The 72,089-nt window shown below is 40.7% G+C and overlaps 1 protein-coding gene across 1 annotated transcript; it reads left to right on the top strand.

Moving 5' to 3' along the window:
- Window positions 1-30,162: 30,162 nt before the first annotated feature.
- ATP6V0D2 (ATPase H+ transporting V0 subunit d2) lies at window positions 30,163-51,448 on the top strand. Its single transcript, XM_044424312.1, has 8 exons — window positions 30,163-30,361; window positions 37,433-37,604; window positions 38,309-38,487; window positions 42,819-42,898; window positions 44,783-44,860; window positions 46,690-46,866; window positions 48,084-48,161; window positions 48,974-51,448. The coding sequence occupies exons 1-8, from the start codon at window positions 30,232-30,234 to the stop codon at window positions 49,133-49,135; spliced, it is 1,056 nt and encodes a 351-aa protein (XP_044280247.1). The 5' UTR covers window positions 30,163-30,231; the 3' UTR covers window positions 49,136-51,448.
- The last annotated feature ends 20,641 nt before the right edge of the window (window positions 51,449-72,089 follow it).

Below are 72,089 nucleotides of genomic sequence, written 5' to 3'. Positions count from 1 at the left end.
TTCTTTCTGGCACTACTAGTACTAGCCCTCTGCTCTTCCCCAGTAGCAAATTGGACACCTTTTGACCTGAGGGGCTCATCTTCCAGCGTCATATCTTTTTGCCTTTTGATACTGTCCATGGGGTTTTCAAGGAAAATATACTAGAGTGGGTTGCCATTTCCTTCTCCAGTGGATCACGTTTTGTCAGAGCTCTCTGCTATGGCCTGTCCATCTTGGGTGACCCTGCACGGCATAGCTCATAGCTTCATTGAGCTACGCAAGCCCCTTCGCCATGACAAGGCAGTGATCCATGAAGGAGAAAGCAAAGTATAGAGATTCTCAAAGTATAGCGAAGCAAAGTATAGAGGGTCCAGTTTTCCATTTAGAGTTAAAATTGTTGTTAGGAGGGAACATGCATTTTAGGAAACACAATTGCCCACTTTTCAACTTATACTTTAAGGCCTTCAGATCTCCAAGTCTGGGTGGTCAAATCCATCCCTCTTGGGGCCAATCTGTACTTGGGATTTACCCATAGAGCCATATCCCTTGGCTTATCCTCTTTCTCCAGCCACCCATCATTTGTTGATTTCTTGTCTTTTGTCTAGTCACGTTGCATGCTTCCCCATTCTGATGAAAATGAAGCACTGAGGAAGAATCCTGTCCTGATCCTATATCAGGAGGCAAAAGATTGCATCCCAAGATGACTAGATCCTGAGCAGAGGAACCTAGAGCAGCATGCCTTTTGCAACTGCCATTCAACAAACAAGAAGCTGCTAGATAAATGCAGTTTGGCCCTGAGATCTGAATAGCAATATCTTGTTCAAAGCCATGTGGTAAATTCATGGCTAGAGATTCAGGCCCATTTCAATCCAATACACAGCACTGAGTGGGTAAAAATGTAGAAAAATTTTTGAGAGATAGTCATAAACTTTTCAAAGCTTTTTATGGCAGTACTTTACAGCTGGCTTTATCATAAAGCTGAATCAAATAATGTAATGCAATGTGAGCAAAGTGCAGCCTCTCCTAGCTGTGAACCATGAGAAGACCAATGATTTACAAGTACCTAAGATGAATATTGATTGTAAACTAGTTCCAGATGACCTTCAAGCCATGCTGGAGGCAGATGTTTCAGGCTGTCCAGCTCAGTTGTGTAAAACAGAATCAAGCTGTTAATGTTTTCTTAAAATGCAGTGAATACAGGTCAGAGAGCTCCTGGTAGCAAGGGTCCTGCAAAGCTGGTTACTGCTCTAATCATCCTAAATGGAAGCCGTTTCTTTCATGTTTTTCTACTAAGCAATTATGCTTCTAATATTGTTAACAGCAAACAAATGAAATTAGAATTCACTGGCAAAGAGACTAAATGGTGCTCTAAGGGATGGAAAAGATTAAAAGGCGACCTTCACAGGTACAACTAGTACAGCCTAGCTGGATGTTTCTGTTTTTGAAGGGAGGCAGAAGTCTGAATCAGCACTATCTTTGATCTGATTCACTGTTCTCTTCTTAAATGATCAATTCATGCTGGCACTCACACTTGACCAAGAAATTATATTTCCTTATTTAGAAGCCCTACATCCTGTTCCCAATGAGTGCAGTTATTAATTGTTAATTGTTCTTAACATTTATTATCATTAATTAATAATATTTATATACCACTTCAGATTTGAAACAAATTGTGAACTGGTTTAAAAATAAGTAAAAAGAGATATGTATTCTGCACATGTTCAAAGGTTCTCTTATCTTGGCTATTTCTTGGTAAACTAGAAGACTTGAGTCCTGGAACTTAAGACCTTCACAGAACCCCTAATTTTCTACCTTCCGTGAGTTGTAATGTGGGATGGCTTTTTTGATGGATTTTTGTTTTAAGCATAGATAAACATTTGATCAGGATCTCCTCCTCTTGCCATTTTAAATTTCCCAGGATTCTACCATCTCATCTTGCTGAATCTGCTGGAAGGTCTTGTTGGATCTTATGGTATGCATTAAGGTAGTGTTATTATATTTTTGTTTGTTTTATTCACATCACAATAACAATACTAAAAGGGGGAAATCATATCATGAAACATTTCATTTCCCTGGATAAGAGAAAACACAAGGGAGAAAGGATTGACATTTTCATTTCAGATATGTGTGTCAAGATAAACTATCCATATAGCTAAAATAAGCATGCATACATTTTGACAGTTGCAGAAGATATACTTAAATGTTGCAAGCACAGTGAGATCTTTAGCCCATTGAGTGCTAAACCTGGAGTGTAGGTCTCTTTGCAATTGTAAAGATTCCCAGGGTGGACTTTTGTTGTCCATCTGTTAATCTTCATACCACAGAGGTATAGTTCAACAGTACATGCACATCTGTTATCGTCTCAGATTGTTAAAGGAATGACTTCCAAAGAAAAAGAAACCACTATAGGATATGCCAACACTATATGCCACAATGAAGAATAGTCCTCATTACACTACTAGAATCTGGGGCACCTAACCAGCTTCTATTTAGCAAGCCTCTATGATTTCCAGTGCACATGAAATATTAACTTTTCTTGAATCAATCTCAATTTTAAATCTGCAGCACTAGCACAGATGGACTTTTCATTAATTAAACTGTGGAGAACATTCCAGTTCTTTATTCTATTCCCCTCTGACCTTCTTAACATCTACTTTACTACATCCTGAAAAACTTTTATAGACAACTGTCATAAGCTTAATGAACCAATAAATTCCTTCAACAGTGCAGGTGGCAGAGAAGCATCCTTTGCTGATCGCCCATATGCAGACTCCAACAAGTACTGAAGCTGAAAGTACCACAAGCTAGCACTAATAGGCAAACTATTTAATATCTACAATACTGAATATGGTTAAAAAAACCCTCAAAATAATAAGCAGATCTTAAGTGATTTCCATTATCAGCCCAACTTCACATAAAAAGTCATCTCAATATTATCAAAACTGGACACTCCCATAAGGTTAGTTTAGCATGAGAATATGGAACAAACTGTAGCTGATGAGCCATTGTATTCCAAGGCTTCCTTCATACTATGACCATTGCTGGAGCTATTCCTTTCTTGTTTATATACCAAGACCCTGATGCCATCCAGCCAGAAGGGATATTAAGCAATTCGATGCACAGAAGCTTAGTTCAGTAACAACTCTTTGAGACTAAGCTTTGTCTTCTTTCTCCTTTACTTATGCTTGTACAAGCAAAAATAAAAACGAGATAAAGATGTAATTCTTGGAACAAGGCTTATGAAGAGCAAAATGTCACAATAAATAAAGCATCTTACCAAATTTCCCAAATCAAGCAAAGGAAGTGAGTTCTCTGATGGAGAACTGAAATATCTATTCACTAGACTGGCTTCTGCACATGTTAAGTGGTTTTGCACATGTATATTTGACTACATACATTTAGATTTTATGTTTCTTAATAAGATGGAAAGATCAACATACGTATGATTAAACCTACTGTAAAATGTATATCCCCTGGTCTCAAACCCATTGTTTCTAGCTGAAAAAATATGTATGTGAGATAGTATTCATGATCACAACTGGTAAATCAGTGACAAAATTATATCAAAATAGTTCTATTTGTGTTCTCGCCTGGGAGATGTGATGTTTCCCATTTCAAACATCCCTTCCTTGGTTGATAACATTTCTAGTTTATGGCTGTTATTGCTCATGAACTCACTTGATTTACACTGTGTGGCCTTGACACTAGAACTTCTCTATTAGCTGTTCACCACTCCATGCCATGGCACAGATGTTTCCCATAATGTTGAGCAGCACAGCAAGATTCTCCTGGGAATCTTGCACTTGGAAAAATACTTTGCTCTTGGCCAGCAGCTCCACTTGTGTGGGTGGTTTTGGAATAAAATCATGGAGTCCTAATGCAGAACATCCTTTGATGTGTTCCATGATGAGCATGGAATCTTCGAATTGCTTAGCTGGGTCAGGCTGATCTGTATGGATGCCAATATAATGGGGCTTTCTGCGGGTGTATAACTGTGCCGCTGGCTCCAAAGTGTATTGACTGTAAGGCTAATCTGGTCCTAGTGGCTGAATATGTCATCCACCTTCCACTATATGGATGCAATTAAATGGATAACAGTTAACTAATATGTTCTAAAAACTAAGTAACCCCAAAGTGTACACCCTTATGGTTCCCTAGGACTACATCTCCCCAAGCATCTTGTGCTGAATGGGCATCAGGCCCGCAGTCAGCGTGCAAAAAGCCATCCTATAGCCATCCAATAGCCATCCATTCCTTCAATGCAGCCTAGGTCTGTGCTAAGGGAGGATCCTCCAAGCCTTTGCGTTATTTATCTGAGAGGAGGAAAAGTACACTTGGCAAATGTTTACCTGGCTACTACTATGGGCCCTTGATAAGTTCCAGTCAACCCTCAAGTCCCCACTTAAAGATTTATCATGTTTTAGAAGAACAAGAAGGAGCAGAAGGAAGACACATTCTGGCTATGGATCTGATTTTAGGCAGACTCACAGAGAATAAGCTTCTGTGCTAAAACACAGTCAATAAAAGGCATACGTGTTTCATAGCAGAGGGACCAGTGTTAGATGAAAGGTCAGCTACATGGAAAGGTACTCCCACCGGGTGCAGGCAGCTCTTTTGCAGCCACAGGCACATTGGGCATTTTCAAAGTGATCCAGGCACCAGCACATATTACCATTTGAAGCAAAATGTTGGAAGTGCTGCCCTTCTCATTTTTCTTGTCCTCCTAAAGGCTTAAGCTCTCTTGCCACCATGATTTTGGACTATTGTGAAGTAATTTTACCATAGGACATGAAGTTCAAAGTGTTCTGGACCACAGTCTTTGCTTGACCTGATGCTTGGTACCTGTTCTCAGTAATCCACCCCCATTTTTCAAGAACAATTGCCACATTTTATGAGTGTACCTGTGACCAGTTCTTTCCCTGAATGCTGACAACATTTCTCTCTAGCCAAGCTGTCATCGATTGTAACTAGACCCATGTCATATTATTGCTATTTATTACGGTTGTTGCAGACTCATAATAACATTTGTTTCAAAGACAAAATATCAGTAAACCCAGAGCTGCGTGCAGATTTCAGGAAATTTAAGCAGCACATTTAGAGGAAACTATTAGGCTTAGTTACCTAATTAAGTTTAGAGGTGCCTATTTGCCTGAAGTCCCCTGTGTCTGTAAAATTATGAGAGTTTTTAGACAGACAAAGGTAAGAAAATGGAAATGTTTTGCATTAGGCAAACTGGATAGATGCTAGTGCTCATTAACTACATAAAGAATAAATATTTCTACAAAACAAAAATATATGATAGTACAAATGCCAAAATATATGATAGTACAAATGCCTACACTTGCCACATCCACAACCATCAGGCTTTTCAGTTTTGTAAAGTGCTGTGGGCATAATAAGCTGAATTGCACCATCTACTGGCTCTGTGGAGGATAGTCCTAGCTCAGAAATTAGTATGAGTATTTATTATGCAGCAAGCCTTCTTCTACAGGTAAAATGAATATGCAATAGCATTCTCTCCTCATAGTAGCTTATGAACCATATCAAAATTATGTGACATTAAATTGGGGTCAACAACAGAAAGCCTGTGCTCAAATTACGCTACATTGCCCTGATGATAAACTATGAGGAAATCCATATACTAATTTTGAGTATACCACTTATTTGTATTCATGGCAGCAGATGCACAGAGTGCTTCTTCACCACCTGTCCCTTCAGGGTTCCTTTAAATCAAGAACACAGAGCAGAACCAAAACAGGCAGAAAGCTCCTTGCAGAAAACAGTTTTCTTTCTCCAATAACTTAGTCCTCTTAATTCCTTCAATGGGTCAGAAGGACTCTAACTTTTCCACACAGTGGCAGGTAGCATTTTAAGAAGAATATATATCTGCACAGTCATTGCTAGTGATGAACACTGGGATGGTTGTAAAAGATGTACATAGACGTTAACATACACACCTGATACACGTGTGCAGAGTGTAGGAGTACATCAGGTATGTGCACATTGCATCTGTGTGCATGCTAGGCTGGTCAATTACACACCACCAAAACAGGACAAAGGAGGGCCCTGATTTACCTATACGTACTGTGTAGGTATCTGTATAGAAACAGATGTATTGATTTAAATAGAAATAAAAGTTGCAGACTGACAAGGTGACCTGGGTGCCTGCTCTGTCTTCTTTCCTGGTGCTGACTGTGGGGCAACAACTGCAAGGTCGCAGCTGCTCTCCCCATTTGTGGTTGTTGGATGGGCCTGGACAGCCCATCAAACACAGGACTGACCTCTACCAGCTCTCCAAACTATACAACCAGCCATATGCATGATTTTGGAGTGGCAACATGAAACCCAAATTCATACAGAAAGTAAAAGTATTTTGAAAGTAAGTAACAGTGGTTCAAGAGCAAAAAATGAATGTGTGTTGCAACATGATAGTTGGATAAAGGATCTCTGTCTCTCTGTCTTCTCCACCCCTCCTCTTTGGTTTTGCCTATCTTCTTACTTTAAAAATGCACAGATCTTTTGCCACATCTGAGGTAGAATTCTGTTTGTTTTACTGTTTACATTGTTTTGATTGTTGTTTTAACTTTGGTACCTATATAATTCTGCCTGTTTTAATTATATTTTAAACTTGTGTATATTTCTATTAATGTTTTAATTGTATATGTTTTTAATTTTGTAAGCCACCTTGAGTCCCAGTACTGGGAATAGCAGCCTATAAATATAATCTTGGGTTCATCACAAGAGGAAAACAGGTAGGATATAAATATAATAATAATAATAGAATTGCATGTCCCCTAGAAGAGGAAACTCTAGACTTAGGACCAAAGAGGCACCTGAGATAGCCAGCAGTTTTCCAGGAGTGTCCAGGAAAATGGAGTGATGCCAAAAGCCAGGAAACAGAAAACCACCCAGTGGCCAATGTTCTTTTACCAGCAACTGACATTTGTTTGTTAAATTTGTATCCCATCTCAGATGGCCATGTGATGTACTCTGCAAACAATAATCCTCTGTTTGAAGAGCTGTCAGAGTGCATCTCTATAGGACAATATCCTCTAATTTAAGCTCTGTCCAAGTCTATCCAAGCCTATCTCCCTTTGTCTTCTTGTTTCAGGGAGCAATTTCTTCATCTTTGGTGAAGTCTAAGCAGCCACTCTAATTCCACCTTTCCACTATATGGTGCTGAAGGTGACTAACAGCATTAAAATGTCAAGAAAACTCCACAATAAAAATAAAATTCAAGAAAACAAGTTAGATAACATACATCAGTAAAATCAATCTTAGTTTAAACATTTTTATTAAAAAATAATATTAAAACAAATAAGTTAAAATGCACATAATTAAAAACAACAATAAAAGAAATAAACAGCACCCATCCTGTTAAAATCCTCTTCAAAAGCAGACCTGCTTATTTGCCAAAGGTCTGCCTAAGATTTTATCTGCTGGAAGGACAACAGAGAGGATGTCACTAAGAAGGACTTCTCTTGGGTTAAATAAACATGCCTCTGATTGTAACAGAACTGAAAGAAAGAAAGAAAGAGAGAGAGAGAGAGAGAGAGAGAGAGAGAGAGAGAGAGCGAGCGAGCGAGCAAGCAAGCAAGCAAGTGCTCTCAACAAAAATTTAGAACCCTGGCAGGATCGTATGGAAGAAGGCAATCTTTCTGGTCACTTGATCCTTATATAGGTCATAAGAAGCCACATCATTCTGGCCCAGGAGTACTGTGGTTTTATTGATACTAGAAGGGGTCTCAAATTGTTCTGCTGGTTTCTGTTGAAAATCAGGACAACCAATTATCACTGAAAGGAAGACAAAAAGGAAGTTCGACTTTTAATGACACCATTTTGGAAATGAGGGATTTATCGTTCCTGGATATGAGGAAATTATAGCCAAATACAGATAGCAGAGAATATTGTGAAGGTAGCACAGTGTGTTGTGAAGACTATAAAGTGAGAGATGAGATTGGCAAAAACACCTCCTTACTGTGAATGGAAGAACCTTTCCTATTTGTGGAAGGTCAACCCTGGCTTGTACCGAATAGTGTTTTTCTAACATAATCAGGAGATACTACACTGCCAGTGCAAAGTGGAACGTAATGTAAAATAATGGCTAACCCACATAGTATTGTAATTCAGTTTAATTTAATTATGTTTTCCCCAACTTTCTACCAGTTGGTAACAAAAGTAGCTTACATAACCTTCCCAGTGGATCTGATTTCACATGGAATAAATACCCCTGCAGCAAATGCCCCCTTTTAATTATACCTGAAGGGGAAATCATAGCAGGCAGAAAGGAATGGGGGCAAGAAACAAGCAGAATATCATGTTGTAAATGGTTCCTGGGTTGTCCTTTTGATATCCCTGGATGTTAACATGTTCCTCAGTAGGGAAACTAAATAGCCCACCTTCAAATCTAGCATGTCAGGTAGCCAGTGATATGGCACTCCTTTCCCCAAACATGCAGTTGTCTTTGTAAAGAATCCTACCATTTTAACACATGATCTGTTGCTAATATAGATTGTTCCTTAGTAAGGAACCTTGGTAAAGGAAGAAGAAATTTAGAAGTGTTCTCTCACACATTTCTTGTAAGAGCTGAGTTGCACCATCTGTGAGAGTTGATGTTCTATTTGATGTTCTACAGTTCCACTAAGTACTGCTTCAGACAGCATTAACAACCAGCTAATTAACAGATGGTTTATGACAATAAACATGACATTGTGCAGAGAAATTATTTTTACTTCAAGCACAAGTACCTACCCTGCTAATTGCCAGTTAAATTACCCACCTGCGTCACCCAATAGATCCCTTGCTTCTTCCAGCATCAGTAGAAAGAAAACAGCATCCCTTGGGAGAAAACTATATTTGTGCTTTGTTATCTAATTTGTTTCACATACTTGGGCTTTGTTTCAGTTGGAAATGAAGATTAAAAAGCTAGGCCAACGACTCTGCAGAAGAGATGGCTTCTGAAAAAGGATGGAAGGAAGAGAAAATAGTATGAGTGTTAAGAAAATCTTCCATTTGTGAGAAAAACAAATTATTTAAAATATGCATATTTCTTTACTTGAATGAAAGCTGGCTGTGTGACTGATTTTTCAATATTTTCCAGAGCTTAAAATGGAGGATTGCATACTTCTATGCAATGTATCTGTCTGCCAGCAAATGTAAGTCTAGGGGTTCAATCCTATACATGTTTAGAGTGAAGAAAGTCCTACAAGTCCCAGTGTTCCCCAGTCGGTATGAAATAGGACCACTCCCTTGACTCTTCCCTGTAAGAACATTGTCAGCCCAATCCTGTACTTGTTTTCCCATCCCAGCAGACAAGCCTTCTAAAGTGTGGATAGCAAGGCTGGGATCTACCATGCCCTGCCCACGTTCAGTATACGTGAGGTTAATGCATTGGAAGGGTTTATGAGTCAAAGGAAAACATGGACGTGACACACAGAAAGAGGCCAAGAGGTGAAACAAGTAAGACCAAAGGTAGGCAACACAGTGCCCACTGGCATTGATGTGGCCCCAGAAATGTTCCTTGGTGCCCACTGAATCAGCCTAGCTCTCCCAAGTTTTATTTATAAGTAGTTTTATATTTTCTGATTGGCAGCTGAGAAGTGGGACCTCTAATTGCTGCTACTGAAAAATCCCATGATGGCCTCTGGACAGGTTACTTGTCCTTTGTTACAAGGGCCCTGGCTGTGGCCCTGGTTGTGACTTACTTTATGGCTTATTTCTCAATGTGACTCTGGGCACAAAGGTTGTTTACCTGGCACTTGGACTCTTGGCTTTCCTTACCTCCTGATGTCTTCCATTTTGCAACTAAAAGGACAAGTCTTGTCACTGAATCTCACAAGCCTTAGAACAACTGATAGCCTTGACAAAGCTTAATTTCAGACTCAGTTCATGAAATCTATAGATCTGAAGCTTGAATAATGCAATGCAATGGAATATTATTTAGGTGCCAGCTTAAAATATTTTTATTTGCCCAGACATTTAAAATCTAACTGTATAGTTTACTCTGATTATATTTTTAACTCACTGATGGATTTTATTTGATTTTTTCTTAATTTATTGATGGCTTTATTATGTTTGTATTATATGGTTAATATTATATGTTTATATGACCCTGGAACCCACTTTAGTGGTGGGTGGTCTAGACAATTTTTTAATCAATCAATCAATCAATCAATCAATGATTGTCATTAAAATGAAGACCAAATATGGTATCAAATTGCTTCTCCTAAAGATGGTTTAAATGTTTTGATATGGAAAATAAATTATCATGAGTGAAGCTGTATGTAATTTATGTATTCAGAACCTACCTGGTTCTTGTCAACTTTAGTTCTGGGATTTTGATTCTTCTGGGCTTTGATGGTGCGTCATGGTAACCTTGGCTACAGAGCAGCTATTGATTCAGAAAACAAAGCATGTATGAGAGAATTTTCCCAAACAATTGAGTGATTGTGGCCATTACAAGCAGCTAGTGTTGCTGGAGCAATTCCAAAATTTTCATGACTTCAGTAGATGGTTATAAACCCAGTAGAAGTTTTTCCTATACTTGCCCTTGACACTCCTGTTCATCTGAGAGGCAAAGTCCTGGTTACTAGTACTCTTGGATGGAAAAAGAGGCTGGATGCTTTTCTGTATTAACTAACTTGCAATGCAGTAATACACATTTCCTCAGGAGAAAGAAATGTTAGGGAAAGGGATTAGTGTGGCCAGGTAAAAAAATGACATGGCTCTTGTACTGTTAACGGGGTTCCTGCAAAATTGCACGGAAATCTACTTACCTGAAGCAATTCCCTCTTCTCCACATGACCATAAAGGATAAGCTCTTTTATACTTGGCCACACCAAGATCCCTATGGATAACTTTTTACTTGGAAGCAACCCCCACTGAATCCAATGAAAATTAATTTTTTGTAAGTATGCTTAAGAGGGCAACCCAAGGTATCTTCCTACAAATATTTTACAAAGATACGTTGGAAATTAATCTTCACCTGGTGGCATGTATGTCTTGCTGATTAGAATGGCTCGATACAAAGGGGGGCAGCTCTCCGAGATCTTTACTAGTTGTGCAGAAGAGGGCATTTCAGCAACTGTCTTTTGCATCAAGCTAGTACAGTCTTGTCTCTGTTTCCTGTTCCTGCTGGACCACAATTCATGTGCCAGTGGGGGTAGGAGAACCACTGGACAGGGATAGCCTAATACCATAGTAAAAAGTTAACTACTAGTAAGGGAAGGTTTAGACTTCAGCTGTAGAATACAATCAAAGAACTGCAAGCACAATAAATTACTGTAGTTCCTCTGGAAACCAGTGATTTAGGTTTATGTATCTGAACCCTATCTTCTCTCATAGTTCAGCATTAAATTAAATCAGAGCTCTGTGTGTAGATAACATAATTGCCATAATTAGAATCCATTATGAACATTTGCACATTTATATTTATTTGGTTATTTTGCCTACTCTGTCCATCTGACTGTCTGTCTGTCTCTCTCTCTCACACACACACACAGAGGTCACATTTTTCAACAAACATGTTGAAGGATAGATCATGCAGAGTGAGACAGCCAGTTCATGTGGGCAGAAGATTACTCTGCAATCTGAACAGTGAAATTCTGATCAGCTGCCTTTGTTCCAGGTTTTCTTGAAGTATGATATGAATTTGAATACTTTAAATGAAGGTTATTAGGCCAATGAAATCTAGGTCAGAAACTGGATCTTGTAAATATAAGTGCATACATTCCTGGTTGCCTTAGAGGTATAAAACCTGGTAGGAAAACATCAAGACAGTTTTCAGGCATCACACCACATGTTTTGATCAGGATAGCACCAATGTTCACATGCAACCAGAGTTTCAATTGTTGTTGGTATTATTTTTATTATTATTATTATTATTATAACATTTCTATGCCGCCCCTTGCCGAAACCTCGGGGTGGCTTACAACATGATAAAATACATTGAAATACAATAGTACATAATAAATTACCATTAAATACAAAAATACAAAAAATACATTGATTTATAAATATAAAATTAAAATTATCAGTATAAAATAAAAATATAGGAGGAGAAAGAGAAGGAAGAAGAAGTTGCCCTGGCCAGATCATATGTTTTAACAATTGAAATGATGTTTAAATAAAAAGGTCTTTACCTGGCGCCGAAAAACCAGTAACGACGGTGCCAGGCGGACCTTTAATTAAATTTGTGTGTGTGTTTAATTAATCAGTACAACAATAGCTGCAATGATCTATGTTCAGGTAACCTTTCATAGAATAGTAGACTTGGAAGAGGCCATGAAGGCTATCAGGTCCAACCCCCTGCTGTTGCAGGACACCAATTTACACCATCCCACTCAGATGGCTATCTAGTTTCCTTTTTAATGTCTCTAGTGTGGGAGAGTCCATGACCTCTCTAGCAACTGGTTCAAGCTCCTTTATGCTATAGTAATGCAGTGTATGTGGGACTGCCCTGAAGATGTTTCAAAAAGCAACAAATAATTCATAGTGTGGCAGCCAGAACTTTGACACTCAGAAACATAGAGCGAGTCAGAAGGGGTCTCCTGGGCCATCTAGTCTGACCCCCAGCACCAGCCAGCTCCGCTCACGACAAGCCCACCATGTGCATGTCCAGCCTATCTTTGAACACCCTCACCGATGGGGCCTCAGCCACCTCCCATGGAAGCCCATTCCATACCCTCAGGGTCCTAACTGTCAGGAAGTACTCCTAAGCACATACTGGGTCTGTTCTGAAAGGCTGCCTGTTTGTCTCTGTCCTCAATTAAACATTTGTTTTGATCTTTAAAACTGTCCATGGCTTGCGATGCAAGTATCTTAAGGATGATCTGCTTACATACCAACCTCCCAGAAATTATGATCGTCCATTAAGGCCTTTCTCTGGGAACCTGCACCATCAGAAAGAAGAGGCCATTTTCTTATGTGGTACTTTTCTTAATTAGTATGTCAGGTAGCACCTGTTGAACTATCTTTTTTGTGTGTTGATTCTCTCAGGCCTTCTAATGATTGTCTATGTTGTTAAGCAGAAGTTCAAGTTTTTATAACAATTTTATTCAGAGCAATCCTAAGCACGTCTACTCAGAAGTGGGTCCCTTATGATCATTGGGTGCTTACTTCCAGGAAAGTATGCATACGCCATGATCCCATGTGTACATGCCTAGGAGAACAAAGTGGCACATACTTTTGAATAGACATGCTTAGCATTGCTTGCAATAGATAAAAATATGAATGCGTGACAAGATGTACTTGAGAACCCTTCATATGAACTTGGTCGATACCCTTTTGTTTTAAATTGTTGGTATGTGCCATCAAGTCAGCTCTGACTTATGGCAAACCTGTGAATGAGTGAACTCAAGAGTTTTCCATCTTTGACAGCCCCGCTCAGCCCTTGCTAAGTCAAGACTGTGACTGCCCGCATGGAACTGATTCATCTCATAGTTTGTCTTGCTGTTCTTCTTCCTCCTTTGACTTCTCCTAGCATTACTGTCTTCTCCAGTGACTCTGGTCATCTCAAGATGTGACTGCAATCTGACAGCCTCAGTTTTGTCATTTTTGCTTCCATGACAAGTTCTGGCTTGATTTGATCAAGGAGCCACATGTTTATCTTTCCATCGATCCAAGGTATTCATAACGCTCTCCAGCACCATGTTTCAAACACATCAATTTTCTTCCTGTCAGCTTCAACTCTGACAATTTGGAAAGAAAAATAAACTGAAAACTCATTTGAATGGCAGAATGCTGGGAAGTATTTGCTAAAAATAGGAAGTGAGGGCATTGCCAACTTCCTCAGCTGTTCGCATATACTAAATCTCTTTCAGTGAATGAAGGTCACTCATATAGCTTGCATAAATAAACTGCGGTAGGGTCAGTTCTGACCTATAGCATGTGTTCTAGTTATAGTCCTTGAAACATGAAGATTTAGAAAAGGATCTCAAGATGATGTGCCAATACATATTGCTGTGTTATATGGCAATTCAATTGCAACTTAAAAAAATAGAATTTTAGGAAACATCTTAGGTACTTCTTTAAGTGTTATATGATCTCCTTAATGGAGTTTACACTGTTAACAGGAGGCAGTTTCAGAATGGTTGCCAGCAACAGGAGCTAAAGTTGACTGATATGTTTTTGAATACCACACGGTCAGTTCTCTTTTTAGCTTTCCTTCAAAATTAGGCAATGCCTGGTTTTAACCTGTCATATATTTCAATAACATCATAGGAAAATTAATGTTAGCCAGGTTCCTTTTGTCTTTGGGTTGCTACAAGGCACATGGTTTACCTGGTATCATCTTTTGCACAACAGAGTGATCCAATGTATCTTACTAAAATTGTAATAATTATTTCTGTATTTGCACTACATATAAATTAGTTCTACATTTGCATTTATACATATGAATTAGCATGTGCAAAGTTGTCTCCTCTTATGTTTTTTGGTGATGAATTTCCTATGAAAGACTTTGGCTGATACTGGCATTTTCCCATTGGATGCATTGCCCAAATATCTTATCAGATATAGAAAATATGTACTCTGGTTTATGAGAACTGATCCAAATTTGGATTTTTTCTTTTTTAATGTAACCAAGATTTGAATAAACTGTACATGCCTGTACAGTTCACAATATAAGAAAAACTGCCTCCAACTTCCATATTTTTCCCTCAGACAATATACTTATAATTGATTTGTTCAGCAGTGACCTGGTTCATAGACATACCTAAAATGTACGTGCAAAGAAAAAGCAGGCGTGAGGAAAAGGATTCTCTAAGCTGGCTTGAGTTCCATGCAACGGGGAAAAATGTGGTATACAAATAAATACCCAGGGAATGGTGCCTACCTGTTTTGAACCAGAGGAACCCTGCAAATTGGGCCCTTCTTAAAGCAATTCGATTCAGCATGGAAGAGGGAATGTACATGAGCATAACAGAGGGACTGTACAGGTAAGGTACATCCTCTCTGCCATGCTTAACCTAATCCCTTACAGAAGGGCCCAACTTCAAAGATCTTCTACCTGAAAAATTATGCAAAGATAACCAACAGCCCAAACAACTGCATGAAGTGAACCTATCCATAGATAAGAAAAAATGTCTTGATCTGCATTCACTGTGTCCCTGCAATGTAAACGCACACATTTACCATAAATGCTGGCAAATATGACTGTGAACAGAGTTGCTTTGCCAATTCACAGTTAAAGCACCATGAAGAGAGTTCAAAATCAGCTGCAAAGTTTGTCAGCTGTGAGTTATTATGATTCAGGTTTTTAGAAAGTCAGCTTCTGTTTTATTAGGGGCTGATTAATAATCACAGAGCAATCCTGAGCCTTTTAATCAATTGAAAATTAAAAGGCCACTGACCCATATACTCTCAGAATAGGCAGTCTTCCCAGTCCATACAGTATTTGCATTACTACCTGGTCAAAATCACGTAGACTCTCAATTAGGGCTTGCATAGGTTTGCTTTATGGAGTGATTAATGAGAGAGTTGGAACAGATTTCTCAAACTGATGTGAAGCCAATTTTTGTTTGTTTTTTGAAACTGTCAGCTTTTAAAAGTTTTCTTTATTAATAATGACAAGCATTGCGAACATATGTCACAGTGCCAAGTTTGTTTTCAAATCTGAATAGAGCAAGTTGCTTGAAACACTGGCTGAGGAACATTTAAAGTGGCAATGGGAAAAGAAATTGTGGAAGTAAAATGGTTTTATGGGTCATTGGAACTCTATTTTGTTCAGCATTTTTTTTTACTTTTGAGAATCAGCTGAAGCCTCTTGATTTTCAATCTACACTGAAAGTGCAATGAACTGTTGGTAGGAGCAGCTTATCACAAACAAGGGTAATAATACTGCCTGCCACAGCAGTTCAACCTACTTTAGCAAAACTTCTTTAAGAGAAGCAAAATCACAACCATTTTCTGTGATAAGCTGCTCAAACAACTGGTTGTCATATAGCTTAAGTCTGCAAACACATACTTAAACACAGTTATGTGGTGAATCAGATTCTCAAAGTGCCGAGAATTTACCCTTACTTGATAATATAGCACACAAATGGGTCATTTGTTCATGAAACAATCCTGACAGAGGGAGAGCACAGCTGAGAACGCCACATAATACCCTATGAACCTACCCAGACATGAAGATCAAGGTTTTCCTCCAAGTATCTCCTCAATGAGAAAGGCAGAGGATTGCAACAATAGAGAGGCTTGTTTGTTTGTTTGTCTGTTTAGTGGTACCCCTGATTTTAAAGTGCTTGCCTCCTTGAGATTGCCCTGGTACCAACATTGCTATCTTTTCAACCCTAAGTTAAAACTTTCCATACTGTCAGGCAGTTCCCTGTGTTTGATGGACTTTTGATGTCAGTTGTTTTCCTAGGGCCTGATATTAAAACGTGAGGTGGGTTGTTTTACCTTTTTTTCAAAAAATTGCATGTTAACAATTTTACATTATATTGTATTTTTGAAATGCAGTTTATGTGAGCCGTTCAGAGAAGTTTGGCTATTAAACAAAACTGAGGCCCACAGGGGTATGGTTATACTCAGGCGAGAGAGCAGAACCATGGTCAGCTCACTGTGTGGCTGCATACCATCAGGATGAATACAAGACACCCAAAAGGTAAGGTGTTGCTTTAGCAATAAACTGGAGCCAATTGAGGGTTTACATATTCCTGTATTCAGGTTGGTGCTTCCAGGTGTGCCCGTTCCAAGGTAATGCTATTTGGAGGCACCATGCCCCACAGGTGCTGCCCCTGTAGAGTTAGGGAGCCTCCAAATGCCCCTGAAGGTGATACATGAACTTAACATTCTCTCCTTTGCCCTGAGACATTCTCAAGACAAATGTAGCTACATTTCCTGATCCTGAAGGATCAAACTGTGGAACTGAACAGAGTTTGGGTGACATAAGCCATTAAGCCAACAGTGCCACAACAGAACCATAGGAAACACCCTTGAGAAAGAGGTTCTCACTGTAAGCTACAGCATGTTTAGAAGTGTAAGAAGATTGAGAGATCTATGAGAATTTCATTTCAGTTTGCAAATCCCTCAAAAAAGGATCCTGGCCATGCATGAAAATTAAGAACATATTGTCTAAAATGGTTTGTGTTTGCATTTATAAAATATGCACTTGAAAAATGCACAACTTTCTCAAAATACCCAACTTTTTGCTTGTGAAGATATGTAAGAACAGGTTACAAATGAGAATGGAGTAAGCCATACTGAACTGAATAATATAATTGAATCTGAATATCCCTTGATGTTCCATCCAAAGACTGACAAACCTACTGCAATGACCACCCAGAAGGGTCCCCGTTTGGAAAGGCTGCTGATACAGGAGAGCCTATACACTTTGACTAGTCTCAACTTCCATTTTCAGTTCTTCCAAAATAATTCCTACACGCAGCAGTAGAGACAGTGGTTGGCCTGAGAGGAGGCCCAGACCAGGAGGTACAGTGCCAGTTGGCAGCTCCTTTCGAAACACTCTAATTTGGAAGAAGCAAGCATGCTTTTCAATATACCTACAGAATCTAGGAAGAACACCAGGAAAACATGATCACTATCAGATGAATTCAACACAGGTTGTTCTTTATGAGATGTTCTGAAATAGGCTGTCTCATCCTCAAATTAAATAGCCAATGACTGGTGCTTAAAGAGCACCAACTTTGTGTTAAGCAATGACAGTGAAAAAATAGGGCACTGTAGACATCTTCCTTTGAGATTTCAGTTTGGGTGGGCTATCTGCCTGTCTCCATGGATTTTATGGTAAGGCCATGATCAATTTACCCATTAGCAAGACCCCTGTGAAGTCTGCCATTAAGTATCCAGTTAGGAAAGCCAGGTTTCATCACCACTGCCACCCAGCATGAATTTCTCCATTTATGCCGGGTTTTTGTTCAGCAGCAAAGCAGATACAGACTGAATAATGCAGAGTGACTCTTGCCAAGTTCATCTAGTTTTATTACTGTCAAGCTTTTCAAAAATCTAGTGAACCTAAAACACAATATCATCTCTCAGCAGACAAACAGAGGATCTGGGTGCCTCTACTAAGGCACTAAGTGCCTCTAATTTTCCTACAAAATAATGTGACAAAATAATCATTTTGTCCAAATAATTGGACAAAATAATTTTGTCCAATTGCAGGAGCAGAAAATTATATCCTTTAGATTGCATAGATCCAGAAAATAATGATAATTTAATTTCATGGCTATGGAGCACTCTTTGTGTTTCTACATAGAGACTTGAAAAGGGCTTCTGTTGCTTTAGCAGCAGAGCAAATTAAAGATAGTAGTTAGCTTTCAATGCTGCAAATATACCTGTTTGTATTAATCCTTAGCATAACCTGAAAATTCTTCTTAGCTACACTATATGATTGCTGGATATTAACAGAAAATTTACTTTTGGAAGCATTTATGTCTTCCCCACAGACGGAAATAAAAAGTTTAATCTCACGCTTGGCAAATTGCTCTATAAATTGGATCTTCTGAGGGGGTTAAAAGATAAATATTGCAGTAGCTATTGAGGTTACTAAGAAATATGTATATCCAGTAATGTTTCCATGCAAGGCTGCAAGGCTGGTCATTCTATGGTAGAGTTTTTTGCAGAGTGTTTCAACACCAGTTCCAGGCACAAGGAATGAGTGGTAGTGCTCATGGTGTGCAGACTTCTGGGCAAGGCGAGTTCACACAGTAGGAGGAAATTTACATTCAATGTAGGCCCTCCCCTTGGGCATAAATGCATGATAATCACCTGTTTGATTAGTACTGAAAAAAATTCAGTCAAATTAAAATGATATAGCTCAGTGGTAAGAAGCAAGTTTTGCATGCAAAGGTTCCAAGGTATTGAAACTGTAGGGCTTGAAAAGGCTTTGTCCTGAGATTCTTAGAGAGGTGCTGTCAATCAGCACAGATCAAGTCACGCCAGACCAACTGAGTGACTCAATATGATGCAGCCGCCTATTATCAAACATTTTAAATGCTCAAACTTTAAAAAGCACAGAGAGCAAACATGAAGTTAACAGGTATTCCTTGTTTTTCTCCCATCCCAACAATATAATGACTGCAATGAGAAATGCATGCACCATCTACAATTGAAGAAAGTATGCATGATTTATGGATTTAGGAAGCAATCCTATCAATCCTCCCTTGGTGTATGTAAGCTTGGAGGCATTTGAAAATAGCAGTCCAGACAGAAATCAGGGCATGAGGCACAGCAGCTGGAAAGCCAAGAGGAATCACCATAAGCTGCTTGTCCCAGCGGCCCCAGTCTCGTCTCCCCTCCCTCTCACGCTCCCCAGTATGCCCTTTTCACTCCTTGAAGGTGCATTTGCAACCTCATGGGAGGCAGCTGGCAAAATTCTTTCCAGCCTGCTGTGTGAGGACAGAGTGTGAACTTGGCCTTCAGAGTCCAAGCTCTGAATAATCCTATGCTTCCACCACGACAATGTCAGGAAGTCAGGATTTATTTGTAACCCACCCTTCCCCACAAGGAGCCCAGAGAAGCTTCAGCATTTGTTATCATTATTAGCCGCACTCATATGCTAAAATAATTCATCTATTTATTGAAAATATTTGTATATCATACTTCAGAGCAAAGACTTCTCAAGGCAGGTGATAATGCAAAAAGCACAAAACAATAGAAATGTAACTAAGAAAAATTAAAAAGCACATGACCAATTGCTGGTCAAATTCCCTTCATCAGGTGTCAATCTTGTTTTTGATCAGTGATATCACATTCACATATCCAAGTCACTATTCAATCCTGGAGTCATCACCTGAGCACATGTGAACGGTTCTCCATTTCTCTGACTAGAAGTAGAGACATTATCAGTTGCCTGCTTTGCTGTGGTACTTTGAAAGATAAATTAGCTATCCCCGCTCAGCATTTTGCGAAGGAAAGATGCCAGCCAAGTCCTTGGTGTAGAATCCTCAACCTGCCAGACAGAAGCAAGGTGAAAGCTAGCACGCAGCTGTTTATGGGCATGCTGGTTTGTTCCACCGAACACATCTGTCATCCTAACATATGGTTCACAGCAAGAAATAATTCATTTTTTCCAGCTTGATTTAACACATTACAGTGTGCCAAGGTTACCTCACAGGAGAATTTGGGAGGCAAGTAACAGCAAGCAGTCGCATCAAGAGATTAAGAACAGGAATGGCATTTTGCTTCATATGTTTTTGTGTAAGAATAATGCTGACACTGGAGACAAAAACTTTGTCCTAAACATCTTGTCTTACAGCAACCTTTTGCCTTACTGCCAGAGCACATGGCCAACAGCATGTCAAGTTAAATATATGCAAAAGAAACCTTTTGTTCTTCTGTACATTATATCATCATAATGCCACCTATATCATTATGTGTGGTTGGCCATAATGGCCATAATAATCCGTCAGTTAAAGGAAAAGTTAATAAAGAGTCTATTAGAGTCAATATTAAGCTATGGCAAGATAGGTTTTCTTATTTTGTATTCTGAGTAAGAAAAATCATTACTGTTATTAATAACATTGTGAGGGCTTTGGAAAAGGCTCTTGACACTTCTAGCAGAGCATTTCATATCTTACATCTCACCAATACCTCTATCAAAGAAGTTGACTTCCAGCATGATAGAAATGTCATCATCATCAACTTCTTTCCAAGAAGTATATGTATATGCTTCTTTTCTGTTATTATACTTATCATTTATGCTAAGTTTTGAGAGAATTTTTAAAAATGCTGCAGGTCTGCTGGGGGTGAATTTTGTTTCTGTGATTTAAAATAGAAACATGGAAAAGTAATAATTCCCTTGGAATGGAATCCTGTGGGGATGCTCACAACCCTCTGAACTCAAAGGAATCCTGGCATCCTATGCAGGACAGGAGCAGTGCAGAGATGAAGGTTACTTCCACCCTCCTCCTGCCCTGCAAAGCAGCTAGATGGGCAGTATCTGCTGATGAACTGTAGGACATCAAAGCAGGAGGAAAGGAAACTGAAAAACTACTAAAAGGGTATTTCATATCTTGGTGGCTTCTGTTCCCTCTCTTCCACCCCTCTCCATAATTCCCCCAAACTAATGCAACCTTAGAGAACAAAAGGGAGCAGTTCTGTCTGTGCTTTCTGTCAGGGGGCAAGTGTACTCAAAGCATGGGATTCCAGTTTAGATGTTGGAGCTGTTTTCCAGCATCAGAGCTGGGGCTCCATGAAGTCCTATGACCCCCTAAATGTTGTCTGAGGGGCATAGGAGTACTTGTTCATAGTTTAAATAATACTATTGAATATACATTTTACGGCTATGGTTACCCTAAAACACAAAGGTGAGAAAAATGGCAGTACCATTGCTAGAGATAAAATCTATTACTATGGTTAAAACATGAACAAAAACAATTATTCCTTTAGAAGTGAAAAGGTTAACTACTAGCATGTCTAAAGGTCACAAATGGAACCTGGGGTCATTCCCTAAAGTTGCTTAGGGCGGTTGGCCAGGTAAAAAGAAGTCCTCCTTCACGTAGCACATTCTTAACCTATGGAATCCACTACCTCAAACTATAATGATGGCCACCTATCTGAATGGCTTTAAAAGCAGATTGCATAAATTCAAAGCTATCAGTGGCTACTAGTCCTGATCGCTGCATGCTCCCTCCCTCAGGGACAGTGCGTCTATGCACACTATCTACCGGGGAACCTGGGCGTGAGGATGCTGTTGAAGTCAAGTCCTCCTTGTAGGTTTCCTGCAGACAGCTGTTTGGCCACTGTGTGAACAAAATGCTGCACTGGATGGAGACTTGGTCTTCGTATGTTCTTAAATGGATAATCCATGGCACGTAGGCTGAGCTGGAGATAGCCCATCATTGCAGGTAGACATGGAGATTGAGAAAGAGTGAATTCTTGGTAATTGTTACAAAAAGCCCACATCCCACCTAGACTACATCAGTGTGCCACTGGTGGTACATATCATGCCAACTTAAAGCTGCTTTTTTAGCACATGTTGAATGATTGTAAAAGTCTTTTCTAAGATTGAGAATTCTTACGTCAAGCTGAAATAAGAATTCCTTCCAATAGCCCCACAGAGATGTTCTTAAATTAGGTACCATCAATTTATGGAGTGTGGGAATCATGGTCATTAGTCCCACCCCAGTCCATCTGTATTAGCTGTGTTGGAGAAATTGTAAAAGTCTCACTCTCACTTCAGAACAAGAAGATAAGAGATTTTGAAGGTAATTCTCTGGTTCATTGACTTGAGGACAATGAAGCTATTAAATGATTGTGGTAGGCAGCAAGATTTATTATCATTCTGGAGAGAGGGTAATCAGCTAAGAAAAAGAACAGATTCCATAAACAAATACTTGAACAAATTTATACTTCTATTAACATCATATAGCATGAATTCTTTAACCAATTATATAGAAAAAGTACTTAACCAATCACAAACAAATGCATTTGATCCTAATGCATGCAAAAGTATAGCTACATATTATAAGAGATAGACAAAAATTTCTGATATATTCTCCTCCTCTGCACATCCTACTGAAGTCAAAACTGATAGGGGAATCTTCTCAAGCGTTCTTTCTTGTGTATGTACACTTGTTGAGGTTCAATTTATTAGCCTTTCTGTTTAACCCTTGCAGTGCTCTAGCTAGCTTTCAGTTTATTTCCCACAACTGCACTGTTTGCAAAGTTGTAAGCTGCACTGTGTTGTAAGCCGCCCCGAGGCTTCGGCAAGGGGCAGCATAGAAATGTTCTAATAATAATAATAATAATAATAATAATAATAATAATAATAATAATTTGTGCTTAGAGGCTGCATGTATATATGCTCCGTATACTGGATGTGCACCCTGTATTTTTCACACACAAGGTCTTGTCATGTACAGTGTGTAGTGTAAAGTCACTGTCTATGAGGTGCACAGCATGGAAGCTGAGAGGCAGAGCAGCAATGGGCTACAAACTCAAACCATTGTTCATGGTTTGCTAGTACTGTCTACCTGGGCCCAAACAGCGTTGTAAGTAAGGTCTAGCTTGTACTGTGGGCCACCTTTCACAACACATACCACAATCTTATATTTACAGAATACTTCCAGATGGACAGCTCCTAGTGCTAACAATTAAAAGGCATTGGACAATTATGTTGTCTTTCTTTCCTCGATATATTTTTGCCATAAGAAAAAAATAGCATCATAGTAGTGCTCATGGCAATTTTAAAAAAGAGACTATGTTATTTCATTAAAACAATGCTTCTTATTGAAGCAATATTTCACCCAAGTAAAGAATTTAATATATTCTTAGAATATAGATCTTTCTATGCACATGGAGTCCCTGACTGATCTCATCATAGAGTTATAGCTACAAGATTAACACCATTCTATGAATCAAATATATTTGATATATGCAATATATTTCTTGCATAAAATAACATAATCGAAAGAGCTCTGGAGCTGACTAAACATCTGATTGAAAATGCTTAACAGGCAATCCTCAGGTACAACTTAACTGGAATAATTTATGGTTTCTAAAAATACCCTTAATTATCTTCTTCTGGAAGTATGCTTTTAAAGGACCTTCCTCGTGGGATATAAGCAAATTATTTGCTTGAACTAGTGCAACACCCTAAGTGGCTATCATTCCCCAAACTCCTATTTCAGAGTTGTCCTACAAACTTCAGAAGTACTTTTTTCTAAATGAGCAGGTAAGGAACTCAGCCTAGAGTAATAGCAGCTATGAAATGTGATTGCCCAAGTCATTGTGGGGTCAGGCAGCCTTAGTTACATATATTGATTTGATCAGTTGTTTGGCTGCAGACTTATAGTTTGGATTAGATCAAACTAGGGAAGACAGAAGGTCCAGGCCTGGCAATGGGCACCTATTCTTGGCCCCACAGTAACTCCAGGTAGCTGGCTCTTAGAAGTTCCCAATTTAAATTTGCCACAGTTCTCCAGAGCAGCTGACATAGCATCACTGGAAATGAAAGATGGTAATTTCCCAGCAGACTCTTGCTGTTATTAAGTAAGGCTATAAGCAGGGGCTGGTAAAGTGGTGTGCAGAAGGCCAGCAGATAGCACTTTGCAAATGACCCTTTCAACAATGGATCTATTGTATTCTATATGATGTTAATAGAAGTATAGCTCCATTTAAGGCTAATGGCACCTCATATAGAAACAGAGCAAGTCAGAAGGGGCCTCCCAGGCCATCTAGTCTGACCTTCAGCACCAGCCGGCTCTGCTCACGACATGCCCACCATGTGGACGTCCAGCCTATCCTTGAACACTCCACACCGATGGGGCCTCAACGACCTCTCGTGGAAGCCCATTGCACACCCTTGGGAAGGTGCTTCCTGGCATCCAAATGGAACCTTGGTTCCCTGAGCTTTGCTCCTTTGGAGCGCATCCTGCTTTCCTCTGCAGGGGAGAACAGGTCTCTACCCATCTCCATGTGACATCCCCTCACATACCTGTATGTCGCCAACAGATCCCCTCTGAGTCTCCTCTTCTCCAGGCTGAAGAGACCCAGTTCCCTCAGTCTCGCCTCATACCCCATCCCCTGCAAACTGGTCACCAACCTTGTGGCCCTACGCTGCACTGACTCTAACCTGGCTATATCCTTACTGTAATGGGGGCCCAAAACTGAGCACAATGCTCCAGTTGCGGGTGCACCAGAGTCATATAGAGTGGTAGTAATACCTCTCTCGATCTAGAAGCCACACTTCTGGCTATGCAACCAAGGGTGGCGTTTGCCCTCTTGACAACCACATGAGGCATACATACATAAAACCTCTGGTCTCCAGTGGGGTATCTGTGGACACCTCTTGGTCACTGCCCAGCTCCCTGACCTCCCTGATTTACATTTGGATTGTGAAGATTTTCACTTTAAGCAAAAAATGGGGAAGCGGCCATGCAGCATAGCAAAGTACTATATTTCCATGACATCTTCATTTGGGTTCAAAGTCATGGTTTTATGTTTTGGACCTCAGACTACCTCTGTCTCATACCTCATGTAAATCCTTGGGTAAATTCCTTTTCTTTCAACTCATCAGTTCGTTTTCTGAGAATTTGTGGCTGCACATGCCCACCATGGCAGCCATTTTTATGAAGGAGCAAGCCCCCAAGGCAACCACTGAGCCAGTGTCCACAACATGACAGTCCACTGTGGATTGATTTCCTGTGAGGAGCTGCAACATGTGTCAACGGCCATCACTGGCACATTGTATTTTCCATGCTGGTTTCAGCATTTGTAAGCCACCCAGAGAACCCTCAGGTTATGGGGCAGCATAGCAGTAGAAATAAACAAACATGAACGTGAAAGTCTAACCAATCTTTGGGTAACCCTAAAACAGATCCGAAGATGAATTGCTAACATGAGTTCAGACAAGTGAAAGTTTGTTTGTGTAAAAATAATTGTAGATTATGAGTGAAACGTTCTGCTCTGTCTAAGACCAAATGTAATCCTCTATCCAGACTAGTCTGGTTGGGTGCCCACAGCATCACAATTTTGTCTGGATCAAACCTCAGCTTGTTTGCCTTCACACATTCCAAAACTGCCTCCAGACCTTGCTTCAGGCTTTCTGCAGTCTCCCTAGGATCGTTAGATGGAAATTGACAAAGTGCTGAATGTCACCTGAATAGGGTTAGCCCCTCAGCCCAAGCCCCAACTGTTTCATGAAGATATTGAAAAGCACAGGAGCTCTTGAGCACTCCATACACCAATGTCCATAGGACGGAGAAGTCTGCATGCAGCACTTTCTGAGGGAGCTCATTCATTTAGGATTGGAACCACCATAATACGGTATCTCCTACATCCAACCCAGAAAGATGTCAAAAATGGATGAGAAGGCCAGGAGAACAAACAGAGCCTCACTCACCCCTATCCCATCCTCCTTCATAAGTCATCCATCCAAACATTGGGCCTGAAGTCAGATTGGAATGGATCCAAAAGAATGGATCCAACAGTTCCAAACAGCAAACAGAAAGCTCATACATACAGCAATCACCCTAAAGGCTTGGCTGTGCAGTGCTGTGAAGCAAGATCCCAAAATGCTTTATTTCATGGTGCAGCACAGGTTATTTTATTAATTGTTAACCTGTATTAGTGCCAGCCCAAGACAGTTTACTTCCCAGTGCACAACCTAAATGCTAAGGTCAGCCTTCTGAAGTCTTGTTGATAACCATTCGTCAAGCTGTCCCCTCCTCCCCACATACGCCTCCCTTCCTGCCTAAAGGTAGCTCCATGCTCCTACTTGAAAAGGCTGACTGTGCATGTTAACGATTTGTGCTGTGAAACAAGGAATGAATGAATACAGATTAATGATAGTAAAAGTGCCTTTTGAGCACAACTACAGAAAGAACAGCATCCCCTTCCCACCTAGATATTTGGATTGGAAGATTAACAAAGCAAGCATAGCTATCATTTGAATAAATATCATTTGATGAGCTTCCACAAAAATCCCAAACTCCACCAGTCTGAACATTGTAGGATGCAAAAGAGAGGGAGAAGTTTCCAGAGGCCATTTCCCCATAAATCCCCTCCTAGTGGAGACCCAGTAGATCAGCCATCCATTTCTGTGTGTGTATGGGGGGTGGGGGGGTCATCTTGGAGCTAAGAGGAGTATGGAACCTGTGGGTCCAAGGCTTTCTTGGTCAACACCTAGTTCATCAACACCTGTTTGCCTGCTCTCCTCTTTTCTGTTTTAACGTTATAGTGCTAGTCAAGAACCATTTCAGAACTTGTAGCAGTGAATGAAAAAGGTTTCCAAGGGAAACCTTTCTCTGCTCTGGGTGATCCAAAACACCCTATGGCCCTGGTGTGATATACCCAGAGACCATAGGATTACAGTCAAAAAGGAATGAAGTAAGAACTGTAAAGCAATATGTACTGTGAAATGATTGTGATTACTAACAGCAATAACAATATTATGAATTTGCACAAGCATACCTTAATAAGCAGATCCTGTAACCATGTGCTTTCAATATTAAGAAAATAAGTTTTCCCATTTCCTTCTCATGATTCAAAAACACATGAATGTGTGTGGAAAAGCACGAGTTACTCAGAAACTTCTGGTTGCTGGATCTTTGTCATCTGCTCTTTAGCAATACTGCCTTCCCCTGAGAAAATCCAGTGTCATGGAAAGAATGGGGGAGACGGAAAAAAGGAAGAAAAACAAGATACATTACAAGAGAATGAATGAAAGCATAGAAAAGCAAGCCAACTTGCTTACTGATTAGAAAAGCCATAACCCCCACCCCACCCCTTTAAGAAGCTTTGTTTTCTCTTGCTTTGCTGTTTACTTCCAATTTGTGAAGCATGGGAAAAAAGTTTTGTTATGGTGTTAGGGAGACATCTTGTGGTCAAACAGAAATATTTTCTGTTATGCAGAAAACCACAGCTTGCCATGTTGATCTACTCTGGCAAGGGTGAGATCTAAATAAAGACAGTAAAGGTCAAACTAGCTGAGATGATAGATATGATTGGAGCTGTTCCATAAAAAGCAGCTGTGGGGATAGAGGTTGTGTTGGGGCTCAGGGAAGGGGAAGCTCTTTCCTCCAAGCCATTTTCCTAATGAACTTCTACCCCAAAGGTGTCCTTTATCCCATTATGGAAAGAAAAAAAATGCATAACTTTTTCCTAATGGGGAAAAGAGTGGTGGGTGGATTTTCTCCATAAAACAGAGCACGGAGAAACTATGTCCAGCACCAACCTCCACTGTGATCCCAATGCAGATTGGGCCATCCAAAGAGGACCAACGTCCAACTTCACAGAGGACAGTCCAAGTCTGCTTTCAAGAGAATGAATGCCATGAAGGGAGAACATGATGGGGGTCTTACAATTGCCCATCGGCAGTGAGTGCTTGCACAGCAGGTTGAACAGGCACGCAAGATGCCTGATCGCCATCTCCCCCACTGTGGGGAGATAGATTGCACTTATGCTCATTGCTCCTGAATATATTTACACCTCTAAAAATAAATAAGCACATGCCATTTCAGCGTAGAACTGTATCCTCTTTTGTCCTCTTTTGGGAAGAAGGCAATATATTTCCTCTTTTGGGTGATGCATAAACAGCAACCCTAATCATGGATTTCCCTCATCTCATCTCATTTGGCCTTTAAACTAAGGATGCCTTTATTAGGACCAAGGGAAATGAGCTTTTAGATTCAGAGTTGTTCTAAAGTGTTCAATAACAGGGCCAAAGTAGGGCTTGCCTGGACATGTTCTGTTTATGCTGACAAAGACACCATTTTGACTTCAGCATTGGGAGGCAATGGAGTTTCAGGAATATGGGGCTGAACCAAGTTTCTCAACCAAATACTGTTCTCATTCATATAGTATTTAATTTTGCAGGTGTTGTAGTTTATGATATGTCCAGGCAGAGGATCTCTAGTATTTCTGGTCAAAAAGCATTTTACACCTATTCTGTCTTTTCTTCCTTAATGGGCTAATTTCTTTTAAGAATAAATACAGAGGAAAAAAACACAGGAGGGTTACAAAGGGATGACAATATTGTCTTGCCACACATGAGAAAAAGGTAGATCTTTAGATCTTTTGGACTTCTGCTCCCAGAAGCCCCTACCACAAAGGCCAATGGTCAAGAATGCTGAGAGTTGACGTCTAAACATCTGGAGATCTACTTTCTGCCCACTACTGGTTTATACTGCATGTAAAATTCCATGAATGGGACAGTGTGACTTTATATTAAAAGCCTTGTCTGGCTTTTAATATAGCAATCTAAAATAGCAATCTAAAAATTCAGACTAGCTTTACCTTTTAAAGAAAAGAAACTCTTCCCTTTGGCAGGCATTCCTATGCATGGATCTTTTACTTTAATTCCCAGAAGTCAATCATTATGTAGAATAAGAGAGTTGGCTGGAAATATAGGTACTTCTAAAGAATAGACATCTGAAACATGGTGGGAGGGGAAAATGAACCCTGCCCTTCCCTCTCAAAATATGCTTCTTAATTAACTGCAGTTGTGAGGCCCATGAGCATACATCATCTTGCACTAAGAACTAATTCTATTGAATATCATGTTGTGCCTTAGAAACTTGATTCAAATTTCACAAGAGACAATGGAAGAAACTTATATTTGCCTGGAGGAAAGGAAGGGGAAATCAGGAGCTTTAACTCCACTTTTAACTAGTCTATGCTCCAGGGTTTAAGGAATTCTTAGGCAAAACAGACAGGCCCTATCCCTCAGTTAGGCCACCTTCTTGCCACCACGGTCATTGCTTCTTATCCTCTACTTCCTACCACTTGCTTGTTTGTTGGGCAGAGACAGCAAGCAAGTAGGCAGGGCCATCCACTGCTCTTCCTTCCCACCACCACCCTTGCTGTGTAGACCAGAACAAGATGCAGATGAATTGCATGTTGCAATGGTGAGATATAAGAGTGAGTACAGCAAGCTGTTGTCAGTGGGCTCCTGCTGAAGTCCGGGCTTTTGGCAGGTGCCCAACCATGCCTTCTCATGTAACAATACATCATGGGCTTCCCTGCATCAGGTGTTTATTTTGCTGCTCTGCTGAGGGTTCTTCTAGCTTTGCTGTGGAAGGAAAAATGAATCCTTTACCCTGCCCCCTTTTTTGCAGTAATTTGGTTTTTTTTTTATATAGTCTGTTATAGAAAACCATGAGGCAGGAGTATGTTATAGCTGCACTATAGCAGATATGTCTTCTCATGAAGCTTTAAAATTTAACAGTTGACTTCACTTCCTCAAAAAAAAGAAAGAAAAAAGAAAAACAAAAGAAATGCCAAAAAGGGTGGATAACACGGCAGAGGGGAATGACATCATGAAAAGTCCCCATGAGTCTGCGACCATGAGAGTACAACAAATGACTTATGTAGAAAAGTTCTGTATTAACAATGCTCTGTTATCTGTTGATCTGAAGTTGGTTGTGGCTCTGTGCATTCAGAGCAGGCATTTTTGGAATACAGTTGAGGAACAATAATATAATCGTATTTTCATGGAGCATGCACATAGCTCTCACTCTGTCAAGGAGATATTGTCCAGTCAAATCCAAAGCAGACGTTATAAACATATAGTATCCTTCTTCTGTCCAAGCTCTTATTTTGCCTGTAATGCTCAGGGCGGCCTTCATTTCTAATAGGAAAGGATTAGATTTGTACTGTCTGCTGAGCATATGTTGTGTAAGCACTATGGAAAACACAATTCATTTGTACTGGAAACAGAGAAACAGGAAGAAGCAACTCACTTAAAGCCCAACCAGATCTAGTGACTGCTTGCAATCATTTCCTGAAGACAAACACAAGACTCAGTCTTTTCTAAGCACTGGAAGGCATCAAACCGGCTTTTCCACTATGCCAGGCTGTTCAGAATTTTATTTCAATGTGGACCATGGTTATCTGGAGGGCCTGGTACGAGGCTTTAAAGGTGGAATCTTGAAAACTTCTGACTATGTCAACTTAGCACAGTGTGAAACACTGGAAGGTGAGTTGGACTGGACTGAAGCTTCACTTCGTGACATTGGTTGGTGTCATTGCTGGCTGTCTTGTTTGGGTCTTGTGGGGAGGAAACAAAATTCCAATCTGGATATTTAACAAAGTGAGCTTTGATGATAGTTTTAAAAAATGTTAATGAGATCTACAAATGAAAAATTGAGATTGTCCTTCAAAGACACAACTAGAACTACATTGGAATGAAGGCAAAAATCAATCATCTTCTTTCAAATAATTCATAGTTTTTGTCAGAGCTACATTTGAATTTGAATAATGATGAAAATGTATTCTGCTGGGATTTCAACCTGTTTAAATCATCATCATCATCATCCCCAACTGGTATCAAACTGGTGGCCAGTATTGTATCATTCTAGTAGCACAGTTCAGAGCCGCATCAAGCTATTGTTTGACTTCAACAGGACTTTCACCAAATTACCTGTCTCAATGATGTTGTAAAGCATGTAAAGCTAATCATTCTGCTGTTGCTATTTTTGGCTAGATGCTGCAGCCTACTTGTACAATTAGGTAAAAGCTAGAACTGGATGCACTTCAAACATCCAGTTTACCATTATCACAGTGAAAGTTGAAAACTGGTCGCCTAGTATTCTTATCTATGGATGGCATTGGCTGTCATAGTACTGACATTGGGCTGACATTAGGTAGGAAGGGGACATGGTTGGAGAAGGCCAATCTACAGTACAATTTAGAATTTAATCCTAAATGCCCCAAAAGAAGGGCTCAGAAGGTGAAGTAGGAGACTCAGCTGTTTAGCAAACTTTTCTTTTGTTTCTGGGAGCAAGAGTTCCTCGGCCCAACCCTGATTTGAAAGATAAGCTCTCCTGAAGTCACCTGGTCTTCCTTGCTTTCTTTGATTCAAGCAGCCCCAGTGGAGGAAACAGAAAGAGGCAGCTGGACCATTCTTTTGCTTTACTGGGCTCTTCTCAAATCCTGACAGACTCTTCTCTTGTTCCTTGCTTTGACTGTCTTTAGCTTTTCTCGTGGTCCAGCTCTGCAACCCACTCCTTTGTGTGCCCACAAAAAGCACATTTTTTCATCCAAAAAAAGCATGGACACCGAGAAAGCTTTTGGGTCCCCTCGTTCTGGTACCTATGGTCCTACACTGTGTTCATACTGTTGAAATCTCATTTAGCAAGCATGAGGCATGTAATACTTCCCCAGGCAATCTTAGAGTTTAGAACAGCCTTTCCCAGACTAGCACCTTCCAAATGTGTTGACTAAAAGTCCTATCATCCCCAGCCAGTAGGGAGTTAATAGGCTAATGATGGGAGTTGTGATGGGATACTTCTGGAGGGCACTAGGTTGGACACTGTTGCTAAGATATGACATGACATGATATGATATGATATATGATATGACTGGGCCCGTCCACAGATAAAGGACAGAGCAATCCAGCTGAGAGTAGCAATTCGAACAAATACAGTAGCTTGAAAATGGAAACTACATGTACAGAAATTCATTTCATTTCATTTCATTTCATTTGTATACAAGGTGATGAGTTTTATCCGTGGAGGATATAAATACAGTTCTGCTTGTGGAGGCAGGGGTTAATGTGCATGAGGTGCTTTGCATGCAAAAGACTTTGACAACATGAACAGCCCTGAGATGTACGAGGTTGGATTAAGAAGCAAGACACCCTGCCCATACCGCTTTTGGACATCCAGCAGGCACCTCCCATACACTGCAGCTGGGGGAGCAGGGTCATTCTCACTAGCCTTGCCCCAGTGGCACATCTGGCAAGCATGTAGGGACCCTATGCAACTTCAATGACCTTGTGTGGGGTAGATTAGGAAGAAAGATACTGACTGACACAAGTTCACCCCTTCTTGGTTAAATGAGTATTTTATGTTTTAACCCTGAGTCGATTTACACGGTCCATGTTCAAAATTCTGCTCACAACATTCTTCTTTCAATGCACTCACACATTTTAAAAATACATGTTTGGAGGTCATTACATCGTATTCTATGCACACGGATTTCTTCAAATTCATAAGGATATGCTAAAGTGTGAATCACTTCCTGGTAATTTTGTCACTATGATAGTATGCATATTTTCTATGTGAAAAAAAAAAGGGGTGATGCGGAAGAATGTCACATGGCTCTGGTTATTTGACTCTAGTCCCTTGGTTGCTTGTAAGGATACAATCTGTGCAGTGTTTTGCCAACAGAGCCTTGTTTTTAATTTTGCAGCACTTTGTTTAACATGCAATCCTTTGTTAGTTTATACTGGTGGCTTCAGCCTAAAGCAGAAATGGCAGAGCGTGTGCAGGTAGGCATGAACTGGTGTGGCCTTTTATAATTAAACACAGTGCATGGAACGCGTTTTTCAAAAGCATTCAAAGGCTCCAAAGCTCAGAGCTGGTGTCCTTGTGTGTGACTTCTAAATGGAGCTTGGCATGCAGAGACTCTCCAGTATCAGATATTCTGTTCTAGCCTTTGGATAAATTTCCATTCCCAGATTTTGTACAGAAATATCAAAGAATGTACATTTCCTTTTTAGAAATGATCAGGAGAGGGCCTCATTCACATAGTCAACAAAAGTGGTTTTTAAAAAATTAAATGATTAGTAAAATGCCTATCACTGATAGGAATTATGTGTGTGCATGTATATCTATGTGTCTTCCTAGGAAGTCTGGAAGAAAGCCAATTGGGCTGCCTGGTAGGTTAGGGCTAAATCATCCCCCTGCTACCGTTATGTCACTCATTTGGAATCAAGGCAGCCTCTGTTACCATAGCCTTCCCCCTGGGTTCTGTTTTTGGTCACATGAGGACATGACAGAGTGCTGGGACACTCAGATGGAATGCCTGGAATAGAGGGGCAGTGCATTGGCCTAGGATCTGGATGGCCTAGGCCCTAGTCCACACTCAGCCGTAAAGCTCACTGGGTTACCCTGGGATGGGCACGAAATTTGCTCTCCCCCCCTCACACTGTCTCTATGAAAATCAAAATGCCACCTTAAACCCATTGGAAGAAAAGTGGTTATAAAAGATGTAAACAGACATATTGTAACTGTATGCATTGGTTATTCTACAGATCATAGTGTAATGCCTTTTCAAGCTGTCATCGCCTACCCTTGCCATTAGGATGGGGTCAGATAGGCATTTGACATGAATGGGCTACGCTCTCAGACTTACATTAATTGATACATTGGTGCATTTTGCATTCATTGTATAAATTTTTCTTAAGCAAGTTTTATTTGTAACTCCCCCTAGCTGGTGTTGACAATGTATCCAATGCACTGATTGCATGATATATCTGTTATTCCTGGGGCCTGGGATGATGTGTTGTTTTGTAAGTATTGCTGCCTACTTGGTAGCTAGCGTAATACCTGCCAGACCTGTGCAATTGTGAATACCAGATGACCTAAGCTTCTTGTGCTTTCTACTTGAAATGACTGTAAAAGTTGCAATGAAATTACTACTGCTTAGGGAATTTTTGATTGAATTGTCATAAACTGGTCCCTCCCCTCCTTCCCTCTGGTTCTAGAACTCAAAACAGTTCCCTTATTGAAACTCTGCAGATAAAAGAACAGTTTGAACTCTAAACAGCCTTATTGCCAAAGTCAAAGGAGAAGCATCTGGTCCTGTAAAAAGCTGAATCCAAACTGGAAACTTCCCCTTCAGTAAAGCTTCTGACTCACTGCTGGATAGCAAGCCAGAGCGAACAGCAACTTCCAACTGCGCAGTTTGCTTCTCCAAATGCCTGCTACTGGACCAAGGACTGGTTTTGCATATGCTCCTCTTCTCCTCCCAAAAACCCTTCCACCCCTTCCAAAATGGGCTGATTCTTATGCTTTGCTTGAGAAATTTCGCTAAGCAAAAAGCTGCTTCAAAGGCTTTGCTCTCCTCCTGTTCGGAGTGCAATGATGAATCTGCACAGTCTGCAGTAAGCGAGTTACGGACCCAGTCACTGCATGAATTGGTGGCAAAAGAAAAAGACTGCCATTACAAATGCACAATCCCAGACATCCAATATGGCATGTCTGAATTCATACATACCACTTTCCACACAAACTGATTTACACACCTGCTTCAAATGCTGGCTTTAGGTCAGGAGTTGGCTACTTGTGGCACTCCAGTTATTTTGGACTGCAACTCCCATCAGTCCTAGCCAGCATAACCAATGGTGTAGGATGATGCAGGATGTAGGTCAAAAATATCCGGAGGGCTACATGTTGTCCACCTCTGCTTTAGACCCTGATTTGTCAGCCCTAAATAAACCATGCTTTGTAGCTAAACAAACCAGTGTTTTGTATCACATCTGAACCTGGCAGCTAAGTGAAGGAAGGGAGGAAGGAAGGAAAAACTGAGAGAATATTGCATTTTCCTTTGTTTCTTTGCAGAAAAACAATCTGTTTATATTGTTGTTGTTAGTCGCGAAGCTGTGTCCGACCTATCGTGACCCCATGGACAACATTCCTCCAGGCCTTCCTGTCCTCCACCATCCCCTGAAGTCCACTTAAGCTCATGCCAACTGCTTCTGTGACTCCATCTAGCCACCTCATCCTCTGCCGTCCCCTCCTTCTTTTGCCATCTATTGTTCCCAGCATTAGGCTCTTCTCCAGGGAGTCCTTCCTTCTCATTAGGTGGCCAAAGTATTTGAGTTTCATCTTCAGGATCTGGCCTTCTAAAGAGCAATCAGGCTTGATCTCCTCTAGGACTGCCCGGTTTGATTGCCTTGCAGTCCAAGGAACTCGCAAGAGTCTCCTCCAGCACCACAATTCAAAGGCCTCAATTCTTCAGCACTCAGCCTTCCTCCTGGTCCAACTTTCACAGCCATACATTGCAACTGGGAAAACCATAGCCTTGAGTATACACACTTTTGTTGGCAGGGTGATGTCTCTGCTTTTTAGTGCGCTGTCTAGATTTGCCATAGCTTTCCCCCCCAGGAGCAAGTGTCTTTTAATTTCTTGGCTGCAGTCCCCATCTGCAGTGATCTTGGAGCCCACGAAAAAAAAATCTGTCACTACCTCCATTTCTTCCCCATCTATTTGCCAGGAAGTGAGAGGATCGGATGCCATGATCTTAGTTTTCTTAATGTTGAGTTTCAAGCCAACTTTTGCACTCTCCTCCTTCACCCGCATCAAGAGGCTCTTTAGTTCTTCTTCACTTTCTGCCATGAGAGTGGTATCATCTGCATATCTGAGGTTGTTGATATCTCTCCCAGCAATCTTAATTCCAACTGGTGATTCATCTAGGCCTGCCTTTCTCAAGATGTGCTCTGCATATAAGTTAAATAGGCAGGGCGACAGTATACAGCCTTGCCGAACTCTTTCTCAATTTTGAACCAATCAGTGATTCTGTGTCCAGTTCTCACTGTTGCTCCTTGACCCGCATATAGGTTTCTCAAAAGACAAATAAGATGGTCGGGTACTCCCATCTCTCTAAGAACTTGCCACAAGTTAGGTCCCTGCCATTTTGGTCCTTTATCATGCCCATCTTTGCATGAAACGTTCCCTTCAATTTTCTTGAAGAGATCTCTGGTCCTCCCCATTCTATTGTTTTCTTCTATTTCTTTGCACTGTTCATTTAAGAAGGCATTCTTATCTCTTTTAGCTATTCTCTGGAATTCTGCATTCAGTTGGGTGTATCTTTCCCTTTCTCCCTTGCCTTTCACTTCCCTTCTTTCCTCAGATATTTGTAGACCAATAGCTTCCTCAGACAGCCATTTTGCTTTCTTGTATTTCTTTTTCTTTGGGATGGTTTTAGTTGCTACCTCTTGTACAATGTTGAGAACCTCCATCTTCAGAAGGTTCTTCAGGCACTCTATCAGATCTAATTCCTTAAATCTATATGTCACCTATACTGTATATTCATCATGGATATGATTTAGGTCATACCTGGGTGCCCTAGTGCTTTTCCCTACTTTCTTCAATTTAAGCCTAAATTTTGCAACAAGAAGCTCATGATCTGAGTCCCAGTCAGCTCCTGGTCTAGTTTTTACTGACTGTATAGAGCTTCTTCATCTTTGGCTGCAGAGCACATAGTCAGTCTGATTTCTGTGTTGACCATCTGGTGATGTCCATATGTAGAGTCGTCCCTTGGGTTGTTGGAAAAGAGTGTTTGCTATGACCATCATGTTCTCTTCACAAAACTCTGTTAGTCTTTGCCCTGCTTCATTTTGTACTCCAAGGCCAAACTTGCCTGTTATTCCAGTTATCTTTTGGCTTCCTACTTTAGCATTCCAATCCCCCATGATGGTAAGGACATCATTTTTGGGTGTTAATTCTAGAAGGTGTTGTAGGCCATCAGAGAACCAATCAACTTCAGCCTCTTCAGCACCAGTGGCTGGGGCATAGACTTGGACTATGTGGTTTGCCTTGGATTCGAACGGAGATCATTCTGTCATTTTGGAGATTGTATCCCAATACTGCTTTTCCTACTCTTTTAGTGACTATGAAGGCTACTCCATTTCTTCTGAGGGATTCTTGCCCGCAGTAGTATACCTGATGGTCATCTCAATTAAATTCACCCATTTCTCTCCATTTTAGTTCACTGATTCCTAAGATGTCGATGTTCAGTCTTGTCATCTCTTGTTTGACCACATCCAGCTTGCCTTGATTCATGGATCTTACATTCCAGGTTCCTATGGAGTATAGATCTTTACAACATCGGACTCTCCTTTCACCACCAGATACTTTAGCAACTGAGCGTCCTTTCGGCTTTGACCCAGTCACTTCATTCTTTCTGGCGCTACTAGTACTAGCCCTCTGCTCTTCCCCAGTAGCAAATTGGACACCTTTCGACCTGAGGGGCTCATCTTCCGGCGTCATATCTCTTTGCCTTTTGGTACTGTCCATGGAGTTTTCACGGCAAAGATACTGGAGTGGGTTGCCATTTCCTTCTCCAGTGGATCACGTTTTGTCAGAGCTCTCTGCTATGACCTGTCCGTCTTGGGTGGCTTTGCACAGCGCAGCTCATAGCTTCATTGAGCAATGCAAGCCCCTTCGCCACGACAAGGCAGTGATCCATGAAGGAACTGTTTATATTACCTTTTTCATATTATAATATTGTGTTTATATTACCTTTTTCAATTATATTTTAGATCTGAAATTACACTTGCAAACCACAGACTATGGGAACTTCTTAGCCAATGAAACCGGTCCCCTCACAGTTTCTACCATTGATGACAAACTAAAAGCCAAACTACTGACAGAATTTCAGTATTTCCGAAACCATGCCTTTGAGCCACTCTCCACATTCCTAAACTATATTACGTAAGTAAGCTAATCACATTATGGAATTACTAGAAGATGATAAAAAGAAGGTAAATACTTTTTGTATTGAATATGTGTGCATGTGTGTACATTTAAAAAGTATGATTCATAAGATGCTGGCCATACCTTCCATATGCCCAGACAGCAATGGGAATTGTCAAGGTTTAACTCAATCCTACTTTAAATTTAATGATCCACAATACTCAAAAAGTGGTTTAAAAATCAAGGTAAAATAATGCCATGTGGCAGCTGTGGCTTCGTTTTGATCAAGCTCAGTTCTGCTATCTAGTCATACTGAGGCAGCACCGTCCCTGCTGAACAGGCCCAGCATCCACAACTTGTATCCTTGGACAGCTACTCTGGGGCCTTCTAGGGCTTAAAAAAACCTCAAGATTTTTTCTGGCCTGACACACTGAAAAGTGCCAAGTGGCTAGACCAAGCTACTGTTTTAAATTACCCAAATGCTGCTGACCTAGCATTCCTTGGAGGAACTGCTGGAAACATACTGCCCTGCCCTGCAGTTCTTCCTTGAATTCCAGCTTCTTTTCCCACAGGGCAAAAAAGAGGAATTGATACTCCTTTACAAGGCCCTATTTTATGGAATATTCACGTTGGCCAAACATTCTTGGCTGTTTGGTCTTTTAAAAGCATTTTGCCCCTAGAAAGAAAGGAACCTTTTGACTGATGTTGTTTTCTCACATTAGGTACAGCTATATGATTGACAATGTGATCCTGCTCATTACTGGCACATTGCGTCAACGACCCATAGATGAACTTGTTCTTAAGTGCCATCCTTTGGGCAGTTTTGAGCAGATGGAAGCTGTTAGCATTGCTCCAAACCCTGCAGAGTTATTCAATGCAATTTTGGTGGATACTCCATTAGGTAAGTTTGTTAATAATTGTGTATATGTGTGTACATGTGCACATGAATATGATAGTTTCTCGCCTATCATTGTTTGTCTTCCTCTTTCTCAGAGTTGCACTATTTGTGACCCTTCGAAATGAACCCAGCCAACCTATATAATGATTTACCCAATACTAGACAACTTCCCTATTGTTTCGCTTCTAGCCAGGCAGCAAGAAAATTAATAATAATAAAGGGAACAGTGGTTTGGTGAATCACAAATGGACCTGGACTGCTCTGCCTTAATACAGTGTTAGCATTTCATACTGACTAAATGTTAAGTGACTTACAGAAAAAGTAAGCATCATGTGAGGGATATCAGTGCAATTCAAAGAGGGCTGAGTGGCTGTGCATGGAAATGGATATTTTTTTTTCCATCCCCACCCCAGTGTTCTGGAGGAATGTTTATTGGTTCATTTGATTTTGTCTGTAATTTTCCACCATGTTACTTACAACTGTAGAAAAAAATCCTACACCACCTCTAGTTTTTTGGTGAAAATGTGCTTCTCTTTGGAGCAGAATGGACATGTTTGCAACCTAAATGTCAATTTCTTCTCTAATGGCCATGATGAAGAAATAGAGGTAGCTGTCCTCTGTTAAGTCAGATCTAGCTGATTGGTCCAGTTTAGTATTGACTATTCCAGAAGTAGGCAGAAAGTAGATCAGGATATATTGATAGATCTCTGGGTGATTTTTATTAGATTACCAAGTGTTTCTAGCTCAAAACTTTCCTGCCCCAACCTGAAAATTACGTTGCTGGAAAGAAACTCTTGGGACAAACCCAGGTATATATTTCTGTATAAAGATATAGGTGAGCTTGGGTCCTGAGATATAAGTAGGTGCTCAGAGGCATCCTTTTTTAATTCACAGCATATACTTGCCTGCCAGATCATGTATATTGTAATAATGATGCTAATAGGTAGTTACTGGGCTTCTAGGAAAAAGCATTTCTGAAGTCTGCCTACCCTACTCTACACTACATGATAGTGGCTCTCCAGAGTTTCAGACAGAAATCTTTCCTCACCCTATCTGAATGTAAAGGCCGCTGCCCAGCCACCTCACTCCCCCCTTCTCTCTGCCTCCCCCCCCGCCCCGCCTCCAGGGTTATGCAAAGAAACTGTTCTTCTGATCAAGTAACTTCTATTTGCAAACCCAAGAACATTCACTCCAGACTAGTAAAGCTAAAGTTATAGTCTGAAGCACTTTACAGAGGTTAACAACAAAATAAACATCCTGTGTTAGAATTCTGTTAAATCCAGTCATTAATAAAACAGGACCAAATTGAAAGTTGATTCCAGTCTAAATAGAATTGACCAACATCCTAATTTTTCCAGTAAACAATCTCTTAAAACCAAACAATAGTATAAAATTGGCCAATCTTGCATGTAATTACAATTTGCACCAATTCCAATTTTATGAAAGTTGTGATTTGCACAAATCAGCTGATTCTGCACCAATCACATAAGAGCCCTATACTTTGGAAGTGCTTATTTGCACATATTTCATAGCAGTTAAAATGTGCAAACTGAGATCTTTCTTAGAGATAGAAGTCCACAAGCTAACTCAATTTGCAACACAGTGTGTTGGTGCCAGCACACATACTAGGGCTGGGGTTAAGCATTGGGCTTGGACCTGTGTCCCTGTGGATGTCCCTGTGCCTTGAACTAGTTTAATTGTGCAGAAAGAGGTTTAACCTTCAAGTTAGGGTAAGGAGTACTTGCCAGCTAAGCTGGCTTTATTTTATTGCAGCAGCAGCAGCAAGCTGTCACTGCAAATATAAGAGAAGTGATAATTCCATGTCTCTACTGGTAGAGAGCAAGGGCAAAATGGGCAGGGATAGAGCAATAGAATCATCAGAGGACCTCTTGGGAGGACAATATTTTTGTGTTCCATGCTGGATGCAGACCTAGAAACTGACACCACCTCTTTTCAGCCTATTCTGCGCTTTGATTCCTGTTCCTTAAGAGTCCTGGAACCTCAGATGTCTACAGGAATCCACCATTGCATGGGCTAGGGAAATTTAGAAATTGATATAAGGAAACCTTTTTTTACTTTGGTCCCAGAAATGTATTTGCTGTGTTAATTTTTTCATCCATTATGTTTATATCTTCCATTTTCCTTCTTGAAAGAAACCCAAGAGAGTTGACATAGTCCTTCTCCTCCATTGCATTTGATCCTCAAAACCACAATCCCGTGAGATAGGTCAGGCTGCAAGTGAGTGACTGGCCCAAATTTGCCCAGTGTGCTTCATGACCGAGTGGAGAAAAGAACTCAGATCTCCTGGTCCCAGGTCCAACACCCTAATCACTATGCCGCACTGGCTCTCATTTGCCTTTTCAACAAGGATCTCAGAGCTACTTACCTATGATTCTTAGGCAGTCTCACATGCAAGTACTTCTCAGCATTGGTTTAAGGTCTCTTTCTGCCTGAAGCAGAAAATAACTTACCCCACCACTGTGACATCTCATGAGATCTTCATGGGTACTTCTTCCAACTGTGCAGCTCTCACAGAGCCAATATGGCAGCAGCAAACATAAGGGGTCTGTAGTGGAAGGGCTAGAAGACCATTGTGATCATGAGCAGGCCATTCTGTCCGCATCTCTTATCCTTCTCTGTACACCTATTCACATTCATCATTTCCTCTCCACTGGGCCCTGGGTTTGGTATCAATTGCTGTTTCTCATGATCTGGTGTTTAGTTTGCTTAGAATTTCCTGTAGGAATCTTGTTCATTTTGTCTTGGGTGTGACCTTAATGTCAGCTGAGACTTAAGAAGGCCACTTCTTAGACCAGTTATCTGCTGGTCATACTTCAATTGCTTAGATAGCTGTTATTCATAGTTTGGATGTGTTTGAACTAGATATGGCCTGGGAACCAGGTAGCTCTGGGCCATACCTCAGCCAACTTGAAAGTATTGCTTATCACCAGATGAGCCTAACAAGGACAGCTGCCTGGTATGGGAATGCCCAAAATGTATACACAGTTATCTGTTAAGATTCTTTCCCAATTAGTTATTTGCAAAGCATACTAATTTTGCCTAGTTTAATGTGAGCAGGTATGATTATGGTAAACACCAAAAAGCTTATACAGGGTTAGTGAAACTTTCTAAGAGCAGAACCCCACTACAGACCTACCTGCGGAAGGTGCTATGTGCCATCTAGGAATGCGTCCACTGCCATTTCTTTCCCAGTAGCAGAATAAAGGTAAGCATATTCTATACCTACTTTTCCTTTATAATGTCTTTTCTGTGGCCTGCTAATAAAGCTCATTAATCTTTACCCACAAGTGTGTTTTTTGTCTCCGGATCCAAAAAAGAAGTACTGCCACTGGCAGAACAGGTGCAGAAAATGAGGGAAACAAAAGACCGGTAACTATTCCAGAGAGCCCTGCCAGCCATTCTCTCACTGTGGCTAATGTTGGCAGGCTCTCCATTTAGAATTTAGACAGTTTCAGATGCAAGGGAAATAGGAAACAACTAGGAAGGGCAAGTTCCAATTCATCTTTCATGTCTGAAATGAAGCTTATAGTCAGATGCTTACACAACCCCCGTATAGTAGGGGGTATATAGTATAGTATGCAAAAAGATACACAAGTCTTCTTTTCAGTGTAATTGCTATGCAGCTTTACTCAGAAGTAATCTCCTTTGAATCCAGTGAAACAAAAGCATGGTCCAGATAAACAGCTCCTAGCACTATTAACTGAGAAGGTTTTGTGCAGCAATTTCAGCTGGGGGTGACATGGGAACCAGTGGATTCTCCTAGTGGGTGCTGTGAGGAGTGGCACAGCTGACTGCTTCTCACTTTCATGATGTGGACAGTTCACTCTGCAGCATGTGAGTCCTGGCCCTTCCATGTAGCAAAGAAGGCATTCTCAAGAACTACTTCACCAATACAATTAAAAGCAATCAGCAGCACTTAGACTGAAAATTACAGTAAAACAAGCAAAGAAATGTAAATGAAAGAGGGATTGTGGTATATATGGGGATTAGATAAGCCTTCCTAAAGCTCTTCTGTTTTATTCTTTGTGTACAGAGTAGATTGAAATTCATTTTAGTGTTTCTGCTAGACACCTGGTGAAGATTTGGATTAGCAACCCCACATTATCTTCAAAATAGTATTCTTACTGTAAGGTATATACAAGAAGTTAGAAATATTTGAAGCTTATTTATAGGCCTCCCTCCCTCTTTTCATATTATTCTCTGCAGTGCCATAGAAATCATTGGTTCTTGTTCATTAAAAGATAGAGAGATACATGTGAGTTTCTCATCATCTCTGCAATTTGGCTTTATAATTTAAATACTTTTGCTTTCAGCTGATTTCTTTCAAGACTGTGTATCTGAAAATGATTTGGATGAGATGAACATTGAAATCATGCGCAACAAATTGTACAAGGTAAACATTATTTGGAATTAGCCATGCAAATTAAGTTCCATGTATAATCACTAAAAAAAATTCCAGATCTCTCACTGACATTGACAGTATGTGGATTACACTGACTGCTCCGCAAACAGAAATTGCATAACACAAGAAATTGCCAAAAAAAGTATTAGTGACATCACTTCCACTTATTGGGACTAGCTGTAACATGCAAAACCACCCAGACCGAGAACAAGATGTAATCTTTAGAATTTAGATGGGTAAGAGAGATATGGAAGGCATCAGAACAAGTTCCAACTTCTCTGTTACATCTGAAATGAAGCTCTCCCATTGTGGTAAGAGGCTCAAGCAGCCACTCTGTAGTAAGAGACACAACAGACCATCTCCTTTTCAGGGCAACTGCTATGCAGATTTACTCAGCAGCAAGCTCCATAGCTTTCAGTGAGACAAAAGTATGTTCCAAAGGGATAGTTCCTAGAGCCACCCATCGAAAAGCATTCCTGCACCATCTTTTTATTCCCCCTTAATGGCTTTTTCATGTTAAGAAAAGAGATGGAAGTGGAAGGCACTGTCATCTGGGTCCCTCATAAAATTCTGAGTCAGGCAAGGACAATGGGGTCATACCAGTCTTGTCTGGAAGCACCCACTGTACAAATATTCCAGTTTCTTTCCTTAGCGTATTATTAATATTACCACTACTACCATTCTGATGGAAAGAAAGATGGAGTGGCAAGTAGCAGCTGTGGAGTGGGATGGAGATTTGCACTGAGGGGCTTGTGCCAGTGGAAGAGGGTTATACCATCTCGCCTCATCCAGAACACTGCCATGGATGCTTCTGCAAAAGAAAAGAACTCCCCCCCCCCCCCCCCCCGCATGCAAGAAACCATCACTGGGGGCTGTATCCATGTGCCTCCAGAGTCACATCTGGTTTGACCTTACATGGCACAGGGCAGATTCACTATGCAGTGTGGCTTGTTGGTCCCGGGGCTCACAATGTGCCTGGCACGTGACCGACATCATGGCCTGCAACATCCTCCTCACCCTCAGTCCTCTTGCAGGTATCTCAGGGGACACTGGAGGAGCACGAAGGTTTATCTCTCCCTGATGCTGCTTGACAGCAGCACGGGGGCAGGAGACTGGAAAGGAGGAATGCCCATTGCTTCAGCCTTCTGGCTGGTGGCCATGGTGGCGCCGCTGCCAGTGCTGGTAGAGCAGGCCTGCATGCCTGGCCTACTGCCATTAGCAAGAGCTCGGGGCAGCACCACACACCACCTCCCCAAACGGCAAATGAGGCTATAGGGGGTGGGGCATGGCAGTGGGCCCGCAGCCCCTCTCTGCTGGGACTGGGCTGCACTGGCCTGAAATGGCAAGCAGAGAGTCGTGAGGAAGAGGAGATGTGAAGCAGCCAGCGCAACTGCCTCTTCCTTGCCAGCCTCCATTCTGTCACTGACCTCCTCCAGAGGCTCCCACTGACAGCACATGCTTCCGCCTCGCCTACAGCTACTTGCCAAGCAGCTCTGTAGGGCTTGGGCTTCACCTGGCCTTGCTGAGTCTTCCAGGCTTATTGGGGTGTCTTCAAAGCCACAAGAAAGCCACGGGAGGGAAACAAGTTTGGACAACACACTAAGCCCCTGCAGCTTCTAAGACACAGTGGCTTAGTATGGCATGCGACATACAATCATAGACAGAAGCCATTTCAGAAGCTTATGCAAAACCAAACCAAGCCAAAACCCTAAATGGGTTGCTTTGCGTTTTGGTGCAGCAATGTATAAGCTCTGTTCTTGCAATAAAGAAATAAGAATTATTTATATTTTTCATGCACTCAAAGTTAATGCTATATTAATATTTATTGTTGATACCTAAAGGGAGATTTTAATATTCTTTTTTTCCATTGTTTAGTCTTATCTTGAGGCATTCTATACGTTCTGCAAAAAACAAGGTGGCACTACAGCAGATATAATGTGTCCTCTTTTAGAGGTAAGACAGTTTCCATCAATGTGTATCAGAGCTGGTTACCAAAAGATCCCTTGAAAGTGATCTGCAGAAAGTGATCCTTTCCCAACCTGTTGCCCTTCAGATATGTTGAACTGCCAGTCCCATAATGTTCAGCCAGCACAGCCATTGGCTGTAAGGGCTTCATAGCTGGGACATTTGAAGCTGCTCTCCTCACAGTCCTTTGCAATGTTCTTGAACCCGCAGCATGGGGGATTCTGTAGTGGTTGTTCTTACACTCCTGCAGTGTTATGGGTAGATTAAATTCAAGGACTGTTGAATTTTGCTTTAGTTTCATAAAAGGTTTGACTAAAATTTGGCTGTTTTACTAGGATGCCATGAATTATATTCCAGTGCTAAACCAGATAAGAAATATTTAAGGGGGAAAAAGTCATGTCTCTGTCAAGTGATATTAAGCTCCACACAAGCATTTTCTCCAGTTACTTGAAAATAACTCTGGAGTAGTTTAAGAAAATCAAAGCTTTAAAGAACCACATTTTCTTGCAAATTGTTCTTGTTGAAAGGGGTGGTTGTGAACACAAGCCTTTTTGAATCTACTATTTATGTACATCTTTTGGAATGACTTACATGCATATATGTTTGTTCAGGTCTGAGGCCTGAGTATACATTTGTAATAGATTTTTCCCCTGAAATTCATAACACCACAATAGAACTGGAGTAGGTGAGTGTAGTCTGCACTCCAAATATCTATAGCTATATCAAAATTGACCTCTCTTAATTAATTTACTGCACACTGATACAGGGCCAGGAGAATTCCACTGCTGGAAATTTGGCCCAGTCTTTGTCCACTTCTAGAATATTGTCTTTCCTTTTATTTTATTGGTATATTATTTCTTTTATTGGTGTATGCATGACCACCCCCTTTCCATTCTGCCCATGGGATTCCCTTTGTAAAGAAGCTCCACTGGTTCTTTATTACTCTTCTGGCATCATGCAAAGCTTGTTCTCACAGGCTTTTGAAGTTTGCGACTTAGCCTATCATAGCTCCTTTTTATTGTTGCTTTTACTTCATGACTGGTTTCTTTCGCTGTATTTTACTGCATTTTTTTTCTTTTGCTGTTTTTATTTTATCATGACTCATCTGGCTTGAAGTTGGGTCTATAAATCAATTCAATCAGTACATGCAAATTAAGAGATAATAAGGTGCCCAAGTCTCAAGTTGGGCCCCTGTATCAAGTGCTAGGAACCTATAGCAGAGGTGCCAGAAGTGGTGCGGCAACCATGCTGTCTAGGCATGAAGGGACTTCTGGGTCAGCGCATCTGTGGGTTGCCGAACTGGAAGAGAGTGTCTGATGCCATGGTGCAGCTGCCTACTTCCCTGGTATAGGAAACCCAAAGTAAAATGAACAGTGCAACCCTACACATGTCACCTCAAAATTAAGTCCTACTAATACTAAGTTTAGCCCTTGATAAATGGGTACTAGACTGGAGCCTACTTCTGTGCATTGATTCATACCCTGGGGTTTGATATTTTTCACTTGCCAAAAAAATTAGTGACTACTACCCAGTGTAAATTGCTGTTTTCACACTTTTTCAAAGCCATTTGAATCAACTCTTTCATTGTAGGAAATTAGTAGGATGTAGGACTTCCTGTTGGTGTTGAAAAGGTGTTTGCTTAGCCTTTACATTGTTAAAAACAAACAAGCAAACAAGCATAAAGGTTTGAAATCTTGCAGCAGCTTTCCATGCAATTTGCCATAGATAAGTTTATCTGAATTATTAATGCTATGCGTACTAGCATACATCTACAAATGACTGTAAACTAATTGAAAACTGTATTTTGTTTTATTAAGTTTGAAGCAGACAGGCGTGCCTTTATCATCACCATTAATTCATTTGGCACTGAACTAAGTAAAGAAGACCGACAGAAGCTGTATCCAACATGTGGAAAATTGTATCCAGAAGGCTTAGATATGCTGGCCAATGCAGAAGATTATGAGCAAGTGAAGGGTGTGGCGGACTACTATGCTGTATGTAAATACAAACTGGTTCCTTACAAAAGCATACTGTGTCTACAACATTCTGTGGCACATGTTGCCAAAGAAAGAACATTGGGCATTTGTTCAGCTGGACTCTAAATGAAGTGAAGCAAAAAGTAAGGGAAATGAATAGGACAATTGCCAAGGGAGGGGCCATTGTCCCTGCCCTGTCCAGTTTTGGATGAACGAGTCAGAAAATTCTCATTCTCTCAGCAAGTTAACTAAGGTCAAGCAATTGGCCCCTTTGTCAAGACTCATTAAAGGGGCCCACTGACTGAATCTATCTTGATTCCAGCTTGCTGGAGACTTAGCCCAGGTTGGGGAAAATAGCTACTACCTTTGCCAGTCCTCATGCCAAAAGGGAATATACTCCCAAATCCCATTTTTGTAAGCACCTTGTCTGGAGGGCTTTCAGGGGAGTTCCATGCATGCAAACCTCATTGCTCTTAGAAGAAAGTTGGCAGCCGACTGCCAGCAAACTCAGAGAAACATTAAATTAGGGTCATGTGGCATTGTGGGTTTTAAATGAACAATATTTGGGAAAGGTTTGTGTAGAGGCACACCATAAAAATGAGTGCTATTGGGAGGGCATGTTATGATCACAAGTCTATATCTTCTATAATTCTCTAGATACCCATGTTTTAAATAAAAATACAACCACAAGAAATCCAACATTAATTTTCCACAAATGAATTTCATGTGGTTCTATGTCTGTTCTGCTGTGTGTAAGCAAATTGATACATATGAGCAATCCTGGAAAATGTTCAAGGCAGTGTCATCTCATAGTGCTAGTATCATGTAGAAATAATTTTTGAACATAAACTCCTACCTGTCTTATATCAAGTCAGACCATATACTTAGAGATATCAGTGATTGAACCTGGGGCCTTTTATATCAGCCATCCCCAGCCTGGTGCCCTTCAGATGGGCTGGAATGCAATTCCCATCATTCTGAGGCTGGAAATAATGGGAGTTGCAGTCTTTCACACCTGGAGTGCACCAAGTTGATGGAAAGGTGTCCCATATGCAAAACATGCGCTTTGATACTGAATTATGGCCTTTATAAAGTCACACTGAGAAAAAGTATTATTAAGAGTGGAAGGAAATAAACAACCCTCTGGATCTTATTGGCCATACACACTAGAGCCATGCCTCCAAAGAACATATTTACAAAAAAAGTTACTAAATAGTAGACTCTTGTACTTTCAGGAATACAGAGCTTGCTTTGAAGTTGTTGGAGGTGGTACAGGTGACAAAACATTGGAAGATGCTTTTTTTGAACATGAGGTAAGATACTGAATCTCTGTCTTCATTAAGTTTATTTCACTTCAACTTACTCAGAGCCAGTTGTGAAAGAAAGTGGAGAAAGGCTTTGATGGCTCTGAATGAAGAAGTAATACCTTACTTGTTGGCATGAGGGAGAAATTTGTTTGGTTCACGTTTTTCATACAAACTTACTTTTTCACTTTTGAGCCAATACATGAACTGAAAATTAGCTGTTGTTTCAAATTTACAGTAGAGCTCTCTAGTCAAAAATGCATACAGAAATGCATATGTTAGGGGAAAATTCACACAAAAACAATATATTGGTGAAAACAATACAAAAATGCATTTTATAAGGAAAATTGCTTGCTGAAAAGTATATATTCAGCAAAATCTGCTTCCTGCAGCTTTATGAGACCACAAGGTATTGAAAAGGCTACCATTTTTCTTGGCAAGCTAGCTCAGTTTTCTCAATGGAATAATGCCCATTAATTAGTTTCTAGAGTACAAAGACAAAAAAAGTCAGATTCTATTCAAAATTGCTGTAAGCAACTTATGAGGTCTTTGCCATCAGAGAAGCATTTATTTTTTCTCATAACCTCTCCCTTAACATCCCTGCTGCCTCTTTAAAAGGGTTGCTGCAGAACCCCAGATATAGCTCTATTTTAGCCTGGCTTCTGCTGAGAAAACAAAAACTGTGTTTTCATTTACTAATGCTGCTATTTGTAAAGCACTTCAGAATCTTTGCAAATGGAAGAGATAAGGAACAATTAACCTGTTACCCCTTTTTTCTTCATCTAATGAAATACATTTTCTTCTTGCACATTTTTCTTTAGGTCAGAATGAACGTGCTCACATTCAACAACCAGTTTCATTTTGGGGTCTTCTATGCCTATGTAAAGCTGAAGGAACAAGAAAGCAGAAATGTTGTATGGATTGCTGAATGCATCTCTCAGAGACACAGAACAAAGATTAACAACTACATTCCTATTTTCTGAACCAGATATTAATGGTGCATTTTAACAGGGTATCTATTTCACATGCTGGGTGCTTTTGATTAAATTAAAAAGTCAGTTTATATATTATGGGCACCAGTAAGGGGCCATTTTAAACTTTATCCTTGCAGCTGTTATTATGTGATCAGGTGAAGTAGCTCACTTCATGAATTTGGCTATTTTCTCTCACCATACTACAGCAAATGGTAAAAAATCAAGGGCTGTTATTAGGGTGGCCGTATGTCCTATGCTAAAGTCTGAAGGGCTGTCAGAGCTCTACCTGACGGCATCCTCTATTTGAAGGGGTGAGTGATCCATGTTCATTTTAAAGGTAAAGAACCGTAAGAATAGAGAGGGCACAGGGTTAGGGTTAGGATGGACAAGCAATTGAGCTGACAAGCACAGAAGATACCTGGTCACAAGGTTCCCCACTTGGATGAGATCTGCTGCCTTTCTATTGGAATGGTAGTCACTATTTTTAAGCACGCATGTATACATATAAATCAGCACATGCACATTTGATGCAAATTTCTGATGATGCACTTTTCTTTGTTGGCAAGGAATAAGTATCCATTCCATCTGTGATTGTGTTGTAGAAATCTTGATATCTCCAAAGTGGCTAGATATAGGAAAAGAGCTCCCTATGTGGTAACATCTGCTCTGTGAGGAACATTTAAGCACTCAGTCTGTGGTGGTCCTAATATTTAAACTGGCTTTATCTACATTATGATGAAATTATAAATCAAAAGTGAAATCATTGACAAATGATATCTAATGCCATACTTCTGTTTCTAGCAGGCTTTCATTTGATACCCTGTGCTAACTGGTCAGTAATGATAATTTGGTGACTTGTGCAGAAAATGACACCATTCCAAAGATCATTTTTCATGGATAGTGGCAAGAACCTCTTCCTTCTATAACTCCCTACCAACAGATAATCATGACTTCACCTAGGCACGTACTAGGCTTGTTGTGGAAGGGAAGAAACATTTGGATTTAGTGCACTGGCTATAAGTAAGTGATTGGGCAAGGAGAGTAAAGAATCATCTGGTTGGCGATGAGAATCTCATCTCACCGCTAACACAAAGAAGCAGATCCAGAAAGGAGATCTGTAGGCCAGCATGCACTGTTGGATCATGGCAAACGTCTATGTGTCACCTGCACTAGGTTGGATTTTGTAAATCTTCCCTAGTGGATTCATTCAGAATTTTTCTGTGTGGCCACAGAATACGCATTTCTACCTAGAAACACAGTTACACTCATGACTGGTTTATACTGATACATAGAATGATAAATATCAACTGAAGAGAAGGAATGTGTACAGCAAGAGCCAAGCTAACCACAATATTAAATGCATCTTACATTTAATTTTCTAGTTTTGTTTAAAAAGCCCAACAATATTAGTTGAGAACAGGTTTTATAGTTATTGGGATTGCAGTAGGAGTTTTTTCCCCCAATGCATATAGCAGCTCCTCATTAGGGGTTTTGCTTATGACTGCAGGTTAAATACCACTTCTCTGCTTCCACCCTGATAATTATCTAATACTCCCACCAGCTGATCCTATTTGCATTTAAAATACATTTAACTTCACTCTAATTTGGCCCAAAGAAATGTGAACAGCAGAGGAGAGGAAAAAAAACACTACTTTAGCATTTCTCACAGATCATAGAAAGGGTTTGAACTGAATCCTAAGATTAATATAAAATCATCCTCTTGAATCAAAAAGGCCAATGAGAAATTAAAAGAGCAAAAACAGCTCCATTATCTAGCAATTACTTGTGCTTAAAATATGTAGAAATAACAGGATGAGCACCTTCCTAAAGACTATTTTGGTGAGAGGTGTGGACATTTTTTCTAATCAATACATGGGTAAAAGATAGATATGTTTTCCAATAAGGCACTGAAAAACTATCTGGTGTCATTCAACTAACATTAAATGCAATATGATGAGATGTAAGATTTTTCCAGAATTGCTTGTGTGTATGTGTATATCTATAATTTATTTAAGGCAGAAAAAAGCCTCACAAATCTTACATTTAACATTCCTCATGCTGTTTTGCTCAGAAAATGTAAAGGACATTCATAACATTCATAACATTCTTCTCATAACTAGGGTGGAAAATGTGACAATTAAAATGGGTATGACAAACCAGATTGAAAGTGCAATTTAGCACAGGTACCAGCAAAGACATTTATATATGTTAAAAACTTAAACCCACACTATCAAGATAAATGTGTTTTGTGTTTGGAACATGCTACCTATTGGCTGTAAAGGAAGTAATACATGATTATTATTCATTACTGTGCAAGCAAAAGTGTTTGTTTAGTCCTTAATTCTTTCCATGCATTAGTACAAAAATAGTTATTTAAAAGTCACAAACACAAACCTCTGTAAAGCAAGAATATATTAACATATGCAAAATAAGCATGTTTATTCACTCAGAAGACTAGATTCCTGAGAACAGCCTTGCTGGAATAGATCAACATCTGTCTTGATCAACATTCTTTCCAACTAGCCAGGAAGTTCTGTGAACTCACAAGTATGATTTCTTTCTTTATTTAACACTTTTATATTTTGTTGCAATTATGATTATGAAGGTAGCATTATTCTCCTGCATTGTACTAGCAATATTTCAACCATATATTATTCCCTCTTATAACACAAATATTTCAGGGCAGCTTTGTCTTGCATAGACAATTAAAACCAGTAGATTTGCAAAAGATAAGCTGCTGGTGAAGATGAAACCTGCTGGAACTGGTTTGTTGACATGGATGTGACTGCCATGATGAGCACCTGCCCTTCAAAATTAATCATTATGCCACTGTTGAATTCTTTAAAAGTCATCTGGGGTGGCCCTCCAGATGCTCTTGGATTGCAGCTCCCATCACCACTGAACTTTGGCCATGCTTGATAGTGCCAGTAGGAGTTGAAGTCCAAAACATCTAAATGGGATGGCTACACTAATGTAAGATATTTGAAAAAAACAACTTTTATTTCACACAGTTTCATCTTTATATAAGGGTTTTGAATGTTAAGAGTGTTTCCATTCGGCAATGGAAACAGCTATTTGATAATGTACGTTTCTGTTCTTACCACATATTGCATCTGGAGAGGGTGGATGTGACGGAGGGTGCTTCTAGGCAAGGCTTTTATTGCAACACTGCCTTGCCCAATTCACGGAATGCTATGAGGAAGTGGGGCCCAAATGACATTCTTCTATTCATAACATAGAAACAGAGCGAGTCAGAAGGGGTCTCCCGGGCCATCTAGTCTGACCTCTGGCTCCAGCCGGCTCCGCTCACGACATGCCCACCATGTGGACGTCCAGCCTATCCTTGAACACCCGCACTGATGGGGCCTCAACGACCTCTCGTGGAAGCCATTCCACACCCTCGGGGTCCTGACTGTCAGGAAGCACTTCCTGGCATCCAAATGGAACCTTGGCTCCCTGAGCTTTGCTCCGTTGGAGCGCGTCCTGCCTTCCTCTGCAGGGCAGAACAGGTCTCTACCCATCTCCATGTGACATCCCCTCACATACCTGTATGTTGCCAACATATACCCTCTGAGTCTCCTCTTCTCCAGGCTGAAGAGACCCAGTTCCCTCAGCATCGCCTCATACCCCATCCCCTGCAAACCGGCCACCAACCTTGTGGCCCTACGCTGCACTGACTCCAACCTGGCTATATCCTTTCTATAACGAGGGGCCCAAAACTGAACACAATACTCCAATTGCGGGCGCACCAGAGTCATACAGAGTGGTAGTAACACCTCTCTTGATCTAGAAGCCACACTTCTGGCTATGCAACCAAGGGTGGCGTTCGCCCTCTTGACCACCGCATCACACTGCTGACTCATGTTTAGCCTGCAGTCAACCAGTACCCCAAGGTCCCTTTCACAAGTGCTGCTCTCCAGCCACTTGTCACCTAACTTGTACTTATGACAGCTATTCCTATGCCCCAAGTGCAAGACCTTGCACTTATCCACATTGAACGCCATCCTGTTGTCTCCTGCCCACTTCCATAGTCTGTCCAGATCCTTTGGATCTGGAGTACCTGCTCCTCAGTTGTGGCCACTGCTCCAGTTTTAGTGTCGTCTGTGAATTTGATCAGCAGACTGTTCACCCCTTCTTCCATGTCATTAATGAAAAGATTAAACAGGATCGGCCTCAGGACAGAGCCCTGGGGGACCCCGCTTGTCACTGGCTGCCATCCCAATGATTCCCCGCTAATGGTTACCTTCTGCTTTTGGTCAGTCAACCATGCCCTAATCCAGCAGACAGTGCTTTGGTGTATCCCAAACCTCCTCAGTTTCTCCACCAGGATATCATGGGGCACTTTGTCAAAGGCCTTGCTGAAATCCAGGTATACTACACACACTGTATCCCCTCCATCTAGCCATCTCGAAACCTTGTCACAGAATTCCACAAGGTTTGTCTGGCAGGACCTGTTTTCGCGGAAGCTGTGTTGTGTGGCTGCCAGCCTCCCTTCCCTATCTAGCATCACTAGATCTCTCTCTATTATGAGCCTTTCCATTGTTTTTCCTACAATGGACGTAAGGCTAACTGGTCTATAATTCCCCATGTCCTTTCTACTACCCTTTTTGAAAATTGGGACCACTGATGCCACCCTCCAGTCCTCTGGAACTTCACCTGTTCTCCACGAGGCCTCAAAAATGGAGGCCAGCGGGCGTGAGAAAACCCCTGCCAACTCTCTAAGTACTCTCGGGTGTAACCCGTCAGGGCCTGGCACCTTTGTAATGGCCAATGCCCTGAGGAGCCCCTCGACTTCAAGGGGGGTGACTCTAATCTGTGCCCCTAAGTCCCCAGCCTCATCATCTAATCTCCTCTCCAGTATTTTCCACCACTTGGTTTATCTTTTTTCCTTGTTACAGAAAATCCATTAAAGGTGGCCAGGGAGTGGGGAGAGGAAATAGCTACACAATGTTTTCCAATGGTGAGATTTGGCAGAGGAATTGTTCACCTTACAGCTTGTGCCCACAGGCTCCAATTCTATACATTTATCTGGGAGAAAGTCCCATGTGCTGTTTAGGATTCTAGCTGCTCCAGGCTTCCATCACCCCGGTTTTTCATTTGCCCTATCCCTAACAAGCACTGTAGCCACTGCACCATGGGGGAGGCGGACCCTTTGGGCTGCTCTTGGGGGTTTTCTGCCATACTTTCCCCAAAGGATACACTTGTATTTTAGAGACCTTCAGGTCATCTCCTTCTTATGCATAGATAGTATCATCATGCAAACAATGGCACTCACACCCTGGACACTGAAAACAGAGAGATGTCACTCTTATGTGTCCTTCGTTGAGTGGGATGTTTTCCAAAACCCAGTTCAGTACATGACTCATGACAGAAGCAAGTGTGCCAAGAGGATCATTCTGCTTAGCATTGCAGTAAGTTATGAAGCTCTGAACAGCTGGCCAAAGGAGATAATGTTTTCTTAGAATATTGGAACCTAAAGCTATCCATTTCTTCTGCACCTCCCTGGAACTAGGAAAAGGCTGCGACACACAAGTATTAGTTGTTTGAGCTTCGGTGCTTGACAATCCCTGAGAATTATCACAAAGTTCTTGTGCTATTGCTCTGATTTTTATCAGCTCCAAAGGAGTTCTTTGTGTGATTAAAAGTGAAATCCCAAGTTTTCAGATAACTAGATCAAATTCTAAAGAATTCCATACTGCAAAGGATAAGCATAAATATAAGTAAGGATTACTATGGGCTAATGTCTTTATACTTTGTTGATTTTTTACCACATGACTGCAAAGAAATAAAGTTGGGTGTACCCAACTGACCTGAGAGAAACTCTGACTGAGTGAGGTTATATCTGAGTAGACCTGTATACGACTGCACTTTTAAAGACCAGCCATATTGCTGTCAGCAATAGCCTTCCTTCCAGTCCTGATCTGAGATGTAATACACTCTGGTTGCTGCAAATGGTAAGACACTTATTTCTGTAGCAAAGCAAGTTAACCTTTACACCTTTGGAGAAGGTGTAAACCAAGTTAACCTTTATATTTTTTGGAGTCAGAGATCCCTGGGGTGCTCTTGATTGTTCATACAGTACTTGAGAAATTATATGGTGCTTCTCAGACAAAATCTGAAAGCAAATGTGTGCAGCAATTACTCATCTGTGGGCTTGGCACAGGATAGCTTTCCGCTAGAGAGCATGCTCATTTCAGGAATATTGCTACTTCCCCAAACTCAAACCACAGTGTTTCGCCACTGATAAAAACAAACCTTTTACTTGCACAATGCACCAATTGCAGCGTGGAATGTGGTTACATGAGTATCAAAAGCTCCTATTGAGTTTTGTCTGTAGGTTCAGCTCACACAATTTATTTATCTACTTACAAGATTTATATACTGCTTTCTGTCTGATGAGGTGGACAATAAAAGAATGACGAGAATCAAAATGAGTGAAGGAGATGGGGGGTTACTCTTTGTATTGCACTGGGGAAGGAATCTAACAGTTTTTATATGAAAGGGTTTTTTTATCTGATATCAATAAAGCAAGGAAAATCAATAGAAGTGCTGATATAGGGGTTACTTGGACTTTGGAGCATTGGACTTTGGCCCTGCAATCAAGTTCTTATTGCAACACTTGGAGAAGCTTGGCACTGCAAAGTGTTTTGAGCTTTCAGCCAGCTCTTCGTCATTTCTCTGCCACTGTCAGCATTTCTTTCAAAACTTTCAGCTGCTGTTTCTTCACATGCCCACACACATGCACACCGGCTGCATCAGTGTGTGCATCAGCTTTCCCAAGCTTCGATGAATATCTTATTTGAAAGCACAGAATTGATTCTCAAATGCCTCCTTATCATTAAGTATCACCAGCTCTAGCATGTTTGTAGAAAACCATCTTCAAAGGTTTCAATTTCCTATGACATTTGACTCTGATAACGCAGCAGACATACCAGCTGTTGCCAGGCTTGACTTGGGGGGTGTGTGTGTATGTGTGCGTGTGTGCGTGTGCGCAACATAACACAGTCCTTCAGTATTAGTGTGAATTCACTAATTCACAATATCCTCTATTTGCTCCCTTCTGTTATATAATCATTTCAGCATAAAAGTTTAAATGCTCCAGCACTGCTTTATAGCCATGCACAGCAAGATCACGGTCAATAATCATACGCATGTCTGATATGCAGATTTTAATGAATATTCATAATTGCTATACCCAGGGCTTTTTTTGTCATAGAATGCACCGGAAAGGCGTTCCGGCTCCTTTTTTTCAATGGATTTTACGAAGTGATTTTGAAGGTGTAGAGGATCAGCAGCAAACATCATTAGCATAGTGCCTACAGGCTGCTATTGTGTCTGCTATCTGCTAGTGAGAGATAGCTGCTTGGGACACTGCTCCGCTGCTTGGCTTGGGATTGGTGTGTGTGCTTACTGCCTGCGGAGATGTGAGTTCTGGCACCTTTTTTTTTTTTTTTTTTTACAAAAAAAGCACTGGCTCTACCAGTTGCCAGGCCAGATGATATTTATGACAGTGACTACATAGAAGTGCTGTATTACAAATGAAGGGCAGAATCCTATGCATGCTTAGATAGAAAAAAAATCTAGGATTGCACCCGAAGTAGTTTAGATAGAGGTGCCAATAGAGCAGCTTGGAAGCCAAAACTGTCTGTGCTGCCCCTTGATTCTAAGTGTGTAGGGATAAGCTATGCTTACTTCTGGCTCCCAATTATCTAACAGTAGCCATGGCAAGATGACTTTACTCCAGCAATAAATTGTACTGCAGAAAAGAAGAAACTTGGGGTAACCAGGGATGCTTCTAGTTGCATAGCTCCTAATTTAACTATCTGTCTCTCCCCTCCTCTCTCTCCCCACTCCCCTGCTTTCTACCTTAAAGGATTTTCTGTAGTAAGAAAAACAATGGGAAAACCAATGGGAAAATACAGAACAATTATATCTGGAACCCTCAAAATTCCATGAATGAGGCAAGCAGTGGCATGATAGAAGCCTTGTCTGCAAGCACCTCAGGACTTGCTTTTTGTGTTGCAGAACTATGAATTCTGCTCACTTTTGGCACTCAAAACAAATTTTTGGTCACATATTTGCTAGATTTTCAATGTATGCCTTTGGCCCTAGGCTGTGATTGCTGGATCTTGGGGCATTCTGTGTCTTATATGACAATGAAAGAGTCTCCAAACATGCTTTGAAACTGATTCTCAGGACAGGTGAAACCTAGCACAAATTAAGATCTTCCTGAGCTGAAGCAACTTTCAGTAAAGGGCAACATGCAACATATAAGATAAAGTGTTCTCACATACGTACATTAGATACAGCAAATAGAAGCAGTGCTGTAAGGAATGTCTGGTTTCAGGGCAAACCTGAACTAGAGTCAACAAACAATTCAAACATTTTGGTAAAACAGAAAGTCTTCTTCAAACAGCCCTCCCATTAACGTTGTGAAAGTAAGCGATGAACAAATTATTAGGATGAACTGAAAGGCTCAGAGCTGATGTAATCCAGGCATCCTCAACCTTGTCCCCTCCAGAGTCCATGGGAAACAATCAGGAATGCTGGGCATTGTAAGCCAAAAGAAGCACCGAATTGGGGAAAGGTTGATATAAATCAATGGTATAAATCAGATTCAAATCAATGGGTCACTTTTAAATATGCTTAAGCCTGGATCAATGCATATGGTTAAGGGTGCTACAAGAGGAAGAACTTTTTGGTCACCACTTGGAAGGCATTGCTCAGCTGTTTCAACTATCCCTCCTTAATAGATTTGATGCTGTAAGAAAAAAAATAACAGAAGAAGTTCAAGAAAACATGGAAGAGTCATCAGGACTCCCTCTTCCACAATATTCCATGAATGAGTCTGAAGAATTGCAGATAATTGCCTCTGGAAGCACCCATAGACTTGGCACTCAAGCAAACTTATGTTAAAATGCATTTGTTAGAGTTATACTACACTTCTTAGGCAAGACCTCTACATAGGATAATCACCTATCAAACATCACAAAAGTACTGCAAACTGCATCGCTAAAACAAAAGGACAATAGAGAACACCAATCTGGATTAAAGTTGCATATGCAAATCATAAGTATAGCTGCCAATTTAGGAAAATATATCAAAACTTCAATAGACTGTACATCTCCCTGCAGTGCTGAAGGCTACCGTATGTACATGACTGGAGGGCCTTGCTCAGCCTGCTTTCCCTGCTGCTGACAGGCAACTTCAAAGCCCAACTCTGATTTCAGATGGTTCTTTAACTTTAAACCAGACTTGGACTGGACAGCTCATTCCAGCAGAGGACATCCTCAGATTAAAGGACAGCCTGGCAGCCATTTAAAAGGAGTACCTTAGTAGCCACCTTAGCACTGGCTTCCATCACAAACCACAAGTTAAGTACATGGGTGGGTGGGTGAATGGTGAGAAGAGGAAGGATATTTGAAACTTAATTACACATTTTCTAGCATCACCTTCTCTTTTGTGTCTTTTGAATTCCTCTTGCCATAGCCCACCTGGCTAGTTTATTCCTTTGGTACATTTTAAACTAAAACCAATTGCCAAATCATTTTTAAAAGACAAAATGCATAACCAGCATTTTGATGACTGCAGAGACCCAAATAGCTCTGTGTTGCAGTTGTTTTGCACAAAAGGTGTTTCACTAAATCTGCAGCATTGGTTAGGCTTTGATGGAACATGGAGAAGCTAATACGGGCAGTTGCTGGAGACAATAGTAGCTTGATAGTCCACTGTCCTTACGTTTCACCTTCAGATGCTGTGTCACGTGGTGCCTACCTTGCAATTAAAACAAAGAGCCTTAAAAAAATTCTGACTTCTAGCAATTTGTTATGGCATAAGCTTTCAAGAACTAGAATCTGCTCCATCAGATGCATAAAGTGTTATATACACGTGGTTGAAGTGGGAGATGGTGAACAGGGAAGTTCCCACTTATGGAATGTGCTCCCCAGAGAGGTCCGCCTGGCACCGTCATTATTTGTTTTTCGGCGCCAGGCCAAGACCTTTTTATTTAAACGTTATTTTAATTAATTGCTGATTATTTATTGGTTTTATATCATTTGCCAGGTTGTTTCCAATTTTTATGTATTTGTATTGATATTTATTTGTTGGAAGCCTCCCCGAGGCTTATGCGAAGGGGGCGGGATATAAGAATTCCAAATAAATAAATAAATAAATAAATAAGTTCCCTCCTCCAGCTATGGTGTCCCAAGAAATTAACATAACCACCCCTCTGGAAATTACTATCTTACAACTGTAATTTGAGTTAGCTTAGATTCATGTTTGGAGAAGAAGCCTTAACAGTGCAGCACAATTCCCAGAAGCAACCTTCAGTTCAGTGAGATGTTCTACCAGGTAAATAAGTGTACTCTAGGACTGCACACTAAGTCAGCCCAGTGGTTTAACTCGGAGTTTCACTACCACTCCTGCTATGCTTATTGCATCCTACTGATGTAATGGTCAAATCTGCATAGGAGGTAATACTGTATTGAGAACTACAGGCAGACCTATGGCCACAAATGATCTTTCCTGTCGTCACCAACAGCCACTCCAGGCACAGGCACTTGGCCACAGTTCTCTTCACTATGGTGAGATGTATTGTATTTCTTTTTTTTTAATAGCATTTATTTGCATTTGCATTTAAATATGTAAATTAGCATAATGCCAAACCTTTTTTTTTGTTTGTTTTGGTTGGGGGAGTGATGCTTTACTCCATTTTTGGCAATGCTGATGCGGTAACTCTGATTCCACTACAGCTAACAATAAATACCAGTCAGATACCATTTGTGTATCTGGTAAAATCCAGACAAGAGTATTTGCTCATTGCTGTCTCATTAAAATCAAAGGGATTTAAAATGGCTTGATCATCTTACCAGCAAATCTTACCAGCATGCTCTTTCTCTCTTTCTTACACTTACTCACACAAATCACTACTACTACCAAAGGAATCTGCAATTCTATGTAATAATTCAAACACGAATATTGACTCTTACTAGGCAAATTAATACTGTTTCTTCAAGGATGTGGAGTTGGAACACTTACTCAGTTGAATGAAAAAGCAAATGCCGATTTTAGTACCAACACAATTCTGAAGTGTCTTTCTAGCATTTTGTAATTTCATGACCTTTGAGGTTCTTACTGTTGTTGTACTCATGTATCCTCTATAGATAAGGCTAAAATATTTATCATGTGAAAACTGAGGGTTTCATAGAGCAGGAAATGACTAGTTGCTTTAGCGTTCCAGACTTCAGCATTTTCCTTCCCCTGTTTTTGTTATTATGAAGACTCAGTGCACTTCCCGTTTTTCATGTGCTGTGCATTTATTGTAAGAAAATAGATGTAATCAACAGTAAAGATATCCTTCTTGGAAAAAGTGGAACATTAAAACTGACTTGTGACAGTCTTATTCCCTAAATGGGCAGTTGCTGCCTATTTTAAATCGCCATTGGGGCCAGCTGATTTTGCAGCACAAAATGATGAAATGTACTGATTTTGTGAGAAGCAATTAAAAACTTCCGTATATTTTCATGATATAGGGGAGGTAAAATCTGGTATTGAGATTCTGTGAAGCCACTGGCAGCAGAATTGTAGGTTTATCTACTTAGAGTTAGTCCCAGGTAACTTGTATTGACTTGCAGCATGAGAAGTCTATGCAATAAACAAACAAAATAAGAAGAAAATTAATGACAGCCTAACATTTTACAAGGAACCTACATTTATCCTTTATTATTTCAATTAAAGCAGATGTCAAAAACATCCTTTTATTGGTTCTTTGGGTTTTCTTAGGTGTGGAAAATGTGAATCACCACAACATCATTCCACATTTCTGTGAGCACTTGTGTCACTCACTTCTTTACTTGAACCACTTCTGTGCTGGAACCAGAGTAACCAGTAGAAGCTGAGAGCTGTGGGGGAAGCAAAAGACTGAGTTCAAGTAACCTGTGGTGATGCCCTGTGTAATCTGTGGTGAATCACAGCAACAAAACTTCAATAAAACATCACTATAACTAGTAAACCACATCAATTAAAAAATATTAACCCAAAGCCTTTTGCAACTGGAGGGCCAATTTCACATCTCTTGGGAAGGGGTTCCAGAAGATAGGGAGAGGCTGCTAGTGCAAAGACCTGTTTTTAGTGCTCACTAGTCTAACTCAGTGTAGCAACTGCAAGGGCAGGCATATGATAAGGGCATTTTATTATCTTGAGTGTGGGCAGGAAGTAGATCTCTAGAAGTTTTGGACTTCATTTTCTAGAAGCCCCGTGGTCAATGGTAAGGAATGTTGGGAACCAAGGTCTTAAACATTTGCCACTTTCTGTCCATTCTTGATCAAGACCAATATAATGTTTGTCCTGGACATTGGGTTAGTATAAGATTCTGAATATTCATTTGCAAACTGGGCATTTGGCTACCTCTTTACTTTGCATGTGCTTGCTTTATATTTATGTTGTTGAATTTATCCCATAACTTCCTTGGATTCCTTCAAGACAACGACCATGCAGACTGCATGATGCCATGATGCCAGCTTAACATTAAAAGATCACACATGAAAGTAGTTCCTCAGTATGACAGCATTATCAAGCTTATATAGAGAACAGCTTCATACATGGAAATACTTTTATTAGTAGAAATGCCTCATAATGGTAATAAGCTCAATCAGGCCAAAATGTGCATTCAGATTTGACAAAGCAAGCCGAAATCTATAGCAGAGAGGATCTTGTACAGAAGGTTGAACTGATAAGGACAATGTGGAAGCGTGGTGCTAGGGAGGTTCGGAAATTAAATCAAAGAACTTTTAAAGAAAAGTTTGCCATAAGAAAGTCAGGTCAGTCCAATCTATCAGCAATATTGTTGATTGTGGTGTTCCATAAAAGAACATTACTAATCATAACTGCATTTGTCTATGAACTGAAATAGTCTATTCCTTATTGTAGACAGAGGGAATATGGCTCAATGCCCAGGGAGGCACTTGGCCACAAATTAAGCACTTAAAACAAAAGGAAAAAAGGCCAAAATACTGGACTTGAAACTAAACACCCTCTGTAGCATTAGCTACCATTGGTAAATCTTTACTTTGGGCAACAGCCAACGAAAACTGAGCATTTTAACATTCCACTGATTTCAGTGGGAAAGTTAAACATGTTCTGAACAACTTTCCATTGAAACCAATGAGACCTAAAATATTTGATATTGTCTAGAATCATGCCATATGCATATAGCACCAGAATGTTTGTACAATATTTATGTACAGAAATCTTTTTCTGAATAAAGAGGAAATATTGTGAGCACCTCAGAAACAGAAAAAATAACAGAACCAAACCCTTAGAACAAAGCATCCTGACAAAGCATACCTTGCAGGGTTTGTTGTACCCACAATGGGTTGTCATGCCAACTGAACCCGGGCTAGCAATCCCGTCGTGTGTACTAAGAACTGACTCATGACTTGCTTGACAAGAACAGCAAAACACTCTTGTCACAATTGCCTAGCTTGCCTGGGCAATGGTCAGTGTCTAAGCAGTACTTGGTCCTGGCTTGAATTTCTAAAGTCTTCTGTCTCAACTTCAAGCCATTTTTTAAGCTCTCTGCTTCATTTGATACTAGCTGTTTAATCTCTGGATTTTAAAGCAGTTGTTGACAGGTCTTCCTCCTCCTCCTCTTCTTTTTTCACTGGGACACAAACAGCCATATGTCCCAGTCAAAACCCACCCATTATCCTGATGAAAATATCTGACAAACAATACTTCCACGTTACTTTTCAGACACTTTGATGGGGCTGCTGTGGTTGTCAAAATGGAGATCATGAAAGCTGGCAGTCAGTTCATTCCCCCTCCCCTCCCCAAAGGACACAGTACAAACATCAAGCAGCTGTTGCATGCCAAAAATGTTGCATGATCGCATGGGGATAGGGAGACATATTTATCCTGCTATGGTGCCACCTGGGATATTCTCGGGAAGACTGAGGGAGAAGGAGAAAATAATCCAGTGAGCCCAATTGCACCATTGAGTTATTGGCCAATGATCAACACACGATAGCTTATCGCAAGGGTATATTGGCATGATGTGTGAACATGCCATACCCACGGAGCAAGTTTGCATGACATAACAACCCACTTGCTTGCTGGGTTCATGTAGGTTATTCACACAACAACCAACCATGCTGTCCCGATGTGTGAATGTGCCCCATGTGTCCAGTCCAGTCCAGTTGTCAGATTAGGCAGGAGACTTATTGTGCCATCTTATACATCTTTACTCATATGCAAGTTCCCATCAATATAGTTAACATGTGGATGTATGGATATGCACTGGCTAGATTTGTTAATTCTCTAGAACATGGGCATTTTGGATAGATAGCAGAATTTGAAGAGACACATTTTCATATTCATTGGCAGTGGTGGCTGGTGACCCCAGTGTCAGCAGGTCATGTATCTACTATGGATTTTACTCCAAGCTTTTAAGGCACTATTTATGCTGTAAAACCTAGCTGGGGGACAGGGCTTGGTATCATGGATAACTCCTTTAAAATCTGGACTAAAGTCCAGAATGGATATACAGCCTCAATAACATTGGAGCTGCTAGCCTCTAATATTTGCTGGAAATTATGGTCAAATAGATTTGGAAAGCACCTCACTGGGGAAGACTGCAGTATTTGATACCCCAGAGTAAACCAAGCAAAAATTTTAGGTGTTGCTGTTCAGTCAAGAGAAGGAGAAGTAACTCAGATGACTTGGAACTGACTGTTTTCCTTCAGCACCCATGCAAATATAGCTATGTGACAGTTCCTAAGGGTTTACCAATGACTCATCAGAATCAGGGCAATTGATAGAAAAACTTGGCATGCAGAAGGAAGATAATGCTTATCACTGTTCAGGTTGTGAGTCAGATATGTAGTTTTGTCCATAGAAACAGGGATTCTCCACTGCTGGCTACATAAAGGAAACTATGTTGTCACGTATGGGCTGTGATGAGAATGTTCTGCCCATGAAATTCTGTTACAATGGCCCATGTCTTTAGGAAAAAAAATAAATTAATTTTTATATATTTATCCTAGAACTGAAAATAGAACTTTTCTTAAAATGAAGAAATGAAAAATTATTTAACTCCTTTATGGTTGAAATCCTATACATGCTTACCTTGGAGCAAGTGCCTCTGAATGTAATAGGGATTACTTCTAGGTATACATGTATTATGCTTAATTTCTCCTTGATGTTCAATGATATATCTCCATTCTTTACACACTAAGAGTTCAATCCTGTGCTGGTCTAATCATCTGTAAAATCCATTAAGTTCAATGTGCATATAGGAATTCAAACAGAAACTGATTTAATTCTCATACCTTCCAGTCAGGGTACTCTAGGAACTGTAGTTCTAAAACCCTGTAACAAACTTACACTGTGGTCCTATACATGCTTATCTCTGTGTGTGCCCTAGTAAACACGCTGGGTTATTCACCCAAATAAGCCATAATTTAGTGCTACATATAAATCCTCCCACCTCCAGTTTACATCATCTTGACAAAAAGATCATATTTATTCCAATACTATTTTCTAGAAAATAATTGCCTTTGTAAGGGTTGAAAAAACCCAGAGATGCTTTTTGTTCCATTTTCCACAGTAAAATGACCTCATCACCCCATTCTGAATTGGTCATTGTTTGGTTATAGTACAACAAAACACAGTAAAATGGAATGACAATTCAGTTATGCTGAATCAAATGCTTAGTGTCTCTTTTTCTTCATGGCTGCAGCACAAAGTTGTTTTGTATATGGATTTTTTTTCCTTAGGAGTCACTTCGTCCATAAGGCAAGTATAAATGTCAACAATAATTATTAATAATGCAGTTCAAAATACAGAAGGTACGTACAACTAGAATTCTCCTCCGAGATGTACAATGCTGTGCAGCCATTTTGAGTATTCCTGGGAAAAGGACTGTGACCGACAATTTAGCTGTGCTGACCTTGGCCCCAGGCTCCCTAAAGTTGCCATCTGTTCATACAGTTTGAATCAGAGTGTTCTTGCAACACTACAGAGCTATAGTGGTTTTATATTAATGTTACTGTCATGGCGACACTGAGGGAGGGTCTTTTCAAATATTAGTGTCGCTAAGGCTAACTCTGGTTAGTAATGTACAGAAGAAGGCCATTGTAAACCACTTCTGCATATTCGGACCTTGGAAAGCCTATGATGAAACAATCCAAAATGAAACAAGAGATAGGACCAGAAGATGAGACTCCCAGGTGAGAAGGCCCTTAACCAACTAGTGGGTAGGGATGAACAAACGATCAGTATGAAAAGTACTGTCACTGATGACACAACTAGATCGAAGCTGAAGGCAAGTCTAGTGGCTGACGTGCACACGAGCAATAGGAAAGTCCAGTGATACACTGCACAACCAATTGGAACATGCACGATGAAAACTATGAATCAAGGAGAACAGGAAACCATAAAGCAAGACAATGAATGTTTAAAAAATGCAGTATGTGGCTTGAGCAAAATAAGTAGACTGGAAAGGGACATTTTCAGTCAGACAAATATAAATTTGAGTGGCTCTGTCAGTGAGGCAAGATGTAGCACAAGATCAGGCAGTGCTTTATAGATTACAGAAAAGCCTTGGACTGCATGAGGATCTATGCTTGGTAACAAAGGAAATGGGTGGGCCTCAGCATTTGATTGCCTTGACCTTTATCATGGGCAATAATCTACTGTTAAGACAAGAAATGGAGAAACAGAATTATTTTCTATAGGTAAAGGCAATCTACAAGGGTGTATTTTAGCTCCGTATCTGTTCTGTCTGTACCCAGAACAAATCATAAGGAAATCCAAATTAGAATCAGAGGAAACAGGAGTGAAAATTAGTGGAGGATAAATCAATAATTTAAAATATACAGATGATATCATATTACTGGCACAATGCACCAATGAATTGAAACAACTTTTGATGAAAAGGAAAGGAGAAAGTGCAAAAACAGGACTGCAGCCAAACAAACAAACAAACAAACAAACAAAAACTGCCCTCCCTGCACCAAAAAAAAAAAAAAGGGGGGGGCTACAGAAGAATTGCACAACTTTATGGTCAACAAGGAAGAAATTGACATTGTGAAAGATTTTGCATTCCTTGGATCAGTCATCAATTAAGAGGAAGACTGCAGCCAAGAAATTAGAAGGGCACTGAGAGATGGAACAGCAGCAAAGAAAGAAAAGATTATCAAGTGTAAGGATGTTTCATGGGAGACCAAGGCCAAGATAATCCACACTGCTGTATTCCTGACTGCTACATATGGGAATGAAAGCTGGACAGTGAAGAAACCTGACAGGAAGAAAAGTGATGTATTTGAAACACCGTGCTGGAGGAGAGCTTTGTGAATACTATGGACTGAGAGAAAGACCGACAAGCTGGTCCGGGATCAAATCAAGCCTGACCTTTCCCTGGAAGCAAAAATGATGAAACTGAAGCTGTAGTATTTTTGGCACATCATGAGAAGGCCAGACTGACTGGAGAAACTGCTAATGCTGGGAAGGTTGAAGGCAGAAGAAGAGCAACTATGAGATGGCTTGATTTCATAAAGGAAGCCTCAGCCCTGAGTTTGCAAAATGGGAGTATGGCTGTGCAGAACAGGGCATTTTGGAGGGCACTCATTCATAGGATCACCATAAATTGTAGAGAACTTGACAGCGTGTAACAACATCAAGAACAACAAAAGTTGTAAATCCCTCTTAGCTGTATGTAGGAATCCTGAGCTGAAATGTTTGTGAGCCGCCCCGAGGCTTTGGCGATGGGGCGGCATAGAAGTTTCCTAAATGAATGAATGAATGAATGAATGGACGCTGTACTTACTGGTGAGTAAAAAAGAACAGTCCTGATGTGCACTACACGTAAATTGTATAGTTTGACCCAAATAACCCTTCCAAGTGATAACACTTGATGCTCATGATAGAGTATGATCTACAACCCCCGAAAAACAAAACTATACTGAAAGACAGTCTTTTATATCCAGTCTTTTCTATGAGAAGGTCAAGGTGGTGAACATTTTATCCTCACAACAATCTTGAGATGCATGTTAGTCTAAGAGGTAGCTGAGTGGGGATTTGCACCTAGGCTTTTGGTTGTTTATACTTCAAATAGTTAATGGTTAAGCATTAGCTGTTTCAAAAGAGACAGTTCTTATTAAACATTGTAAATGTTTAATTTGTGAAGAAGAAGAAGAGGAGGAGGAGGAGGAGGAGGAGGAAGTGGTGTTGTGGCAAAAACTGCTTGGGTAGATTTTATGAATCTCTCAGCCAACAGTATCTTGCTTTTAACCTTTTATGGGTGCTGTTCTGAATTCCAGCTTTTAAACTTTTTGAGGAGTATTGAACATAATTCTAAATCCTCATACACAAGCACTAAAAGATGGGTTGTCTTTAACCAGCCTCAAAAGGCCTGTCCCTAAAAATGGTGCATTGAACAGATAGTTTAGATTTCAGTCTCTTGCTCAGCTGTGGTTTTTAATTTTAGTTTTCAAATCAGCTCGGATGAAAAACATTTGTAGAAAGATTAAATATGGGTTGATTTATGGTTTGGCATATAACCTTTCTGGAACTTCAAGGTCGATTTAAAGAGTAGGAATGCTGCAAGAGGCAATTGCATTTTCTTGGAGCAGAATGAAAAGGCAGCCACGCTGAGACACATTGTGAGATTTAAAACTCCTTGAGACATCAATTCCCCTTTTCCCCATATACATTCCATTTGGAATCATATTCATTGTGGAGCAGGTAGCTCCAGAGCCTACCATAAATACCATGTCTTTCCCATATTGTTCCACTTTCAAATTTATCAAAGGTTCCCAGTGGATCCTCCTATGAGGAGACCCCTGACCTTCCTAATCTTTGTCCATATTCATGAAAGAAATCAACCTCTCCCCTCCCCTCAGCTCAGGGCATTCTCATTTAAAGTACCCAGCTTTTCCACATTGATAGCATCCTGCGCTTAATCCTTCACTCATTCTCACTCATTCGCTCCTTTTTAGGTGCGGGCTGAAATCCTCTTTCTCGACCTCATCCTCTACCTGACTTACTCCCATTTCCTCTATTGCCACTACATTCCAACCTTTGAGTCCATTTTTCCTCATCCCCTCTCCTTGCATACACTTTCTGTGCCTCTCTCAACAAATCTTCCAACGTCCTTGCCTCTCTTCCATCTAACACCTGCAACTTCTGTTCTGCCTAATATCCTCCCCTGCCTTCCCTGCAAACTGACACTTCAGTAATATCTATCTGATGGGCTGGATTCCTGAATCCAGTTGCCCAATTTTTATTTTTTTCATCTGTTGCTTCAGTCTCTCCAGCCACTCATTTGGAGTATCATCTTTCTTTTATTCCAGAAACAAAGTCTTATGTACATTAAGAGACTGAGGCACTGCTTCTTTGATTCCCTAGATCATATACTCTAATAATTCCCAACTCTCCCTTCTAGAAAACAGCACAGAGCATCTCCTGCTCTGTTGAGATTTTCTCTATTCCAAACATTTCTAGCTGCCTGTTGGATCAAACTCAATTCTTCACCAGAAAACAAAATACAAGCAAACAAGCAAGCATGCAAGCAAACAGACAGACAGACAAACAAAAATAGCTTGTAGTTCCTGCCTAAAAGGTTTCACCTCTGCTGCAGTCAGAGGGGACTCCACAAACCCAAATCCTCCCATTGCCAAAGTACCTGCCCAAAAGGGGCCATAATATGATTTTGCTGTTCTCATGCTTTAGGACCAATCAGCAAAACCTCCCCCAGTAAGCCATGGCTAAGTTTTTTTGTAAGGTGGGATTTCCATCCTTGTTCCATTTATAATCTGGTTCATGCAGGATATAGGTTGGCCAGACCTTTCTGCAGTACTTAATCATTTGAGTCTTGTTTAAAAAAAATGTCCAATTGTTTATCCCACTCTTTTAATAAAAATCCTAATGGGGAGTGTACTGGTATTTCTTGTTGGGATTTAATCTCTCTAGTGGGCTTTGCATTTCTAGAACCCATCCTTCCTTACTCTGTCTTCTATTAGTTATGTCCCGCAATCACTCTCCGTTTGCTCGGTACCGTTTCGGCCGCTCCCCTCGCAGGGACACGGAACCACATACTAGGTCCTCCACACTCACGCATCCGTTTGGACTTCTCTTTCACACTCCAGGACCTCACACTCACACACTTATTACAACACAATTATTACTCATTTTTACCAGCGGTTTTATTTTCCTTGGCTTAGGAACTGATCATTCAGCAGTTCCAGTTTACCTGGTGAGACTACTCCTGACCCAATCACACAGTGTGTCGGTTAACTCACACTTAGGACGCCGCACCAGTGGGACCATTATGACTCTCTGTGGCCTTTTACCGCACCTGGCCGGACTGTCCTCTTGACCACCCAGTGAGACTAATACCAACCCAATCACACAGCATGTCGATTAACTCACTTGGGCCTGTACACAGAGTTGCCTGGTCGAAAACTCTTCAAACCTAGGTCCTAACCGCTGTTTCTGACTTGTAGCCACCTGGATCCTTGTCCCTATTTTGTTCAGCTCAGGCAGTCAACGGAGGAGCTGATGACAGACTCACCACTGGCCGCAGAACTCGGCGGGGCGCCTCCGGATCGTTCCTCCTTGCCTCCTCCGAAAGATGCCATGAGCCCCACGTTGGGCGCCAATTGTGAGATTTAAAACTCCTTGAGACAGGATTCGAGTGAGTACAAGCAGTTTATTCCATGCAAAAAGTGTTTGCAAAGGCTGGCTCAATGCTTCAGTAGTCTGAGAAACAAAGAGCAATCTTTTACTGTTTACAAGAGATTTTATACATTCCTCCCCCCCCCCACATGCTCAACACTATCCCCACTTCGCCATTGGCTGGTTACTAAGAAGTCACAATCTTCCCCATCTGCCTATATCATACTACTCCTTAATATGTTCCCCCTCCCGCTCATACATCCCATGTTCATGCTAATGAGCCTATTACCTATGGGAGGTGTGTCATTTACTATTCATAAACTTATTACACATGCGCAGTACCTTCTAAGAGGTCAACAGGCCGAAGTGGCCTTGAAAATTCTTACTTGACGCCAAAATGTTTCTTAACTCTTGTGGGGAGGATGAGACAATGAGAACAGGCCTTTATTCATTCTAAAGGATACAGATTCTACACTTCTTAAGAAAGAACAATCCTTCACTCATATTTTAAGATGCAGACTTTACACTTCCCACAACATTGAGATGTCCCAACAGCACATTGCATTCTAACTTGAACCTGCTGACAAAATATTGCATTGTGTAGTCCCTGCAAATCACAACACCATGGAACTTTAAAAAGTCAAAATACAAGCTGAATATATCATTCTTTTCCCATGTATAACAGTCCCTTAATTCATCTCTCTCTCTCTCTCTCTCTCTCTCTCTCTCTCTCTCTCTCTCGTGTGTGCATGTGCATGTATGTGTGTCTGTGTGTTGCCCTGCGAAGAATGCCAGTATGGCAGAGAGTTAGGTTTCATATTAAAGCTAAAATCTGCTGAAAGTCAGTTTTCAGTTAACATGACATATATATTGGAAGCTTGGGTTTGGCTCTTCCCTGCTCTCATAATCACTGATCATATTCACAGAATGGGCATATGGCAAACACACAGGACCATATCCTGAAATGCCAACTCAAGTGTACTTCCAATAAACTGGTAGGTAGAATCATCCAGGAATTTTTCATCAGTTCAGACTCATCATTCTATGGAAGTCTGGCAGCCTAAACAACAAAAAAGGTTGACTTTTCCATAGTTTGTTTTCCCAAACTTAGGTAAGGCTGACACCCAGGAATGGTTCCTGACCCTTGAGATGAAAGACAGTCCTGAACAAAATGTCCATGCATCAGCCCAGTCCTTTCTATGCTCCTTAGGCTTCATGTAAACTCTTAAGACTATCCACTATCATTCACCAAATTTTCCCTTTCGTTGCATGAAAATGCTGCCTACCTGCACATATGACAAACAGTGACTAGACTATTGCCCTTGTACAAAGACTCATTGCAGTGTTTTCTTGCATTCTTTGGCAATGGATAACCCAACCTGCAAGATGTTTATTAGGATGTTAGTGCATGTCAGAGCTGCTTCACATTATTACTTAAAAAAGGATATAACCATAATATAGGTATACACCTGTAAATGTTATAATACAACATAATGTCTAGACAAATGAATATTCTGCATGTCCTTCAAGACTGAAAGCTTCATAGAGCTTTATAGTAAAATTCAATAGCAGCACACAGTTTATCGTGTGAAACAAAGGTCGAAAATCCTGTTGTCAAGGGCTGCATTCCTTTGGAGGCAATAGGTTCTGGGGAAGACCCACTGGCCTACTTGCCCATAGCATGCAGGGATAGAGTCCGCAGTGGGAGAGAACAAAGCCCAAAGTGAATGGGGCCACCTCTTCTCTCTTTCTGTCATCCCATGTGCATTCTCTCCCATCATTTCCACTTCCTTCCATCACTCCAACTTTTTCTGGTTCCCCCTTTTCTTCCTTTTGGTTTCGCCTAATGCACGAAAATAGAGGGCTGCAGGTTGTTATCCCTACCATAACATTTGGAATGATCAGAGCCTCAAAAGGGCACATGTCCAGATAGGTCTGTTAGAATTAGCCTTAGGTACTGTATACATTAATATATGTTTTTGCTTTGAGGTTTGCTGTTTCCTTCGAGGTGCGAAAAGAAATTTGGGCCAGAGTAATTTACAGTTGCGCAGTTAGCAGGCTATGCTCGTTCTCTGAACAATTCTTGCTTTGCAGCTCTATCCATGTTTACCCAAAAGTCAGTCCAACTGTGTTCATTGGCCTTACGCCAAGGTAAGTGTGCCTAGGACACCAACTTTAAACGATCCACCACTTTGCTTGATCAGCTAGCATGCTACAAGTTCACTGAGGTTACTACACATACGGTACAGAGGATCGTTTAATACACCACCTTATCCCGTCAGCCAGCTAA

This window comes from Varanus komodoensis, unplaced genomic scaffold (assembly GCF_004798865.1).
Source record: "Varanus komodoensis strain SLA01 unplaced genomic scaffold, ASM479886v1 scaffold14_1, whole genome shotgun sequence".
In the NCBI taxonomy this organism is placed as follows: Eukaryota; Metazoa; Chordata; class Lepidosauria; order Squamata; family Varanidae; genus Varanus; species Varanus komodoensis.
The sequence above is the reverse complement of the archived record's forward strand: the minus strand, read 5'-3'. Positions and strand labels throughout refer to the sequence as shown.

Excerpts from the sequence above, each read along its gene's own strand:
- ATP6V0D2 (XM_044424312.1), top strand. The coding sequence starts at position 30,232 with ATGCCAGGCTGTTCAGAATTTTATTTCAATGTGGACCATGGTTATCTG. Across the intron at positions 42,899-44,782 it reads TGCGCAACAAATTGTACAAG|TCTTATCTTGAGGCATTCTA; the intron begins GTAAACATTATT and ends TCCATTGTTTAG. Across the intron at positions 46,867-48,083 it reads GTGTGGCGGACTACTATGCT|GAATACAGAGCTTGCTTTGA; the intron begins GTATGTAAATAC and ends TTGTACTTTCAG.